At 45.6% G+C, this 72089-nt stretch overlaps 1 non-coding gene across 1 annotated transcript; it reads right to left on the reverse strand.

Moving 5' to 3' along the window:
- Positions 1-41523: 41523 nt before the first annotated feature.
- On the reverse strand, positions 41524-41595 carry trnap-agg. Its single transcript has one exon. It is a non-coding gene; the product is annotated as a tRNA-Pro (tRNA).
- Positions 41596-72089: the final 30494 nt, after the last annotated feature.

A 72089-nucleotide genomic window follows, 5' to 3' on the forward strand; every position in this document is an offset into this window, starting at 1 on the left:
TCACCGATGTTGATCAGCTGACATCTAGAGCAGTGGTGCAGTAAATGAGGTTGGAGGAGATACAGGTGAACCTCTGTCGCACCTGGAATGACTGCTTGGGTCCTTGAATGGAGTCGAGGGGGGAGGTAAAGGGACGGGTGTTGCATTTCTTGCAGTTGCACCGGAAAGTGCCCGGAGAGGGGGTGGCACGGGAGGGAAGGGAAGAATTGACAAGGGAGTTGCGGAGGGAGCGGTCTTTGCGGAAGGCAGACATGTGGGGAGATGGGAAGATGTGGCAAGTGGTGGGGTCACGTTGGAGGTGGCGAAACTGACGGAGGATTATTTGTTGTATGTAACGGCTGGTGGGGTGAAGGTGAGGACTAGGGGGACTCTGCCCTTGTTGCGAGTGCGGGGATGGGGAGAGAGAGCAGTGTTGCGGGGTTTGGGGAGGTTTCACGGCAGTCGGGTCACGACCCATGACCCGTACTGTTGCTACGCTACTCCAAATGGATTACACGCGATGAACTGCAGGTAGGCACTTACCATTGTTTCCAGCGTAGCGGGCCCGTTAAAACCCGCTGAAATTGTCAATTTTTGCGCTGTAAATAATTATGGAAATCGAGATAAGCGTGTGAGACATTTAGCCCGCTTCAGAATTCCAAAAGTGAGGAGAAATTATGGTAATTAGAAGCGAAAGCTGAAGGGACAACAACAGCCAAAGTGCTTAGCGAACATTGGCCGTTTGCTCACTGCATTTCATCAACAGCAAGGCATTATTTGTGTTTTTACTTGATTCCTTTGGCATCTAAAAAGTTTCAGAAGTGATAAATCTGGCTGTAATTTTTTTTAAATCGCCCATGGTTCTCGTGGGTTTTTACATACAAAATGAAAACGCATCTGAAGAAAAACTTACAGCCAGATTTATCACTTCTGAGAATTTTTAGATACCAAAGGAATCAAGGAAAAACACAAATAATGTCTTACTTGATGAAATGCAGTGAGCAAACGCGATAATTCCCAATATTTACCAAGCACTTTAGCTGCTGTAGTCCCTTCAGTTCTCGCTTCTCTATACCTTCATTTCACTTCACGTTTGGAATTCTAAAGTTGGATACATGTCTCTCACACTTACCCCGACTCCCACAATTTTTTTCAGCGCACAAATTCAACATTTTGCCGGTTTTTAACAGGTAGGAAAGTACGCGTTTCTAGCATTAATAACATATACCGGAAGTGACGGATGTCTTCCAGTTGGATTTAGCGGCTCCGTACGTCGAGTCCTATGACCCAGTGACCTTACGTGCAACCCCTCTATGGAAGAGACCCTGGAGCGAGCCTCATCTATGGTAGGGGAGGGGAACCCCCGTTCCCTGAAGAATGAGGACATTTCAGATGCCCTGGTGTGGAACGCCTCATCCTGGGAGCAGATGCGGCTTAGACGGAGGAATTGGGAGTAGGGGATGGAGTCCTTACAGGAAGCAGGGTGGGAAGAAGTGTAGTCCAGATAGCCATGGGAGTCTGTGGGTTTATAGTGGATAGCACATAATCTTGATGCATTCACACATGATCTGCTTTATTATCTGAGTAGCGAATGGAATTCTGCCCATTGGCGTAACATGCAAGGAAAACTTAATTATATTATTGGATAGCATCTGACCACACTTCATTGCTCTAGGAATATTGTAACCACAAAAGACCTTTAGACACAATTCCTCAGATATTGTGCTTTGGTCACCACTATTCAGTACATGGATATGTGACGTTGCAGATCGGAACCCTTCTTCTGACTGCCTGAAGAACGGTTCCGACTGGAAACATCATCCAGTAATTTTCTCCAGAGATGCTGCGCTGAGTTACTACAGCACTTTGTGTCTATCTTTGGAATAAATCAGCATCTGCATTTCAGTTATTACTATTCAGTACACCCTCGCTTCATATTTGGTTAGTTTTTCCTTAGGGGCCTCAAATATAAATGTTACACATGTAAGAGCTTAAGTTTTCTGCCTCAGTATGTTAAAAATGACATACAGTTGGACCACACTGTAATGGTCAACAAGCAGAGGAACAATGGGTAAATGAAACTTGATGCTAATAAGACAGGCAGTAGAATATTCATGTTCAAGTTTAGTACTGATATGTCTTCAGGTTGAAAACACCTCAAGATGGAAGGCTGGTAGATCAATGGAATTTACAAATTCAGTGATAACAAACGCACTAGACATTTGCACAGGTACATGGAAAGAAAAGGTTTCGAGTGTTATGGGCCAAATGCTAGCAAATGGGACTAGCATGGGCCAAGTTAGGCCAAAGGGCCGTTTAACTTTGATAAGGAAGCTTTTATCTGCCACAGATGATCTTAAAGCAAAATGCCAGCCAAGCTGTTCACCCATCTAATTTAACAACAGATACAAAACAGGAGCAGGGAGCAGGTAATCTGCTTGTTTGAACCAGCTCCACCAATCATCAAGATCTACCTCATCACCATTTCCCTGCAGTACCTTTCTATCAATCCTTATTTTGAATGAACTCAATCACTTGGCTTCCGCAGCCCCCCCCAGGGAAAAGGAAATCTAAATATTTACCACACTCAGAATACAGATTCTTCGTCATTAGTTTAGAGATACAGCATGGAAACAGACCATTCAGCCCACCAAATCAATGCCAACCATTAATTAACAGTATACAAGTTCCATGTTATCTCGCTTTTCACAATATAGAGAGACGAATCAACCTGCAACCCCAGGTAGGCACAAAATGCTGGAGTAACTCAGCAGGACAGGCAGCATCTCTGGAGAGAAGGAATGGGTAACTCCAGCATTTTGTGTCTACCTTCGATTTAAACCAGCACCTGCAGTTCTTTCCTACACAACCTACAACCTTTGGGAAGAAACCGGAGCACCTGGTAGAAACCCACATGGTCACAGGGAGAACGTGCAAACTCCACACAGACAAAACCCAAGTCAGGATCGAATCCGGGTCTCTGGTGCTGAGGCAACAGCTCTAACGCTGTGCCACCGTGCTGCCTCATCTCAGACTTAAACAGCATACCCCTTTAACTGAGACTATAATCCCGGTTATTAATTTAGCATATTTCTGATTCTATATTATCTGTAGGAGAATTCATTAAAGTTCAAGCTCCAGTTTACATTTATTGTCACATGCACCAATTGGTACAGTGAAATTTACTAGCCTGTTAAGCTGCAGCAAGAAAACTGTCATTGTTCCATTGACGGTATATATGGCAATTAAACATTCTTGGTTCTAGACTCCTCAGCCAGCAGAAACATGCTCCTAACATCCAGTCTGTCATGTCTTGCAGGAATTATATTTCAATCTCTTCTCTCATTCTTAACTGTAGAAAACTAGAAATCTGCGTTGAAAGCATAAACCTGCTTACTCAAACTCTCCTCATACAGAAAACTCATCATCCCCGAAACCAGTGTAGGAAGGAACTGTAGATGCTGGTTTAAATCTAAGATTGACACAAAATGCTGGAGTAACTCAGTGGGACAGGCAGCATCTCTGGAGAGAACGAATGGGTGATGTTTCGGGTTGAAACCCTTCTTCAGACTGATGTCAGGGGAGTGGGAGCTACATAAATAAGGAAGTGTATAGATAAGGAAGTGTAAGGTGTGAAAACAGAACAAAGCGAATGTGGATTAAGGTAAATGTTGAATAGATCCTTGTTAGTTCGGAAAAGGTAACAACAAAGCAAACAGAGATAAAATGTAGATCATTGTTAGTTTTGAAAATTTTGATTTTGACCTTTTTATGCATTGACCAAAGTTCTTAGTTTATAGATACAGTGTGGAAACAGGCCCTTCGGCCCACCAAATCCGCGTCGACCGGCGATCACCCTGTGCACCAACACTATCCCACATACACTAGGGACAATTTACAATTTTGACCAAAGTCAACTAACCTACAAACTCGCATGTCTTTGAAGTGTGTGAGGAAACAGGAGTACCCGGAGAAAACCCACACGGTCATGGGGAGAACGTACAAACTCCATACAGAAAGCACCGGTAGTCACATTCGAACACAGGTAAGCTCTACCACCACTACGCTGTGCCACCCCAGCCTTGTAATCATTATCGGCAGCCTCTCAGGGTCAATAATTAGTTGCTCTACAATGGAAGGTTGTCATGCTCGATTTCTTTCAAAATAGAACATTTCTAGGGTAAGGTCTCAGTCCAATGGCAAGGAGGGCTTTGCAGATGCAGGAAATACATACTGGCAATCTAAAGATACATACTGGCAATCTAATATCTGTGCAGTGCACCCAGAGAAGAAACCACATGAAGAAACATTGCAGTACGCACACAAAGTAAAATACCCAAACTTTCAGAAGAGCAAATAGTTTGACAAAAGTTTCCATTGGGAAATATAACATATCAGAATAAACATGCATTAACAGGTCATATATGATCAATGTGTTAAATTAAGCCTCAAGCCTCCATTGGCAATGTAATTCTTCCATTAATGCCCAGTCAGTCATTAGCCTGGAACCAAACCCCATATTATGCCTCCAGATTCTTAACTCCAAAATGCAGAAGTGAAAACAAGAACTTTATCTACAGAGTTCAGTGCAAGGCATAATAAAATCAGAAGGACTTTGGTTAGCCCGCACCTGGAGCAATGCATGCAGCACTGGTTGCTCATTACAGGAAGGATGTGAAGACTTTGGAAAGGGTGCAGAGGAGGTTTATCAGAATGGTGGCTGGCTTAGGGGGTATTAGCTACAGGGAGAGGTGGAGTAACTAACGGATAAGATTTTGTTCACAAGACGAGCATTGTGACAAACTGGAAACCTTGGAGAGATTGAGAGACTCCAAGGTAGGTTGCTACAATGCATGGATATGGTTCAGCAGCTTGGGCTTTTGCTTAAAAGGTGGTCATCTAAGATTTAAGCAAAGACATCATACTTTATTGAACGAGTTAATATCACATTTAAATCAGTGAGCCAAAAATTGAAGGCTTGTAACATAATTATGTTTTGTTGTTAAAAAGGAGTATTTGGTTAATTTATACCATTTCATTACTCCATTTCTGCCCCTGCCAAGGAAATGTTGCTGTTAATTTTCATAGCTGAATCTCATCCCATTAAAATCAAAGGTTGTCATGCACTAAGCTGCTGGAAGCACAACGATAAAATATGGCACAGATGGGCCTTAAACATTTATCATTACTTCATCTCCACTATTTTCACTTGACTGCATAGATCAGTTGCTTGGAAACGAAGGCAAATGATAAACAAATAAGAAGGGTCCCAACCCAAAAAGTCACCACCCATTTCCTCTGGTGATGCTGTGTGAGTTCCTCCAGCACTTGTGTTTTAAGACCAAAATCCTACAGAAGCTCGATCTGTTCATGTATTTACTTCCCTGAATCGAAAGGAATTACTTCATGGGATTAATTTTAAAATAGGCAAGCTTGTCTATGTGCAACAGTTGAGACATGACTTCTAGGACATGGATAAAGAAAATCTTGGAAGTCTTTAGAGGGCAAGACTTCTCCAGGACAAAAATAATGCCTTGACTTTGCGGTACCACTTGCCGCGAAAATACACTGTGATTGGATGCCCCTCATAAGTTTGAGCCACAATACAAAGTCGTCAAAAGTTCTAAGAAATGCAGTAGAAAGTATTATTCCTCCCACCCAGAAAAAGATGTTGATGTTTCCATCCACGCTACATTTGCCAACAAAATAATTGGCTTAAATTGCTGGGCATACACTGTGTCCTGCAACGTTGCAGCAGCAGCAGTTGAATAATCAGCTAAAACCCCTTTCAACACCCGATTTGAAAGTGGCACTTCACTCTGCAGTAAATGGAGGAAGCATTAACTTTCAGCTTTCAGGAACTGGATGGCAGGTTTAGTTAAAACGTTATTTCCACTTTCTTTAGCTGTCCAGACTTAAATTAGGGTCAAGGGGAAATCAGTCAATATGTTCCTAAAAAAAAGACAGTGCTGGAGTAACTCAGCGGGTCAGGCAACATCTCTGGAGAACATGGATCCCGACCCAGAAGATCGCCTATGCATGTTCTCCAAAGATGCTGCCTGACCCGCTGAGTTACTCCAGCATTTTTTCTTTGTAAACCAATGTCCACAGTTCCTTGTGTATAATGTGTTTGTGTTATAATTAAGTCGAACTTAAGAACAATAGAGAGAATAATGGGAAAGATATAGTGCAGAATATTCTCACCATTGTCGCACAACGGTTCTAAAGACAGAATCCAATGACCACAATCAAGTAGGTTAGAGAATCTGGTCTGTACCCTGGCTTATTGAAGGACTTCAGAAGCCTGATAACAGAAATTGGAGGTTTGTAACATGATCATTACTTTTGTTGTTAAAAGTACTTGGTTAATTTATGCCATTTCATTACTCCATATCTGCCCTTGCCAAAGAAATGTTGCTGTTAATTTTCATAGCTGAATCGCATTCCATTAAAATCGAAAAGTAGGCATGCACTAATCCTGCTGGAAGAACGATTAACTCTGCTGTTAACATATGGCACTGATGGACCTTAAACATTTGTCATTACTTCATCTCCACTATTTTCACTTGACTGCACCGATCAGTTGCTTGCAAACGAAGGCAAATTATAAACAAATAAGAAGAGCCCCAAACCAAAAAGTCACCACCCATTTCATCTGGTGATGCTGGACGAGTTCCTCCCTCACTTGTGTTTTGCTACCAAGATTATCCAACACTCGTGTTGGAAGGAACCATTCCTGAATCTGAATCAGATACTTTCAAGCTTCCGTGCCTTTGCTGACGGGAGCAGGGAGAATGGGGAAATGTCGGGGTGGAATGTCCGATTATGTTGTCTGCTTTTCCGAGATAACGTATAGTGTAGATGGAGTCACCAGTGGTGGACTTGGCTACATCTACAACATTCTGCAGTTTCATGAGGTCTTGGGCAGTGCTGTTCACAAACAAAGCTGTTATGCCACCTAACAGTATGCTTTATAGGCTGCCTTTGTAGAAGTTTATAAGACTCACTGGAGACATGCCAAATGTCCTCAGTCTCACTAAACCATTTCCACTCCCTCACCATTGATGCTGATTGTGGAATGTACTCCACCATGCTTCCTGAAGTCATTAATTACCTCCTTTGTATTGCTGACATAGAGCGAGAGGTTATTGTCCTGACACCATGCCACTAAGTTCTATGCTGCAGTGACTACTTAAGAAAATGTTACCGAGTATATAGTGGAACCAACTGGGCAGGATTCCCGGGTACAAGTGATTCAACCCTTTTAAGCCAGTTCCTCTGACGAAGGGTCTCGACCCAAAACGTCACCCATTCCTCTCTCCAGAGATGCTGCCTGACCCACGGAGTTATTCCAGCATTTTGTGTCTACATCCTCTATTGACATTATCGATAGTTGCTGGTTAAAAACAGGAAATCACACAAGAATGAGTTGCATTTATGTGCAAAACATACGAAGGCACTGTCTACCTGTGTCACCATTTTCAAGAAGCTATGAAGTTGTACCCCTAGGTCCCTCTGTACATTAATACTTTTCAGATCCTTACCATTTGCTGTACAGGTCCCGCTAGTATTCGCTGATCCAAAGTACATTTGTTCCCACATGTCTGGATTAAATTCTATGTGCCACCACTCCACCCGACAATCCAGATGAACTGTATCCATTTATGTTTTAGGCAATAATCCACACTATTTATAACCCTGTCAATCTTTGCATCATCAGAAAATGTACTTATCAGACCACAGATGAGCTGTGGAACTAGCAATCAGTGGCAGTGGTCATTGCAGATTCGATTACATTTAAAAGGCTTTGGATAAGTACATGGATAGAAAAGGTATAGGGGTATAAGGGTCAAACGCAAATGGGATTACCATAAATGAGCGTCTTGGTCAGCATGGACAAGTGGGATTGGAGGGCCTGTTTCTATGCAGTGTGACTGTGACAAAGTCATTTCTGTTTTGCTGATATCAATGCTCGTGATGTTCGCTTGGAATAAAAATAGCATTCATCAATTAAATTGGGCAATCGGTCATTGCTAAAATCAATGCCATTATGGGACATATGTAGCAACAGAACTTGATATAAGGGAGAAGCAAATGGTAACTATAAATATAAATGTGTAGATTTATCCAAGGAATAACACTGTAACACAATAAAATGACTGATAAAATCCGACAAATTTTTTTTTAAGTTAGATGTCTAACCAAAAATAAAGAAGACAAAACTTAAAGCGAGAAAGTAGATTAATTTTTGCAGTACCTATAACGAATGATATTTGGGACAAAAGTCTACAATATATACATCAATGCTCGTTAAATGTCAACATGCCTTAATACAATTTAAAGTTTACGTAGATTACATTACCCTCAAACAAAATTAAATAGAATCTTCCCACATATCGCTCCTATTTGTGATAAATGTCAGCATTTAGAGGCTAATAATGCATACCTTTGTAAATTGTATTAAAAAAAAATTTCTGGAAAATTTCTGAAGTTGTCAATACCCAATTGGATCCCGACTCAAAACTAATAATATTAGGAATATCAGAACAAAGCCTAAGACTTACAACAAACCAAATAAACTTTCTTGATTATAGTATAATAACTGGGGAAAAAAATAATATTAAAATTTTGGAAAGGCACTATAACCCCACAATTAAAATGTGGATTATGGAAATGTCGGAGACCTTACATTTGGAAAGAACTAGACTTGTCTTAATTGACAAACAAGAATTATTTGATAGAATATGGTCTCCATTTATTGATTTTTTGAAAGGGTAAATTGGTTCAGCACAGGAATCTGACTGAAAACCAAGCTCAGGATTAGATGGATAGAAACATAGAAACATAGAAATTAGGTGCAGGAGTAGGCCATTCGGCCCTTCGAGCCTGCACCGCCATTCAATATGATCATGGCTGATCATCCAACTCAGTATCCCGTACCTGCCTTCTCTCCATACCCTCTGATCCCCTTAGCCACAAGGGCCACATCTAACTCCCTCTTAAATATAGCCAATGAACTGGCCTCGACTACCCTCTGTGGCAGGGAGTTCCAGAGATTCACCACTCTCTGTGTGAAAAAAGTTCTTCTCATCTCGGTTTTAAAGGATTTCCCCCTTATCCTTAAGCTGTGACCCCTTGTCCTGGACTTCCCCAACATCGGGAGCAATCTTCCTGAATCTAGCCTGTCCAACCCCTTAAGAATTTTGTACGTTTCTATAAGATCCCCTCTCAATCTCCTAAATTCTAGAGAGTATAAACCAAGTCTATCCAGTCTTTCTTCATAAGACAGTCCTGACATCCCAGGAATCAGTCTGGTGAACCTTCTCTGCACTCCCTCTATGGCAATAATGTCCTTCCTCAGATTTGGAGACCAAAACTGTACGCAATACTCCAGGTGTGGTCTCACCAAGACCCTGTACAACTGCAGTAGAACCTCCCTGCTCCTATACTCAAATCCTTTTGCTATGAAAGCTAACATACCATTCGCTTTCTTCACTGCCTGCTGCACCTGCATGCCCACTTTCAATGACTGGTGTACCATGACACCCAGGTCTCGCTGCATCTCCCCTTTTCCTAGTCGGCCACCATTTAGATAATAGTCTGCTTTCCTGTTTTTGCCACCAAAATGGATAACCTCACATTTATCCACATTATACTGCATCTGCCAAACATTTGCCCACTCACCCAGCCTATCCAAGTCACCTTGCAGTCTCCTAGCATCCTCCTCACAGCTAACACTGCCCCCCAGCTTAGTGTCATCCGCAAACTTGGAGATATTGCCTTCAATTCCCTCATCCAGATCATTAATATATATTGTAAATAGCTGGTGTCCCAGCACTGAGCCTTGCGGTACCCCACTAGTCACTGCCTGCCATTGTGAAAAGGACCCGTTTACTCCTATTCTTTGCTTCCTGTTTGCCAGACAGTTCTCTATCCACATCAATACTCAACCCCCAATGCCGTGTGCTTTAAGTTTGTAAACTAATCTCTTATGTGGGACCTTGTCGAAAGCCTTCTGGAAGTCCAGATACACCACATCCACTGGTTCTCCCCTATCCACGCTACTAGTTACATCCTCGAAAAATTCTATAAGATTCGTCAGACATGATTTACCTTTCGTAAATCCATGCTGACTTTGTCCAATGATTTCACCACTTTCCAAATGTGCTGCTATCCCATCTTTAATAACTGACTCTAGCAATTTCCCCACTACCGATGTTAGACTAACTGGTCTGTAATTCCCCGTTTTCTCTCTCCCTCCCTTCTTAAAAAGTGGGGTTACGTTTGCTACCCGCCAATCCTCAGGAACTACTCCAGAATCTAAAGAGTTTTGAAAGATTATTACTAATGCATCCACTATTTCTGGAGCTACTTCCTTAAGTACTCTGGGATGCAGCCTATCTGGCCCTGGGGATTTATCGGCCTTTAATCCATTTAATTTACCCAACACCACTACCCGGCTAACCTGGATTTCACTCAATTCCTCCAACTCCTTTGACCCACGGTCCCCTGCTATTTCCGGCAGATTATTTATGTCTTCCTTAGTGAAGACGGAACCAAAGTAGTTATTCAATTGGTCCGCCATATCCTTGTTCCCCATGATCAACTCACCCGTTTCTGACTGCAAGGGACCTACATTTGTTTTAACTAATCTCTTTCTTTTCACATATCTATAAAAACTTTTGCAGTCAGTTTTTATGTTCCCTGCCAGTTTTCTTTCATAATCTATTTTTCCTTTCCTAATTAAGCCCTTTGTCCTCCTCTGCTGGTCTCTGAATTTCTCCCAGTCCTCCGGTATGCTGCTTTTTCTGGCTAATTTGTACGCATCATCCTTCGCTTTGATACTATCCCTGATTTCCCTTGTTATCCACGGATGCACTACCTTCCCTGATTTATTCTTTTGCCAAACTGGGATGAACAATTTTTGTAGTTCATCCATGCAGTCTTTAAATGTCTTCCATTGCATATCCACCGTCATCCCTTTTAGAATTAATTGCCAGTCAATCTTGGCCAATTCACGTCTCATACCCTCAAAGTTACCTTTCTTTAAGTTCAGAACCATTGTTTCTGAATTAACAATGTCACTCTCCATCCTAATGAAGAACTCAACCATATTATGGTCACTCTTGCCCAAGGGGGCACGTACAACAAGACTGCTAACTAACCCTTCCTCATTACTCAATACCCAGTCTAAAATAGCCTGCTCTCTCGTTGGTTCCTCTACATGTTGATTTAGATAACTATCCCGCATACATTCCAAGAAATCCTCTTCTTCAGCACCCCTGCCAATTTGATTCACCCAATCTATATGTAGATTGAAGTCACCCATTATAACGGTTTTGCCTTTGTCGCACGCATTTCTAATTTCCTGTTTGATACCATCTCCAACTTCACTACTACTGTTAGGTGGCCTGTACACAAAACCCACCAGCGTTTTCTGCCCCTTAGTGTTTCGCAGCTCTACCCATACCGATTCCACATCCTGCAAACTAATGTCCTTCCTTTCCATTGCGTTAATCTCCTCTCTAATCAGCAACGCTACCCCACCTCCTTTTCCTTTCTCTCTATCCCTCCTGAATATTGAATATCCCTGGATGTTCAGCTCCCAGCCTTGGTCACCCTGGAGCCATGTCTCCGTGATCCCAACTATATCAGTCATTAATAGCTATCTGCACATTCAACTCATCCACCTTATTACGAATGCTCCTTGCATTGAGACACAAAGCCTTCAGGCTTGTTTTTACAACACTCTTACCCCTTATACAATTTTGTTGAAAAGTGGCCCTTTTTGATTTTTGCCCTGGATTTTCCGGCCTGCCACTTTTACTTTTCACCTTGCTACCTATTGCTTCTACCCTCATTTTACACCCCTCTGTCTCTACGCTCACACATTTAAGAAACCCTTTCCCTTTAACTCCATCCTCCACTAGCCCATTCGACACCCCGCCCCCCTTATTCAGTTTAAAACCACCCGTGTAGCAGTGGCAAACCTGCCTGCCAGAATGCTGGTCCCACACCTGTTAAGATGCAATCCGTCCCTTTTGTACAGTTCCCCCTTACCCCAAAACAGATCCCAGTGATCTAAGAATCTAAATCCCGGCTCCGTGCACCAGTTCCTCAGCCACACGTTCAGGTCCCGTATCTCCCTGTTCCTGCTCTCGCCAGCACGAGGAACTGGAAGCAAACCGGAGATAACAACGGAGATAGGTTATGCTTTATAACTTACGGACCTATCTCCAAAGTTGTATTATTGGTAAATTACTCCATTATTCTTTATCATGCCCTTTTTTTAAATTTCTCACTTTCTATCTATAAAAAAAAACTAAATAGAAGCAGAGTTAATACACAACTGATAAAGGAGGACCACTATTATTTTGATAGCTGGATTCCCACCTATTAGCAACATAAGATTGATATATTAAAAAATGTTTGCATTATGATATGCACATGCTTCTAATTAAAAAAATTTGCAGTACCGTTCAAAACTGTTTTCTCGCTCATTTTACAAAACAGCAAGGGTATTTAACACGATTCTGGTTCTCTATTTTAAGTCATCTTTCAAAATAACTGACCAAGAAGCCCCAAAGGCAAGATTCACCATTAACAGTTTATAACCAATTAGAAACAAAACCATATTCAATTTTTTGGGGAAAAAGCAGTTAATAAGTAATAGAAATAAATTAAGCAAGATACAAAATGTGGCAATACTTATTTTCTAGAATGAACAAGGTTATGTTGATGAAAAGCTATTTGAAGCAGAAATTACTTTGCATTTACAAGTCATGGAGTAATGAAAGCCAAGACTGAAAGAAATTTGTATCACTACAAAAGATTGAAAAGTCTAAGTCAAAGAAAGTAGTCAGAAAATTTGGGGGATAGAGCAACGGCAGGAGGAGTGAGTGTCTGCAATTCTTTAAACAAAACTAAACATAAATGTTGACTTTGTGAAATCAGCACAGTGGCTTCTTTGGCCTTCCATGTATAGTCTTTGGTTACACCGAGTACAGATCTTTTTTGCACTGGTATTGTGGTTATTAATTTATTCATTGCTTTTTGTTTATTATATGTTGTCTATGAGTATTCTGTTTACTGGCCTGTTATGTTGCTCCAAGTATGAATCTCATTGTTCCATTGTTGGTGCACATGACAATTAAACACTGTCGACATTTTTGACTTTCAATGTTGAAGCTTGCACAAAACAAATACTAATGGGCCTGTCCCACTTAGGCGATTTTTCGGGCGACTGTCAAGTTGCCGGGAGTCGCCTGAAAAACCGGCAACTGGAATGTCGACTGTCAGAGTGGAACACACACACAGCTTCCTTCACCAGCCCATTATGCAGGTGGGGGACAGGGCAAGTGGGGGGCGGGGGGGAGGAGCGCTGTCTGTGTAAAATTCACACGGTGCAAAGCCAAGGTGATACAGACACACACACCGCGATGAACAGGAAGGTTGGCGCTATAATTAAGACGGCTAGTGCTTTAAAAGAGTGGAGACAACTTTTAAGAAGCCAAACTTTTAAGAAGTCAGAGATACACGGCTGTGAAGCTCGGCGGACATTTAACATTACCAGCCGGTTGTCCGTGGTTCTGAAAACTACTGTTTACGTTTTTCCCCCCCCCATTTCATTCTAGTCGCCGCTAATTTTTCAACATGTTGAAAAATTCGTGACGACCATAATGAGGCCGCGACCAGTTCCCAGATGCGTGAACTCCTTACGACCATGAAGACGACTCCCCAGCAACCACCCGCGAACATGTGGTGACTGCATAGACTCCTGCAGTCGCCTAAAAAGTCACCTTAGTGGGACAGGCCATTTAGTAAGTATTTATTATTTGGCTGCTGAATGTATCCACTGTCCTAACCATACTGATTTTGATTATAACTGCACGGAACCAACAGTATAAACTTTTTTTATAAATGTAGCTTTTTATTGCACTAGGAAAAATTAATTGTGATCTATTCACTTTGAACAAAATTTGGCATGGATGAGAATTATAACAAAACTAAAACAAAGTTATTGGATCTATTTTTTTATTAACTACAAGCAGCATTCTCTGCCTATACTACAGATCATTAGATGTACTCAAGGTGGATAGAGATACATTTTGAAATGACAGAATTGAGTAATGGGGAAGAGGCACAGAAGAGGCCATGAACATATTGAATGACATGGCAGGCTTGAGAACAGGTGGCCTACTTTTGCTCCTATTAGACACAAAATGCTGGAGCAGCATCTCTAGAAGACGGAATGGGCAACGTTTCGGGTCAAGGCCCTTCATTAGACTGCGGGCGGCACGGTGGCGCAGCGGTAGAATTTCTGCCTCACAGCGCTTGCAACGCCAGAGGCGCGAGTTCGATCCTGTCTTTCCGGAGTTTGTACGTTCTCCCCTCCGAGATCATTGCGTTCCTCCCACACTCCAAAGACTAAGGTTTGTAGATTAATTGGCTTGATACGTGTAAATTGTCCCTCGTATGTGCAGGATTATGTTAATGTGCAGCTATTGTGGGTCGGCGCGGACTCGGTGGCCGAAGGGCCAGTTTCCGCGCTGTATCTCTAAACTGAATTAAACATTCCTTCTATCCAGAGATACTGCCTGTCCCTGAGTTACTTCAGCATTTTGTGTCTATCTTCGGTGTAAACCAGCATCTGCAGTTTCTCCATACACATTTTGTTTGCTCCTATTTACGTGTTCAAAGACTATTTAAATTCTAGAGTCAAACCAGATTTTGAAAATATCAACTTAACAATGAACTATGCACATGTCATTTTACAATTAGTGTAATTAGTTTAAAATTATGTAAAAGATTTAAAACTTATTACATAATGTATTTTTCTCTCCACATCAATACCACATGATGAGGCAACAAAATAGTCATTTGCCCCACGTAAATAGTACTTTTCAATGATGACTGTAAAAGTTTATTTCAGTATGTAAAAAGAAAAAGATTAGTAGGTCCCTTACAGTCAGAGACAGGTGAATTTATAATGGGAAACAAGGAAATGGTAGAACAGTTAAACAAGTACCTTGGTTCTGGCTTCACTAAGGAATCACAAGTACCTTGATTCTGTCTTCACAATCTCCCAGAAATACTAGGGGACCGAGGATCTAATGGGAGGGAGGAACTGAAGGGAATCCACATTAGTCAGAAAATGGTGTTAGGTAAACTGTTGGGACTGAAGGCAGATAAATCCACAGGGCCTGATGGTCTGCATCTCAGAGTACTCAGGGAGGTGGCCCTAGAAATCATGGATGCATTAATGATCTTTTACCAATGTTCTCACGACTCTGGATCCGTTTCTGTGGACTGGAAGGTAGCCAATGTAATTCCACATTTTAAGAAAGGAGGGAGAGAGAAAACGGGGAATTATTGACCAGTTAGCCTTACATCGGTAGTGGGGAAGTTGCTGGAGTTGATTATTAAAGATGTTATAGCAGCGCATTTGGAAAGCAGTGACGGGATCGGTCAAAGTCAGCATGGATTTATGAAGGGGAAATCATGCTTGACTAATCTTCTAGACTTTTTTGTGGATGTAACAAGTAGAATGGATAAGGGAGAGCCAGTGGATGTGGTGTATCTGGACTTTCAAAAAGCCTTTGACAAGGTCCCAGAAGAGATTAATGCTCAAAATTAGAGCACATGGTATTGGGGGTAGGGTATTGACATGGATAGAGAACTGGTTGGCAGACAGGAAGCAAAGAGTAGGAATTAACGGGTCCTTTTCAGAATAGCAGGCAGTGACTAGTGGGGTGCCACAAGGCTTGGTGCTGGGACCCTAATTGTTTACAATATATATTAATGATTTAGACAAGGGAATTAAATGTAACATCTCTAAATTTGCGGATGACACATAGCTGGGTTGCAATGTGAGCTGCGAGGAGAATGCTATGAGGCTGCAGGGTGACTTGGGTAAGTTGGGCGAGTGGGCAGAAGCATGGCCGATGCAGTATAATGTGGATAAATGTGAGGTTATCCACTTTGGTGGCAAGAACAGGAAGCAGATTATTATCTGAATGGTGCCAGATTAGGAAAAGAGCAGGTGCAACGAGACCTGGGTGTGCTTGTACATCAGTTACTGAAAGTAAGCATACAGATACAGCAGGAAGTGAAGAAAGCTTGTTGGCCTTCATTGTGAGAGGATTTAAGTTTAGGAGCAAGGAGGTCCTACTGCAGTTGCACAGGGCCCTGGAGTATTGTGTGCAGTTTTGGTTTCCTAATTTGAGAAAGGACATTCTTGCTATTGCTATTGAGGGAGTGCAGCGTAGGTTCACCAAGTTAATTCCCAGGATGGAGGGACTGTCGTATGATGAAAGAATGAGTTGACTGGACTTGTATTCACCGGAATTTAGAAGGATGAGAGGGATCTTACAGAAACATGTAAAATTCTGAAAGGATTGGACAGGCTAGATGCAGGAAAAATGTTCAATGTTGAGGGAATCCAGAACCAGGGTCACAGTTTAAGAATAAGGGGTAGGCCATTTATGACTGAGATGAGGAAAAACTTTTTCACCCAGAGTTGAATCTGTGGAATTTTCTGCCACAGAAGGCAGTGGAGGCCAATTCACTGGATGTTTTCAAGAAGCCGTGAGATTTAGCACTTCGGGCTAAGGGATACACCGGTCTCATTTGTTCCACGTGGCCATTAACTGCCCCCAGATTTGACAAGGATAGAGTGATGGTTATCCAAGATAACAAGATCTCGATGAGACAAGGCAAATGGATCATGGTATCAATAGCAGATGGGTTTCCCCTCAATTGCAGAGGCAGTCAGGAATCAACCATGGTCACAGTTCTCAAAATATGGAGGCTGGGTTGGTAATAGGTTGCCAATTATAGTCAATAATTTAACAGCAAGATTTTCAGCAACGTTTCATGCAATTTATGATACTATTCAGTTCACTGGATCTGTTTATAATGCAGAGGAGATTGATAATTGTCTGCACTCACCAAAAATACCATCACACTAAAATAAAAGGCTTTTAAGCAAGTCTAGTGACCATAAAATTACCCATTTTTTTTAAGTGACTTAAGGGACATCTTTGACAAATAATTAGCACCCTTTGCTGGGCAGGTTTGGCTGTCCAGAATAAACAAAAAGCGTAATAGTGCATGTGAAAGGCCTTCTCAGTACACGTCCCAGCTACACTAGTCCCACCTGCCCCGCTTGATCCATATCCCTCCAAACCTGTCCTATCTAACATGTCCTGTCTGTTTCTTTTATTTATTTATTTATTTATATAGCGCATTTTTAGTCAACTTGCATTGACCCCAAAGTGCTTCACATAATTACATCCACACACACAGGCAAAGGTGGGTGAAGTGTCTTGCCCAAGGACACACACAGGCAAAGGTGGGTGAAGTGTCTTGCCCAAGGACACAACGACAGTATGCACTCCAAGCGGGATTCGAACCAGCTACCTTCCGGTTGCCAGCCGAACACTTAGCCCATTGTGCCATCTGTCGTCCTCAAACGTTGTGATAGGCCCAGCCTCAATTACCTCCTCGGGCAGCTTTGTCCATACACCTACCACCCTTTGTGTGAAAAAGTTACCCCTCAGATTCCTGTTAAATCTTTTCCCCTTCACCTTCAAGCTATGTCCTCTGGTCCTCAATTCACTGACTCTGGGCAAGAGACTGTCCATCCACCTGATCGATACCTCTCATGATTGTGCACACATCTATAAGATCACCCCGCATCCTCCTGCGCTCCAGGGAATAGTCCCAGCCTGCTCAACCTCTCCCTATAGTTCACACCATCTAGTCCGGGCAACATCCTTGTAAATCTTCTCTGAACCCGTTTGACAATATCTTTCCAATAACATGGTGCCCAGAACTGAACACAATATTCTAAAAGTGAATGTTTTGCTACATCACCATTGTTTTGTTTTTGTTGCACATTTGCTATAGGTGCACAACCTTTTATCCGGAGTTCCGGAAACCGAAAAGCTCCGAAAACCGGACATTTTTTCCAGGATGTCGTCTGCACACCAAAGCTCGCGTTTGGCGCCAAACTTGACCCAAAACGACCCACGGTCAACCCAGGTCTGTACTACTGTAGCGGCTGCCTCCTCCCCGGAGACCGGGGAGACACTTAAACATCTGTAAATCATTGCTTAAATGTTAGTCAGTTAGTTTGGAGGGCTTTTATGTGAAGGGGGGGGGAGGGGGGGTGAAGGGGGAAACTTTAATTCTTAGTCCCCTACCTGGTCGGAGAGGTGGGGAGCGGGCAATGCCTTACCGGGTCGCCGTGCAGTAAGCTCCGGAACGCTGTGGCCGCCGACTCCCAACATCGCGGAGCTGGGGCTGCGGACGTCCGGCCGCGGGCGGCGCTGGATTTGGAGCGCCGCGCAGCCAGGGGTAGAGTTGCCGGTGTCGGAGCTCCAACCGGCGCCGCCCGCCCGCAGCCCCCAGCTCCGCGATGTTGGGAGTCAGCGGCCACAGCTAAATAACCAATCAAGTTCCAAGTTCACCAAAATATTCACTTTAAAAATCAACTTCTTTCATTTTTTACATCAGGGTGCTGATACGCATGTTGCAAGCTGAAAAGGACCAAAGAAAGTGCCCTACCTATCGCTGGAAACAGCCCTCAACTTATCAATGCTCCTCTATTGTCATTTTCTTATTAGATAGAAAATTAGCAACAAGACATATAATCTGACCGTGCATTTAATATCAGTAAAGCTCTTCCTTTCCATACTTTGCTTATCACTTCGAGGTAGGATCCAACTTCCTTCCTCAACAGCTTAATGGAACAAACAAGCAAACAAAGGATAACTCCTGCCAACTTAATATTGATCTGGCTACTTTTGAAAGATGCCAACTGATCACAATCCTTGAGTTTCCCTTTCCCCATATTGATAAAATACTCTGGCTAGCCGCTACATAACACTTTGTCTTCTATTCACATTCCATTAAATCATTTAGAAAAAAAGAACTGCAAATGCTGGTTTATACCAAAGATAGACACAAAATGCTGGAGTAACAGCAGGTTAGGCAGTATCTCTAGAGGAAAAGGATAGATGATGTTTCGGGTCAGAACACTACTTCTGAATAAAGAAATATCTTCAGAAGAAGGGTCCCAAACCAAAACGTCATCTATCCTTTTTCTCCACATTTGCTTCCTGAGCCAAGTTACTCCAACACTTTGTGTCTGTACATTAAAGACGGTAGCTTATTTACTTGCTCAGTGTAAACACTCAGCATCATATATCCCCTCAATTTATTTCCAGAGCAAATAAATATCCTTCAAATTGCCAAGAATGTAACTAACACAATCTGGATTATGACAACACTGACCAAGGTTCAAAGAACCACTTACCATCACACCATTTTGTGCAATGTTTTACTCATTGATCTTTCATCTCTCCTGTACGCCACAAGCCTTTACAGTTAAACACTGACCAAAGAAAAATTATTTTTACTCTGCTCCCAACCCAAGAGCATTCTACAGCAGATTTTGCCACCTTCAGGAATTTTTCACAATTAAGCAGTTTAAAATAATTGCTTGTATGTTTACCTATCTACCCCCCCCCCCCCCCCCCCCCCCCCCCAGCAGCCTACCTACTGGATTGGCGCGGCCTTTCCTGCCGGGACCGACCAGAGCTCCAGCAGCAGCGGCGCAGCGTTGGATACATTGCGGGGCGGGCGATGCCTTTTCGGGGATCGCCGTTTGGAGCCCCGGAGTGCTGGGCCTGCTGCACCAACATCGCGGAGCTGTGGTTCGCAGAGCTCCCAACGCGGGCGGCGCTGACCAACATCGTGGAGTCCTGTGACTCCGCCCGTCTCGGCCTGTGGACTTCGGGAACCGCGGGAGGTGGCTGATCTGGAGGTCCGCCGTCAGGGTTCGGCGTCGGCGTTCCATCATCCCGGCGTGAGGGCCTGAGCATCGGGCCGCCCGTGGCGGCGACTGTGGGTGCTCGGGAGGCCCCGACCACGGGTGAACATCTGGAAAGATCGGCGGGGAGGCTGGCTGGACTATGGTACCTTCCTCAACTTTGGTGCTACTGTGTGTTGTGTTGTGGTTATGTTGTGTCGTGGACTTCTGTGTTTGTGCTTTTTTTTTATTTTAATATGTTTTATTTATTTATTATTTATTTTTATGTTACTTGACTGTAAGGAAAATTAATTTCGTTGTCTCTAATATGAGATAATGACAATAAATTGAATACAACACAATACAAAGAAAAGTGCGCAATAATGTACCTAATCCAAAAAGTTATCAAGCTGAGAATTAACCTATAAATCCATGCATAAATAAAAATTATGAGATGAAATCCTCTTTAATATTCTCTTTGCAGTGAAAAGTCAGCAAGACCTTGGGGTCCAGAGGTCAATAAACACTAAAAAAGTTTGCAATGAAACACAACTATACAAGTGGTGCACCGACAGTTTTCAAGCAATATCACCTGCCCTTTCAGATAACCAACTCATTCACACCAGCAATCAGTGCTTGGCGTAACATGACATCCATGTCAAACCACTAGTAACGATGATAGCAAATGAACAGTAATCTGTAATCTATCATCATCCATCAACAGAGTTGAAGTATTTTTTGGGGGAATTCTGCATAAGCAGCTGCACATTTTGGAATACGTTAGGCATTATCCAGATAAAGGCTACATCAAGTACCTAAAAATGCCTGAAGTAGCAATTCTTAACAATATCATGCAGTTTTCACAAATACTACGGGTAATATTAACCCGTTAAAAGATAAGGCAAAAACCTGTTTTGGGGGAATACCTGAAGAAAGCAAAAAACATAATTTAATCAAAGTCTATACAAATTCTCAATACGCTTGACACCCCCCAACTTAAGGCCATCACAGCTCCCCTCATAATTCAGCCACTCACTTCCCTCTCATACTCCCATCAATAACCTCGCTTTTCCTGCCCTCAGACCCCTCACACTGGACGCACTGGATACCCTCACCCCTCAAAACCCTCACGCCTCCTCCCCTCAAAACCCTCACGCCTCCTCCCCTCAAAACCCTCACACCTCCTCCCCTCAAAACCCTCACCCCTCCTCCCCTCAAAACCCTCACACCTCCTCCCCTCAAAACCCTTACACCTCCTCTCCTCAAAACCCTCACACCTCCTCCCCTCAAAACCCTCACACCTACAAAACCCTCACCCCTCAAAACCCTCACACCTCCTCCCCTCAAAACCCTCACCCCTCAAAACCCTCACGCCTCCTCCCCTCAAAACCCTCACCCCTCAAAACCCTCACACCTCCTCCCCTCAAAACCCTCACACCTCCTCCCCTCAAAACCCTCACACCTCCTCCCCTCAAAACCCTCACCCCTCCTCCCCTCAAAACCCTCACGCCTCCTCCCCTCACCCCTCCTCCCCTCACCCCTCCTCCCCTCACCCCCTCACCCCTCCTCCCCTCACCCCTCCTCCCCAGCCCGGGGGAGCTGGGACGTTGCTGAATAACGTGCTGCACAAGCAGTGGTGCAACAAGGGCAAAGTCTGCAATGCTGGGGGGGGGGCTCCAGGTAACTCACCTGCTGCGAGGTTAACTCGACGTGCATCGCCCGGGATGAGCCGACATTCCTGGGGTTCATGGCCGTAGCCGCGCAGCCCGGACTCGGCCAGGCATGGGGCACAGGATGGGCCGTCTGCTCTCACTCTCCCCCACACACACACACACTGGGGTCTGTCTGTCTGTCTGTCTGTCTGTCTCGCTGTTCCCCGCCCGCCCTGATGCGCCGACACCGACAACAACAACAGCGCGCGGGAGCCTCCCCCCTCCTCGAGCGCTGGCCAACGGCTCCGGCCCCCGGCGCCTGCGCACTGCGCGCCCTGGCTCCCGGCGCCCCGCCCCCGCCGCCGTCCCGCGCCCGCTGATTGGCTGCGGCGCCCGGGGAGGCGGGGTGACTGCCGGGGTCACGTGGGCGGCGCCGGCAGCGGGGTCACGTGGGCGGCGCCGGCAGCGGGGTCACGTGGGCGGCGCCGGCAGCGGACGCGGAGGAGGAGCCGGTGGAGGGAGGTCAGTGGGCGGGAGGGATGGCGGCTCGAGGAAGGAAGGAAGGAAGGAGGTGTGAGGGGAGGAGGTGAGAGAGTAGTGTGGAAGCATTGAGGGGAGATTGAGTTTATTAAATGTGAGTGCATTGAGGGGAGTGTGAGTGCATTGAGGGGAGTGTGAGTCCATTAAGTGTTCGGATTGTTACAAAATGTTGAGATTTTAAAAATCAAGTCTGCAATTGATCCCATCAGATAAAGCATAAAAAGAAGTTTAATTTGACACCCAATTCACTGTCATATCTTCAGTATAAAAAAAGTTATGGTCATTTTCATACTCGGAAATTCGCATCTTGTTCCCTATTACTTTTCCATTGACTTAACACAAAAGCTGTGATCGAAGAGTCAAAAGCCCATAACTTTCTTAAAAATTAGGAGAACTGAATGAAAGTTTCAGTTATTATAGATTGAAGCATTCTGAAACAAATCTGAATCATCTTACTTGGATGACCTGAAATTAAAGCAAATAATTGGTTAGTTACCTAAATTTAGCTAATTACAAAATTGACCGTTGTTACGGAAATAATAATGTGATATTCTCAAGATCAGAACTTTAATATTATTGTATTATATGCTGTAAGTGCGTAACACACAGGTAAAGATATTACAATTTCTAGCAAAAGACCAACTCTTTATGGAGAAGATCAGTTTCTAGCTGGTACATTGACATATCAAGTTCAAGTGAGTTTTTTTATCACGTGTCCCTGTAAAGGACAATGAAATTCTTGCTTTGCTTCAGCACACAGAACATAGTAGGCATTTACTGCAAAACAGATAAGTGTGTCCATATACCATAATATAAATATATACACACATGAATAAATAAACTGATAAAGTGCAAATAACAGAAAATGGGTTATTAATAATCAGAGTTTTGACCGAGCCAGGTTTAGTAGCCTGATGGCTGTGGGGAAGTAGCTATTCCTGAACCTGGTTGTTGCAGTCTTCAGGCTCCTGTACCTTCTACCTGAAGGTAGCAGGGAGATGAGTGTGCGGCCAGGATGGCGTGGGTCTTTGATGACACTGCCAGCCTTTTTGAGGCAGCGACTGCGATAAATCCCCTCGATGGAAGGAAGGTCAGAGCCGATGATGGACTGGGCAGTGTTTACTACTTTTTGTAATCTTTTCCTCTCCAGGGGGGATGCAGAGGGGATGGAGGGGAGGAGGGGGAGACAAAGAGGGGAGAGAGAGAGAGGGGGTGCTGAGAGGGGGGGTGAGGTGAGGGGAGAGGGGAGAGGTGGGGAGCAGGGAGGGGGAGGGAGGGTGGAGGGAAGGGGGTAGGGGTGTGTGGAGGGGAGGGGGGTTTAGGGGAGGGATGGTGGGGGAGGGGAGAGAGAGGGAGGGGAGGGGGGAGGTGAGGGGGAGAGAGCGGGGGGGGAGGTGAGGGGAGAGAGCGGGGGGGGAGAGAGGAGGGGAGGAGAGGGAGGGGGTGAGGGGAGAGGTGGGGAGCAGGGAGGGAAGAGGGTAGGAGGTGAGGAGGGGTTTAGGGGAAGGAGAGTGGGGGAGGGGAGGAGGGGGAGAGAAGAGGGGAGAGAGAGGGGGAGGGGGAGGGGGGAGAGAGGGGGTGCTGAGAGGGGGTGAGGGGAGAGGTGGGGAGCAGGGAGGGGGAGGGAGGGTGGAGGGAAGAGGGTAGGAGGTGGAGGGGAGAGGGGTTTAGGGGAGGGAGGGGAGAGTAAGAGGGGAGAGAGGAGAGGGAGAGAGGAGAGGGGGAGGGGGGAGAGCGGGAGGGAGGGGAGAGGGGGGGGAAGAATGGGGGAGGGCGGAGAGGGGGGGAGGAGAGGGGGGGTGGGGAAAGAGAGGGGGGGGAGAGAGGAGGGGAGAGAGGAGGGGAGAGAGAGAGAGAGAGTGCCTTTTTACTTTAACCCAAACCCCCCAAACAACCATTTGCAGGCAGTGCCTTTTTACTTCAAACCAACCATATTTTCATTTTCAAACCACATTAAGGGCACTCACAGTTGAGTAGACATGTGTTCAGTGTTATTCAGAGCTCAGAGAGACGTGACCTCCATCTTGCAGAGACTGAGTGAGGCACACCACTTCCTGGTTTTATAGTCCTTCCCCCTCCAGCAGGGGCATCAGAGAGAATGGTGATTTTTTTTTTCAACATTAATATCTCTCTAATTTTTCATCAATGGGAAATATCCTCTGGTCCAGGAAGGCAGACGTGGGCTCTGAGCGAGGTGGCCAAAAATGACGGCCGTAGGTGGCGACGTTCTCTCGGAAATCGCAGCACAGTGGGCCAAAAGCGGTCAAGATCAGACTTTTAGTAATATAGATTGATGGTGCAGCTGCTTCAGAAGTGTCGGAGTGAAAGACGGGTCCCGCACAGCAGCAGCAGCGGCCGCGACACCAATCCCGCTAACGGCGAAAACCACTTTCAAAACAAACCCTCCCGCACGCCGAGGCCTCCCCCTCCCTCTCTCCTCCCGGCCTCGGTGTGCGGGAGGGTTTTTTTTTTAAAGCGCCATTAGCGGCAAAGATCCAATAGCGGAGCTCAGCTATAAGATCTTTGGTTAGCGGGTTTGCAAGCAGCGGCCCTTATCAGGGCGGGCAGGGGGCAGGAGGAGGAGGAGATGGAGCCACTGTTCGGGGCCGTCATTCGCTGCGACCCTTCGTCACCCCGCACCTAGTATCTTTCCCACGCAATACAGCCATCATCGTCGACACAAAACGTCGCGTTCCTTTTCTCCAGAGATGCTGCCTGACCCGCGGAGTTACTCCAGATTTTTGTGTCTATCTTCGGTACAAACCAGTATCTGGTTGCCAAGCCGGGCAAAATTATTCAGTGTTTAGGTTGCCAGGCGGCGCTTTGAGTGGTCAATGGCACCCGGGCAACCGTTAATTTCGAGCCCTGTATTATTATTATTATTATTATTAGTATTATTATGTTTAAAGAGCAACAGAAGATAACTAAAAAGACAATACGGAGAGAAAAGATGAGGTACGAAGGTAAGCTAGCCAGGAATATAAAGGGGGATAGTAAATGCTTAATTAGGTATGTTAAGAGGAAAAATTTAGTTCAGACCAAAGTTGGACCCTTGAAGACCGAAAAAGGTGAGTTTATTATGGGGAACAAGGAAATGGCAGATGAGTTGAACAGGTACTTTGGAGGTACACAAAAATGCTGGAGAAACTCAGCGGGTGCAGCAGCATCTATGGAGCGAAGGAGATAGGTAACGTATCGGGCCGAAACCCTTCTTCAGACTGATAGGGGGTGGCGGGGAGAAGGAAGGAAAAAGGGAGGAGGAGGAGCCCAAGGGCTGGGGGATGGGAGGAGACAGCTCGAGGGCTAAGGAAGGGGAAGAGACAGCAAGGGCTAACAAAATTGGGAGAATTCAATGTTCATGCCCACCGTATGCAGGCTCCCCAAGCGGAATATGAGGTGCTGTTCTTCCAATTTCCGGTGTTGCTCACTCTGGCAATGGATCCTTCTTCACTAAGGAGGACACAAACAATCTTCCTGATATAGTAGTTGTCAGAAGATCTGGGGTGACGGAGGAACTGAAGGAAATTCACATTAGGCAGGAAATGGTATTGGGTAGACTGATGGGACTGAAGGCTTGTTTTTTACAGAGGCCCAGGAGCCGTTGGAGCGGTCGCAGAGGGAGGAGCAACGTCCGAGCGGTAGGGTTAAAACACGAGCGCGGGGCTTGTTTTTTACAGAGGCCCAGGAGCCGTTTGAGCGGCCGCAGAGGGAGGTGCAACGTCCGAGCGGTAAGGTTAAAACCCGAGCGCGGGGCTTGTTTTTTATAGAGGCCCAGGAGCCGTTGGAGCGGTCGCAGAGGGAGGAGCAACATCCGAGCGGTAGGGTTAAAACCCGAGAGCAGGGCTTGTTTTTTACAGAGGCCCAGGAGCCGTTGGAGCGGTCGCAGAGGGAGGAGGAACCCAGAATGTCGTCAACTATTATAGTTCAGGGGAATTCTGCAAACGGTTGTTCCATTGCACGCTGGAAGGCTTCGCTGGCAGAGTTGATGCCAAAAGGCATTCTTAGGAACCGGTAACGTCCGAATGGGTTGGCGAATGTTGTTAATGCCGATGAAGCACAGTCTAATGGGATTTGCCAGAATGGGTTTTTGGCATCCAAGACTGAGAAAAATGTTACCGATTTGTGCTGCGACGTCTTCGATGGTCCTCATGGGGTAGTGTTGGTGTTTGATTGCTGTATTCAAATCTTTAGGATTGATGTAGATGCGTAACTCCTTCTTGCCTTTCTTTGTGGTGACAACCATGGTGGAAACCCAATCGGAGGGTTCACTGACTTCGGCGAGGACTCCGATGGAGACCATACGTTTCAGTTCACGTGTACCATGGGGGACGCGGTGAGGGGCACGTACGATCGGGATGACTATGGTCGACAATGATCTTGTACATTGTAGGTAGTTAACCGAGTTGGTTGTCAAACAAATCTTTGTAGTTGGATAGCATTTGTCTGGTTGGTCCCTCTGTCAAACAGTTTGTGAACAGCACGCCCGAAATAGACCAAACCCAGGTCATGGCACGCATCGATGCCTAGCAGGATTTCAGAACTTGGCTGAACAATGTAAAATAGCAAGTCCTTGGTCTGTTCATTGATGGTACACTTGAAATCGGCTTTGCCCAGAGGGTGAAGAATTTCCCCTCCGTAAGCATGTAAAGAGGAGGAGTCTTTTCTCATGCGCCAGTGGTTCTTATCTTGTTGAACACTTTGAGTGACATGGCGTTCATGCGGGCACCAGTATCGACCTTGGTGATCAGTGGTTTGTTATTGACCATCATGGTCACAGCAGGATCAGTCACTTTGCCTGTGGAGCGCAGGTTTAGGGAAAGTACAGTAGGCTCAGTGTCTGAGCTATCAGAGTCATTCCCGTGGGAGGATTCGTCTTGTTCATGAGAATCTGAATCTGACGGGTCTTGTTGAATCAGGTGCAGCTTCGTCCTTGGAGCTATACTTCCACTAGATCGACAACAATTTGCCAAGTGGTTGGGTTTTTTGCAATTATGACATACTTTCCCATGGGCTACGCAAAATTGGCACCCCCTGGGATGGAAATAGTTACACTTTGTGCACCTCGTGTTAGGCATGTTCTAAACCTTGCTGGACGCATTGAGAAATCTTTGCAGAGAGTAACTTGCCATATTCATATTTAGTTGTAGATTCGCGCTATCATAATCAGCCAGTGGTGCCACACTCAGCCATCCGACAAGCATGAATAGCCTGATTTAGTCAGGTCTGCATTCCGTAATAGTTCAGCTCGCAGCTTTCGGTCGTTCATTCCTTCCACAATTTTATCTCGAACAAGCTCATTTGTTATCTCACCACACATAGAAAACTGATGTGTCTCAGGTCGCTGAATCGTTCCACAGGTTCATCAGGCTGTGCACTCGGGCAAAAAATCTTGTCCTCTCAAGGATTCTATTAGACGGCAGGTCACACAGTTCTCTCAACTTTCTCAGCAACACCATCGAGTTATCTATAGATTCTGCTGGGACCAATACCTGTCCATTCGCATCCAGCTGGGCATGTGCAAATTCAAACGAGTCAGCGTGGATCATAGCATCCGGACCGGCTAAATTCAACAGTAGCGAAGCCTTCAAATTGTCGGGATCGTTGCGGTGAACGAAGCGTTTATAATGAGAGTAACCCTTCTCAAACATTCACCATTGCTCGGCAATATCAGAATCAAACACAAGCGGGCTAGGCTTTCGACAAGAGCTAGCCATGTTTCCAAATCATAAAAACACACGCAAATAAAAACTGGTTAACAAAATAAATCGCGATAAACAGGGCGGGGTAGATCCGATCTGACACCATGTAAAGATGTCAAACTCACAGGGGTTGAAACACAAGCATCTTTATTGTTCAGGTCATCAACTACACAGCAGATCATCACATGTTCACACTGCTACTCAGACTGGCAAGCAGTGAGCAGGATCTTACACTATGAATGTAACAATTAGGCGGGGTTATAATTACTAAGCATTCTAATTGGCTAACATGCTATAGCCAATGCTACACATACTATTTGTTTTTTCCTGATATTGCGATCCGTGATGTTGAAGGCGTTAGACGTCACGTTTAACTTCAATCCAGCGATTAAATCGTCCAGCAAATCTGTTTTAAATAAACCGGGAACGGAAGCCCAAACGATTTTTCTTCATCAGCTAGCAGCCCGAGGAAATCCCTTTCCGACAACCAATACAAACCTGCATTTTAATCCCGCCCCCTCCACAAAGCCTCCGGAATCGCACGCACAGGCAGTGGCGGATCTGTAGTGCCGCTAATGGTGGGTTTTGCAAGAACGCTAAAGTGTGAAGCCAGTGAGGGGAGAAGGTGTGAGGGCATTGTGTGAGGCCATCGAGGAGAGTGTGTAGGTATTGTGGGGAGTGAGGGTATTGTGAAGGTATTAAGTATGAGTGCATTGAGGAGGAAGTGTGAGTGCATAGAGTGGAGTGTGTGGGCCTTAAGTGTTAGGATATTGAGGGGAAGAGGTGTGAGGGTATTATCAATAGGTGTAGGAGTAGGCCATTCGGCCCTTCGAGCCAGCACCGCCATTCATTGCGATCATGGCTGATCATCCACAATCAGTACCCCGTTCCTGCCTTCTCCCCTGACTCCACTGTCTTTAAGAGCCCTATCTAGCTCTCTTTTGAGAGCATCCAGAGAATTGGCCCCCACCGCCCTCTGAGGCAGGGAATTCCACAGACTCACAACCATCTGTGTGAACAAGCGTTTCCTCATCTCCGTTCTAAATGACTTACTCCTTATTCTTAAACTGTGACCCCTCTAGCATGTCCAAACCCTTAATAATTTTATATGTTTCAATAAGATACCCTCTCATCCTTCTAAACAACAGATTGTACAAGCCCAGCCGCTCCATTGTTTATTCAATTTCACTTGATGTCGACAGTGACAGGTTTCCGCCGGAGGTTGAATCGTCATATTCACTGGATACCGCTTCCTCTTGTTCTTCACCCAGGTCTGTAAAGCCAGTATTAGAACGAATCGTGGAGCCAGCTCATTTGCACTTGTCAACCAGCGATTTGACTGGGTGGGTGTGGGAGTGTGAAGGCATTGTGTCCGCCCTTGGAGGGAAGGAGATGTGAGAGCAGTGTGGAAGCATTGAGGGGAGTGTGAAGGTATCAAGTGTGAGGGCGTTGGGAGGTGGAGGTGGGAGAGCAGTGTGGAGGCATTCTTCTTGGTTTCTTGGTCCTCCAAAATATTCCAATTGAATTTAAACTGGAGGTGGCGGAGGGTGGACTTAAGCAAAAAAGGGTTCTTGGAGAAGAAGAGCTACTTTAAATGTAATTGCGTCTGGTTGGGTAACTATGGTAGGGTGAAGACCATTCCATGCTTTAATTGTGCAGGGGAAGAATGAATTGCTGTACACATCTGTCTTGGTAGCTGGTATCTCAAAGTGCCCTTGTCTGCTCCTAATAGGTTTGGGTTTGGTGTAGGTTTGGTAATCTATGTCGAGCTGACCATTTAACATTTTGTTAAAACAGGTCAAACGGTGAGCTTCACGTCTGTCTTGGAGAGGGTTCCACCTCAGAGAATTCAGAAGTTTGGTGACACTCGGTTCTCTCATAGGTATTTGTAACAAATCCAGCTGCCTGTCTCTGGACACGTTCGATGGAAGAAATGTTTCTATTTGTGTATGGGTCCCATGCAGCAACTGCGTAGTCCAAATGTGGTCTCACGAGGATGAAGTATAACCTCCTTGATAGAAGTTGAACAATAATGAAAGTTGCGTCTCAGAAAATGTAGGACGCACCTGCATTGAGGGGAGTCTGAGTATATTGAGTGTGAGGGTTATTGAGTGTGAGGGTATTAGGGGGAGTGAGGGGTATTGTGAATGTATTGTGTGTGATGGTATCGTGTGAGGGCGTTGAGTGGAGGAGGTGTGAGTGTTGAGGGGAGTGAGGGCATTGGTGAGGAGTTGTGTGCATTGAAGGGAGTGTGAATATTGAGGGAGGGTGTGAGGGCAGTATGGAGGCATTGAGGGCAGGAAATGTGAGGACAATGGGCTGGTATTGATGGGAGGAGGTGTTTGGCATTGTGGGGAGAGTGAGGGCATTGAAGAGAGAAGGTGGGAGGGCATCGAGGGGAGGGTGTGCCCTCTGGACTGAGTGAGGCCTCCATGAGCGGAGACACAAGAGGAGAGGATTGCCACAATCTTTTGTGTGAGGCTTTGGGATACCATGGAGATCCGAGCGCAGGTGGGATCCGTGTGGGGTGAGGGAACACTGAGGGAGCATGAGGGGTGGATGCAGAGTGTGAGAGAGAGGGGAGAAGGAAGGCGATGGAGCATGGGGGTAGGAGGGCGAGTGGGTCGAAGGAGGGTGAGAGTGCGCAGGGGAAAGGAACACAGGTGGGGAGATCTATAAATGCCCCTGTCCCACTTAGGAAACCTGAACGGAAACCTCTGGAGACTTTGCGCCCCACCCAAGGTTCCCGGAGGTTTTTGTCAGTCTCCCTACCTGCTTCCACTACCTGCAACCTCCGGGAACCGCACGGAAACCTTGGGTGGGGCGCAAAGTCTCCAGAGGTTTCCGTTCAGGTTTCCTAAGTGGGACAGGGGCATAATAAGGGAGCAGCAAAGGGGGGCATGCAATAGTGAGGGGGCAGCGATGAGGGGCATGCATAGTGAGGGGGCAGCGATGGGGGGCATGCATAGTGAGGGTGCAGCAGGGGGGGCTTGCATAGTGAGGGAGCACATGGTCAAGGGGGGTTCAGCTGGGGGAGCGGGTGTGAAGTTAATCATGAGGGACTGCACAGCAAAGATCATGATCTTTGCTGCATAGTGCCTGTCGAGGTGGCCGTGGATTTGTGGATGGCGTGTCTGTAATCCGCCAACATTCTCTGGATAGACCAGCTTCTGCAGTTCCTCCTACACAATATTTGCCTGGATTCTGGAGAAGTCCCGGAACATTGGAAACATTACAATGTTTATATCACTATTCAAGAAAAGGATATTGAAAACCAGGAAAATGCTGAATCTGTTATCAAGGTGGTAATAGGACATTTAGAAAATCCTAAACAATCAGACAGAGCCAACATTATTTTCTGAAAAAGAGGTTGTGTTCAACAAAGGTAGACAAAAATGCTGGAGAAACTCAGCGGGTGAGGCAGCATCTATGGAGCGAAGGAAATAGGCAACGTTTTGGGTCGAAACCTTTCTTCAGACCGCTGAGTTTCTCCAGCATTTTTGTCTACCTTCGATATTCCAGCATCTGCAGTTCCTTCTTAAACATTGTGTTCAACAACTTTGCTGCTGTTCCAAGCAAGGTAAGTAAAGAAGAACAAGTTCAAGCAATGGGAATTTTCTCTTATGGAGTTCACTAATCACCACCTAAAGGTTTGGCATGCTGAATAAAATTCTCTCTCACCGAATTTATGTGAAAAACAAACAAGTAAAAGATATAAATACCAGTACATTTTCCACTTGCATTTCTTGACATGTACACAGAGGATATAGGTTTGCATTAGCTGTTTTCTGAGAATGCAAGGGCCATCCATATATAGAAACAAGGAACTGGTTACACAAAAGGACACAAAGTGCTGGTGTAACTCAGCATCTGGAGAACATGGCTAGGTGACATTTTGGGTCAGAACACTTATTCAGATTGACGGTAGGGAGGAAATGAATCTAGGGAGAGGAGAGGCAGGACAAAGTGTTGCAGATAATTGTGTGAAAATGCATACCTCAAGATTCAGGGACAGTTTTTTCCCAGTTGCTATCAGGCAACTGAATCATCCTATCACCAACTTGAAAGTGGTCCTGACTACCTCATTGAAGACCCATGGACTATCTTTAATTGGACTTTATCTTGAACCTTATCTTGCACTGAACATTATCCTTTTATCCTGTATACACTCAATAACCGGATTGTAATCATCTATCATCTTTTCACCAACTGGATAGCACGCAGTAAAATAGCTTTTCACTGTGCCTCAGTGGATGTGACAATAATAAACTGAACTCAACTAAAACACAGGCCAGGGGTATTTTTGAGAGGCAAATGTTTGCAGGAAAGGGTGCAGAAAATGTTTTTAAAAGTCTCCGGTAGGCGGCGCGACTCTCGTCAGCAGCGGCCTCTGCAGTCCGTCTGCGTTTTAATTATTTTATGTCTATGTTTTTATGTAGTTTTGTTATTTTTGTTGGGGTATGTGTGTGGGGGGATGGGGGTGGTGTGGGGGGGAGGGGGTAACTTTTAAATCTCTCCCTGCACGGGAGACCCGACCTTTTCTTTGCCGGGTCTCCGTTGTCGTTGGGGCTGCAACGAGGAGCGGCCTCCAACAGGAAGACCGGGGGCTGTGGTGCCGACTACTCACCTCACCGTCGCGGAGCTGGCCGAGTCCAGAGCGGGTGGAGCTGTGGTGGACGCTGCTGCGACCCGACCCCCGGAGATTCGGTGGCTGCAACTGCGGGTTTGGCTGACAGTGACACCGGGAGCCCGCGGGTCCCTGGAGGGAGACCGCTTTTCCGGGCTCCCGCAACGGCGACTTCTCCCACCCGAGTTGCGGGGTTGAAGAGCTCCTGGAGCGGGGCCTTACAGCACCGCCCCGCGCGGCTTGGAATGGTCGCGGGACTGCGAGCGCACGCCGGGGGCTCTAACACCAAGACCCGGTGTGCGGCCTTGCATCACCCGGCGTGGCTTTAATGGCCACGGGACAATTCGCAATCGCCCGCCGGGGGCTTTGACTTTGACTCTGACACCGTGGGGGGGGGGGGGGGGGGGGAGTGCAGTGGAGAGAGAAGTTTTTTTGGCCTTCCATCACAGCAATGTGATGGATGTTTATGTAAATTATGTTGTGTCTTGGGTCTATTTGTTTGTAATGTATGGCTGCAGAAACGGCATTTCGTTTGGACCTCAAGGGGTCCAAATGACAATAAATTGAATTGTATTGTTACTGGGACTGGCGGGCTTATGCTATAAGGATACATTGATACATAGATACATAGAAAATATGTATCTATGTATCCTTATAACATAAGCCCACCAGTCCCAGTAACGTCCAGACAGACTGAATATGGTTTTTTTCCTGGAGGGTAGGAGATTATTATAGAGGGTAGGAGTGATCTTATTTATAGAGATGTATAAAATCATGAAGGGAATAGATAGCATCAATGCACAGAATATTTTACCCAAGGTAGGGGTATAAAGAACTGGGGGGGCATAGGTTTGTGAGAGGGGAGTGGTTTAATAGGAACCAAAGGGACAACTTTTCCCACAAAGAGAGTGGTTAGCATATGGAACGAGCTGCCAGAGAACGTTGTGGAGGCATGTACAATTACAATGTTGTAGACATTTTACAGATACATGAATCGGTCATGATTGACACCTTCGGTAATGACTGACCATGGGTGACGCATCCTAGTTTGCAGGTGATGTGTGGTCGGATGCAAGCCTGGGCGATGTCATATGGAGGACAGACAGGCTGTTGCCCATGCAGCACGTCCCCCCTCTCCACGTCGCTGATCGATCCAAAGGAACAGCAGGGCCGTTACAGTTTGGCACCAGTGCCGTCGCAGGAGCTGCCAGAGCGAGGTTGTAGACAACGACAAACTGCCTTAGGGGCTCCGACTCCAGATTTTCTTTAGGTTTACTCCAGGAGCCTTTTCCATGACTGGATATGGCCACAGGGCAGTGGAGGTTTTAAGTCATAGTTTTCCCTCTCCTAGATGGACTGCCTTCCCAGGCTGTCGAGCCCCATCTGCCCGAGACTCGTGAGGGCGGGGGCGTCTATCTTCCCATGCAGGTCTATCACACCTGCCCACTGCTACACTGCTAGAAAGGACTAAAAGGGATATGTCAAATGCATAGGAAGGAACTGCAGATGCTGGTTTATACTGAAGATAGACACCGAAATGCTGGAGTAACTCAGCGGGACAGGAAGCATCGCTGGTGAGAAGGAATGGGCTACATTTCAGATCGAGACATTTATTCAGATTGATGATCAGTCTGAAGAAGGGTCTCGCCCCTAAACATCACCCATTCCTTCTCTCCAGAGATGCTGCCTGTCCCGTGGAGTTACTCCAGCATTTTGTATATCACGAGTCAAATGCAGGCAGATGTGACTAGCTCATTTTGGTCAACATGGAGAAGTAGGCCCAAAGTTCATGTTCCTATGTTTTATAATTCTGATTCTAAAAAGGCTTACTTAATTACTAGGATTCTCTGAAAGGAATGGTGAACAGAACCAACGCCAAGTTACTGAGTTCATTGTCACACCAAGAACAGTTTAAAATGCTAAAAGATGTAATTTTTAAATAACACTACGATAAATCGTCTTTTCTTAAGACCAGCGAATGTTTGTAAATGATTTAGATTGTCATCCATTCATTCAGAGCAAACCCCCTGTACCCAGAAGATTGATAACTCATTGTGACTAATCTGATGAGGTTTTAAATGGTTTCTTTATGCAAGCTCAAGTGATGCATCCATTAAACTAAGTTTGCGTGTCTCAATAAAAATTATCACAAAGATTTTGAGGGAAGTGAAGGAGATTTTGGTGACAGCGCACAATTGTGACCAGGAAACCAAATTCGTTACTAACTTTCAAAGAGGAATTGGATAAATACTTGAAAAGGAAGTGGCTTCTGATCTGTGGGAGAGAGCAGTGCTGTGGGAGTGGTTAGGTTGTTTGTAAAACTGGTGTAGGTCAAACGTAGTAGTGGACATGGGCCATTCAGCCCTTCAAGCCTGCACCAGCATTCACAGATCAAGGAAGCAAAATTAGCATTTGATCACCAGCATGAAGTATTCGGTGTGAACATGCTGACATTTAAGATTGGTAGCTGATACTCACCTTCAGTGAGTAAACAAACTCAACTTGCATGATACTTTTTTGCATACCTTTCATTTATTTGTTCTATATCGCTCTACATCACCATCTACATCTCTCGTTTCCCTTTCCTCTACTCTCAGTCCAAAGAAGGGTCTCGACGCAAAACGTCACCTATCCCTTTTCTCCAGATATGCTGACCTGCTGTTTGTGTCTATCTTGCATGTGTTCTTATGTTTGTTTGTCCTATCTGTTCCTCCCCAACTCTCTGCAAATTACAGCTAACATTTTCTCTCACTTCTTTTCGAGGGTCTTCAATGTGAAACATCATTTGTTTCAAGCAACAACGCAAAGTGCTGGAGTAACTCAGCAGGTCTCGCACTACAGAATTTATTTAAAAGCAAAATGTGGATATCAGCGACATCCCAGCATTTATTGTCCCATACTCCCCATGAGAGGTTAGAGATAGGAAATGAATGCTGCCTTCTTTCAAAAATCTTATACCACTGGAAATCGATTGATGGTTATGTAACATGGGAAAAGATCATTTTGCCCAACTTGTCCATGTTGACCAAGTTCCCTATCTAACGCAATCCCATTTGCCCGTGTTGGTGATTCTCTATCACTGCCCTCAGGCCATCCACATGCTATCACTCTTCATACTTTTATATTATTGCTCAGCAAAATCCTTTGATTGCAATTAGTTATTAATTGACATGGTATCTGCCACATTTTGATAGTAATCTGCGCAAATTTTAAAAAGTAAAAAAATGACAATTTCACAAACCCGACTATCCGCAAGTTCTTTGCAGCCAATGAAGAAGCTTTAAAATGCTATCTCTGACATAAAAAATGTGGCAGTGAATGAGTTCACAGCAAGCTCCTATGTACAGCAATGTGATAATAACAAACTCACTTATTTTTGTGAGATTGTGCAATGCATAAATATTACTTGAGGCACGAGGAATAACTCTCCTGCTCTTTCTTGAAATAGCATTGTAGGAATGTTCCATCCATTTAAGAAGGCTGATAGTGGCTCTGTTTGGTTGGTTTTGATCTCATTCTTACAATTAACTGCAATAATAATATAGCAGTCCTCCACTGGCTTGCATAAGATCATCAATTCCATGTTGAATAGGGTAAGGGAATAGGGTGAGTTACTCCAGCACTTTGTGTCTAACCATGTTGAATAATTGATTTAAACCTATTAATCATAACAGTTGCATTTACGTGCTGCAGCAGGACCGGAGTATGTTCTCTAGGACACAAGCGAATCCTAAGTGAGTCAGGATTTAATACTGAGTCTGGAAGATTGCAACGTGCTTAGTTGACCCTCAAGTTTATATTGGGCCTCATTATTGCAGTCCCAGAGGTCACAGGCAGAAATGTAGGAGCAGGAGGTGAGACGCACTCCAGTACCGCTGAAGAATTAGCTTCCAGACACCATGTCCTTCTGCAGAAGTTGGAAAGACATCCAGGTTCATATGAATTGCAGCAAAAGGCCATGAAACAACTGTCATGTTAATGCTGACCAAAAAATTGTTGAATGTTGTCAAAGTTTAAATCCTCCTCTGTGATGATATCTGTGATGATAGATGAAGGGATTCAAAGTAACATTAGCAAATTTGCAGATGACACAAAGCTGGGTGGCAGTGTAAACTATGAGGAGGATGTTATGAGGATGCAGGGTGACTTGGACAGGTTGGGGGAGTGGGCAGATGTATGGCAGATGCAGTTTAATGTGGATAAATGTGAGGTTATCCACTTTGGTATCAACAACAGGAAGGCAGATTACTATCTAAATGGTGTCAAGTTGGGAAAAGGGGAAGTACAACAGGATCGGGGGGTCCTTGTTCATCAGTCAATGAAAGTAAGCATGCAGGTACAGCAGGCAGTGAAGAAAGCGAATGGCCTGTTGGCCTTCATAACAGGAGGAGTTGAGTATAGGAGCAAAGGGGTCCTTCTGCAGTTGTATAGGGCCCTAGTGAGACCACACCTGGAGTATTGTATGCAGTTTTGGTCCCCTAATTTGAGGAAGGACATTCTTGCTATTGAGGGAGTGCAGCGTAGGTTTACAAGGTTAATTCCTGGGATGGGGGGGACTGTCATATGCTGAGAGAATGGAGTGGCTGAGCTTGTATACTCTGGAGTTTAGAAGGATGAGAAGGAATCTTATTGAAACATATAAGATTATTAAGGGTTTGGACACGCTAGAGGCAGGAAACATGTTCCCGATGTTGGGGAGTCCAGAATCAGGCGCCACAGTTTAAGAATAAAGAGTAAGCCATTTAGAATGGAGACGAGGATACACTTTTTCTCACAGAGAGTTGTGAGTCTGTGGAACTGCCTCTGGAGGTCAGTTCTCTGGATACTTTCAAGAGAGAGCTAGATAGAGCTCTTAAAGATAGCTGAGTCAGGGGATATGGGGAGAAGGCAGGAATGGGGTACTGAGTGGGGATGATCAAGCATAATCACATTGAATGGCGGTGCTGGCTCGAAGGGCCGAATGGCCTACTCCTGCAATTGTCTATTGTCTTTCACGAAAGAGAAATTTGCACTATATTTGTTATTTATTGAGTATGTGTGCATGTGTATACACACACTGAACTTTTTTCTCCCGCTATGTACTTTGTTTACATATTCTGTTGTGCTGCAGCAAGCAAGAATGTCATTGTCCTGTCTGGGACATATGACAATAAAACACTCTTGACTCATTTGAACTCCTTATGGTGGACACAAAATGCTGGAGTTACTCAGCAGGTCAGGCAGCATCTCTGGAGGACATGGATAGGTAATGTTTTGTGTCATATTCCGACCACAATGGCCCGAGGTAATGCCATTAATCATAATATAGATAGATGGTGGTTTGCAAGATACAAATAGCACATAGGAGGTATGCTAAAGAATAGCTGGTGACTCAGAAAAGCAATGTGCAAATTGTGGGTCATTTGCCACTCAATCCAAAAGAAGACTGGAGACTCCTTTCAATAGGGGAAAGATATCAAGCTTTTGATATCTGAAGAAGGGTCTCGACCCAAAACGTCGCCTATTCCTTCGCTCCATAAATGCTGTCTTACCCGCTGAGTTTCTACAGCTTTTTTGTCTACCTTCGATTTTTCCAGCATCTGCAGTTCTTTCTTAAGCTTTTTAAAGAGAGCAGTTGTCTGGTGTAGAGTGAGTTTCAGGTGAGTGGGTGTAGCCGTTCAGTTGTCTCTACTGTCTTTGGTTGATAGCAGACCATGCTTATCAATGTCCAATTTGTCTCACTTAACACACCCCACCCTGAACACCAGCTTTGAGAAACTTTAAAGGAGACCCCACACAACAGGCTACCAAGGTGCCTCTCTGCTGAATGATAGAATGTTTTTCACATTTTTGAGACCACATGAATGTCCACATGAAACTATGACTGATACACATGCAGATTCTGGGAGGCATAGTTTCAGGGAGTAAAGGGCTTGTCCAACAAGCTATTTTTAGGCAACTGCCGGCGACTGTCATAGTTGTAGCAGGTCGCCGAAAAACTGGCGACTGGACCCCCCTTCTACATAAAATTTGATATAGAATCATTACTTTAACAACAACAAAAATGTCACCTACGTCACCTGGCGACAACCTACGTTAACCTGGCGACAACCTACGTTAACCTGGCGACAACTACGACAGCACCTATGTCAGGAGAAGTCAAGCTACGCTCATTGGCATCAAACCCACAGTCGCCGACTGTCTCCGAAAAATTTTCAGCATTGAAAATCCAGCGGTGACCAGAAAGGCGCTACGACTCTTTGGGCAACTGAGGAGACGACTCTCGACCATACAGGTGACACCCTGGCGACCATGTGGCAACGTCCCAGTCGCCTAAAAAATCACCTAAGTGGGACAGGCCCATAACACACTCCTAAGGTGCAGTTTTGTTGATAAACGGAACACTCGACCTTCAACGGCCATTCGTGGGTCCAGTTGACGTTGACGTTATTAATTTGACGATCATTTGTTTGTAAACTGTCAGCATAGGCAGTCTTTGATTGTGTTAATACTCTATGTTTATTTTTATTTTTTGAATAAAAGTAGTTTCATAATTTAAAAAAAATAAATTTTTTAAAAAAGGTGCAGTTTTGGAGTCAGAAGTAGTTGCAAGTGTGAACAAAATAAACAAACTGGCAGCAGTGAATATGGTATGGTCAAATTTAAATCAAACACAGTTTTAACATGAATATTAAACTATTTGAAGATTGACTTTGGAATCAATTGATGGACTTTACAATCTTTCGACGAAGAAACACTTTTGATGTGATGTCGGAGATGTAACAAGTTTTGAGGATGTAAAATGGACAAGGGAGAGCCAGTGGATGTAGCGTGTCTGGACTTTCAGAAAGCCTTTGATAAGGTCCCACACAGGAGATTAGTGGGCAAAATTAGAGCACATGTCATTGGGGGTAGGGTATTGACATGGATAGAAAATTGGTTGGCAGACAGGAAACAAAGAGTAGGGATTAACGGGTCCCTTTCAGAATGGCAGGCCGTGACTGGTGGGGTGCCACAAGGCTCGGTGCTGGGACCACAGCTATTTACAATATATATTAATGATTTAGATGAAGGAATTAAAAGTAACATTAGCAAAATTGCAGATGACACAAAGCTGGGTGGCAGTGTGAACTGTAAAGAGGATGCTATGAGGATGTAGGGTGATTTGGATAGGTTGGGTGAGTGGGCAGATGCATGGCAGATGCAGTATAATGTGGATAAATGTGAGGTTATTATCTGTGTGGTGTCAGATTAGGAAAAGGGGAAGTAACAACGAGACCTGGGTGTCCTTGTATATCAGTCTCTGCAAGTAAGCATGCAGGTACAGCAGGCAGTGAAGAAAGCGAATGGCATGTTGGCCTTCATAATTAGAGGATTTGACTATAGGAGCAAAGAGGTCCTTCTGCAGTTGTACCAGGCCCTGGTGAGACCACACCTGGAGTATTGTGTGCAGTTTTGGTCTCCTAATTTGAGGAAGGACATTCTTGCTATTGAGGGAGTGCAGCGTCGGTTCACAAGGATGTGGGGGGAAGGGGGGTTGGGGGGTGAGAGAGGGGGGGGGAAGAGGGGAGAGAGGATGGGGGTGGAGAGGAGGGGGGCAGCGGGAGGAGCGGTTAGCAGCTGGGGGAGGGGGAAGGTGGGGAGGGGGGGCTCACACTCTGCTCACCCCGCATCTTCAGCTTTCGGCCTCACGCAGCAGATCCCAGTCCCACTCCGGCTTCACTCAGACGCTTCCAGTTCAACTCATCAGCTTCCTGATGGTCGTGCTGGTCGCCGCAGAAGCAGGCTGCTCAACACACTCTGCCCCTTCAGCTTTTTATTCTCCTCGCCACGTTATTGACAGCGGGTTCCGGAAGAGGCGGTTATTATGATTTTTAAACCTTAATAAATTTTTAAACCTTCATACTATTTCACCGATCGGAACAAAACTTATTTGACTTGCGGCAGAGGAGAACGGTGGGTAAGGTGGCGAAAAATCGTAGCGCTGTGGGGGATCATTTTTGTGCAAATTTAATTGCAACGTAGACTGGAAGTGGTCAAGATGAGAGTTTTAGTAATAAGATAGATAGATAGATATAAAATAATTAAAGGATTGGACAAGCTAGATGCAGGAAACATGTTCCTGATTTTGGGGGAGTCCAGAACCAGGAGCCATTAAGAATAAGGGGTAGGCCATTTAGAACTGAGATGAGGAAAAATATTTTCGCCCAGAGTGTTGTGAATTTGTGGAATTCTCTGCCTCAGAAGGCAGTGAAGGCAATTCACTGGATGCATTCTAAAGAGAGTTAGATAGAGCTCTTCGGGCTAGAGGATTCAAGGGATATGGAGAGAAGGCAGGAACGGGGTACTGATTGTGGATGACCAGCCATGATCACATTGAATGGCGGTGTTGACTTGAAGGGCCGAATGGCTTACTCCTGCACCTATCTTCTATGTTTCTAGATGTGACTGCACACCATTGGACCCAGCTGGTTTGAAAGGAGAACCTGAACTAAAATGAAGACACAGAGTGAACATAGAACGTACGGCACATAAGACTATGAGATGGGCCCTTCAGCCCACAATGTTTGTGCAGAACATGATGCCTAGCAGAAGTGATCTCATCTTCATGCAAGTGATCCATACCCTTCCATTCCCTGCCAATCCATGTGCCTATCAAAAAGCTTCTTAAACGCCACTATCATATCTTCCTCCACCACTACCCCTGGCAACACGATCCATCACCCTCTGTGCAAAAAAGTTGATCCACACATCTCCATTATATTTTCCCCCTCTCCCTTATAGCTATGCTCCCTAGTGTTGGACATTTTCATTCTGGTAAAAGGCCCCGACTGACTATCATATCTACGCCTCTCATCATTTTATATACAGTGCTGGAGTAACTCAGCAGGCCAGGCCGCACCCTTGGACAACATGGACAAATTATGTTTCAGGTTGCAACCTTTCTTCACTAAAATGGTACCACATTGATTGTTGAAAAAGACCGCAGGGCAAAAGGCCATTCAGACTCCACCCTAACACTAGTTCTATGTTATCCCACTTTCTAATCCACACGAGGGGAAATTTACAGACAATTAACCTGCAAACTCACACGTCTTCGGGATGTGGGAAATATCCGGAACACCCGGAAGAAACCAACGCCATCAATGGGATAATGAATGTGCAAGTTTCACACACACTGTATCCGAGGTAGCAGCTACTCGGCTGCGCCACTGTGCTTTCCTAAAAGGAGGGCTCGTCCGGGATTTGAACCCGGGACCTCTCGCACCCTAAGCGAGAATCATACCCCTAGACCAACGAGCCAGCTCTTATTCAGTTAAAAACTGTCAAGCCTTAAAATGTTTGGTTTGAGCTATCCACAAGTGAAAAAATGTGAAACCACGCACCATTAATGACATGCAGATGTACAGTAAAAGTGAGACACACAAGGAAATCATTACTGCTGCCTGTACGTGCTACAGAAAAGGAGAATGCACTCACGAAGGAGCAGAACCTCAGGTCCTTGGTGCACACATAAGTTCAAAATACATCAATGAAAAATATATGCAAAGGATATCCTAATTTGGCAAATAAATAACAGGTTAATTTAGTGACAACATGCAAACCTGGAAATTAATGAAAATTATAGACGACAGACTAATATTGTTATTATTCCACTTTTATAGGTTGTTTTTTGTGTGTGCGTATATATAGGTGTCTTTGTGAGTATGTGTACATATACACATTGAACATTTTTCTCGATTATTATATTGTTTACAGTGTACTATGTTTACATATTGTGTTGTGCTGCTGCAAGCAAGAATTTCATTGTTCTAACTGGGACACATGACAATAAAACTCTCTTGACTTGACTCTCTTGACTTGATTATAGAAAATAGGTACAGGAGGAGGCCATTTGGCCCTTCTAGCCTGCACCGCCATTCATGGCTGATCATCCACAATCAGTAACCCGTGCCTGCCTTCTCCCCCATGTCCCTTGATTCCACTAGCCCCTAGAGCTCTATCTAACTCTCTTCTAAATTATCCAGTGAATTGGCCTCCACTGCCCTCTGTGGCAGAGAATTCCACAAATTCACATCTCTCTGGGTGAAAAAGTTTTTTCTCATCTCAGTTTTAAATGGCCTCCCCTTTATTCTTAGACTATGGCCCCTGGTTCTGGACTCCCCCGACATTGGGAACATTTTTCCTGCATCTAGCTTGTCCAGTCCTTTTATAATTTTATACTTTTCTATAATATACCCTCTCATCCTCCTAAATTCCTGTGAATACAAGCCTAGTCTTTCCAATCTTTCCCCATATGACAGTCCCGCCATCCCGGGGATTAACCTTGTGAACCTACACTGCGCTGCCTCAACAGCAAGAATGTCGTTCCTCAAATTAGGAGACCAAAACTGCACACAATACTCCAGATGTGGTCTCACCAGGGCCCTGTACAACTGCAGAAGGGCCTCTTTGCTCCTATACTTTTTTTTAATTTTTTTTATTTTTTATTAGGGACAGTGCATATTAATAAACATTTGCATGTAATATGCAAGATTGTAGCCAGTAGCTAATTTCCATCTTTTGTCCCAACACAAGGTAAACACATCCCAAACAAGGTAAAAACAAAAGACAAAAACAAAAACAAAACAAACAATAAAGTAAAAAAATAGCAATTAAAGAGTACCATAGGTTATTTTTAATGTAGATTATGATTGCAATTTTGATTTTGCAGTAACCATGTTTTTAGATGTTTGGTAAATGAGGTAAGGGTTGGCAGATCCCGTATGACGCATGGTATCGCGTTCCAGGTCTGCGACGCTCGATATGAATATACTGACTGCCCAAAGACACTTTTCCTAAACGGGACTATACAATCACCCCTGGAGGCTGCTCTTGTCGACCTATTTGTGTTTATCTTTATGGTCCTTTAACGGAGGTGGGGCTAGTCCACGGAAGATTTTGTAAACCAAAATCGAGTCCGAATATTTGATTACGTAGCTCAGCTCAGCAGATCAGATTTCTTCAGGATGCTACAGTGATGGTACATTCTGGGCTTTTTGTCAAGAGTTTTTAGGGCTTGTTTATAAGCAATTTCAACAGGCTTTAGTGTGGACTTACATGCCAGTGACCAAGTTGTTATACAGTAGGTCATGTATGGCACAATCATTGCATTAAAGTATAGTTTGGCTGAATCAATAGTTAAATTATTTCTAATATATCTAAAGTTGGACAAATTAAATTTTATTACATTTACTGTTCTTTTCACCTATTGTTTGAAGCAGAGCTGTGAATCGATCACGATTCCTAAATATGTAAACTCATGTACAATTTTAAGTTTTGTTCCATGTACAAACACATAAATCCTCTCATTATGAAGGCCAACATGGCATTAGCTTTCTTCACTGCCTGCTGTACCTGGATGCTTACTTTCAGTGACACCCAAGTCTCGTTGCACTTCCCTTTTTCCTAATCTGACACCATTGAGATAATAATCTGCTCCTTGTTCTTGCCGCCAAAGTGGATAACCTCACATTTATCTACATTATACTGCATCTGTCATCTATCTGCCCACTCACTCAACCTGTCCAAGTCACCCTGCAACCTTCTATCATCCTCTTCGCAGTTCACACTGCCACCCAGCTTTATGTCAGCTGCAGATTTCCTCGTGTTACTTTTAATTCCATCATCTAAATCATTAATATATATTGTAAAGTGTTGCAGCCCCAGCACTGAGCCTTGTGGCACTCCACTTGCCACTTCCTGCCATTCTGACAGGGACTTGTTTATTCCAACTCTTTGTTTCCTGTCTGCCAACCAGTTCTCTATCCATGTCAATACCCTACCCCCAATACCATGTGCTCTAATTCTGCCCACTAATCTCCTGTGTGGGACCTTAGGCTTTCTGAAAGTCCTGATACACTGCATACACTGGCTTCATCCATTTTACTTGTCACGTCCTCAAAAAATTCCAGAAGATTAATCAAGCAGGATTTCCTCTTCATAAATCCATGCTGACTTGGACCAATCCTTTTACTGCTATCCAAATGCGCCATTATTATTTGACTCCAGCATTTTCCCCGCCACCGATGTCAGGCTAACCCGTTTTCTCTCTCGCTCCTTTATTGAAAAGTGGGATAACATTAGCTACCCTCCAATCCACAGGAACTGATCCTGAATTTATAGAACATAGGAAAATGATCACCAATGTGTCCACGATTTCTAGAGCCACCTCCTTGAGTACCCTGGGATGCAGACCATCAGGCCCTGGGGATTTATCATTCTTCAGTCCCATCAGTCTACCCAATACTATTTCTTGCCTAATGCAAATTTATTTCAGTTCCTCTGTCTCCCTAGATCCTCTGTCCTCCAGTACATCTGGGAGATTGTTTGTGTCTTCCTGAGTGAAGACAGAACCAAAGTACCTGTTCAACTCTTCTGCCATTTCCTTGTTGCCCATAATAATTTCACCTGTTTCTGCCTTCAAGGGACCCACATTTGTCTTTACTAATCTTTTTCTCTTAACATACCTAAAGAAGCTTTTACTATCCTTTGTTATATTCTTGGTCAGCTTACCCTTGTACTTCATTTTTTCACCCCATATTGCCCTTTCTGTTACCTACTGTTGTCCTTTGAACGTTTCCCAACCCCCTGGCTTCCCGCTACTCTTTGCTGTGCTATACACCTTTTCATAGTCCCATTTGCTCAACTGCAACAGTAACACTTCTGATTTAACCATCTCCCTCTCAAATTGCAGATTGAAACATATCATATTATGGTCACTACCTCCTAGCGCTTCCTTTACCTTGAGTTCCCTGGTTCATTAGACAACACTAAATCCAGAATTGCCTTCTCTCTGGTCGGCTCCATTACAAGCTGCTCATAGAATCCATCTCGGAGGCATTCTACAAACTCTCTTTCTTGGGGTCCAGAACCAACCTGATTTTCCCAGTCTACCTGCATATTGAAATCTCCCATAACGACAGTGGCATTACCTTTGTTACATGCCAGTTTTAACTCCTGCTGCAACTTACACCCTACATCCGGGCTACTATTTGGGGGTCTGAAAATAACACCAATTAGTGTCTTCTTACCTTTACAATTCCTCAACTCAATCCACAGTGACTCTATATCGTCAGTCCCTGTCACCCCTCGCAAGGGACTGAATTCCATCCCTCACCAGCAGAGCTACCCCCCCTCCTCTGCCCACCTGCCTGTCCTTTCTATAGGATGTATAACCCTGAATATTCAGTTCCCAGGCCCGATCCTCCTGCAGCCATGTCTCAGTAATCCCCACAATGTCATCTACCAACCTCTAACTGAGCCTCAAGCTCATCTACTTACTACTTATACTTCGCGCATTCATATGTAATACTTTTAATCCATTACTCACCTCACCTTTTACATCGATTCCTATTTCACTTGGCCATACTCTCCTATCCCTCCGTGGGCTTTCTGTCCCGTTAATTCTGGTGTCTTTCTTAACTTTTCCTATAGTCTCTTTCCCTTTAACTCCATCCTTGCATTTCCAATTTGTCTCCTCCCCCCCACACCACTATTTAGTTTAAGCCCACCTATCTAGCAGTGACAAAGCTGCCTGCCTGAATGCCTGTTAAGGCGGGGGACCAGCCTGTTAAGATTATGAAGTGAGTAAGCATTGAGCTGAGCTGAGTGCATGGATCTTTGTGGAAAAGGAGAATGGTTATTTGTAGGGAAACAAAATGAATCAGTTGTTTGCACCAAGAATACAAGCAATCACCGTAGAAGTTAGAGACAAAAGGAATTTTAGAATGGGTCTACGTATCTCTGCAATCTGATTGGCTAAAAGTCGCTGCTGTACCATGTATTTACATAGAAACATAGAAAATAGGTGCAGGAGTAGGCCATTCGGCCCTTCGAACCTGATCATGGCTGATCATCCAACTCAGTATCCTGTACCTGCCTTCTCTCCATACCCCCTGATCCCTTTAGCCACATGGGCCACATCTAACTCCCTCTTAAATATAGCAAATGAATTGGCCTCAACTACCTTCTGTGGCAGAGAATTCCACAGATTCACCACTCTCTGTGTAAATAATGATTTTCTCATCTCGGTCCTAAAAGACTTCCCTCTTATCCTTAAACTGTGACCCCTAGTTCTGGACTTCCCCAACATCTGGAATAATCTTCCTGCATCTAGCCTGTCCAATCCCTTAAGAACTTTGTAAGTTTCTATAAGATCCCCCCTCAATCTTCTAAATTCTAGCGAGTACAAGCCGAGTCTATCCAGTCTTTCTTCATATGAAAGTCCTGACATCCCAGGAATCAGTCTGGTGAACCTTCTCTATACTCCCTCTATGGCAACAATGCCTTTCCTCAGATTTAGTTTTACTGGCCAGAAAACCGATATCGATACAATACTATAACGATACCGATACACGGTATTTTTTTTTTTTTTTCAGGCTGCTTGATGCTGCGTGCGCAATACAAAATGGCGAGTGCGGGTGAGCCACAGTTTGAGTCGCTGACGGACGATGATTTAGCAACATTGCTGGAAAAATCAGATGCTGCCTGTACCAAAACATCAATAAAGTTTGGGTTCTCGAAGTTGGAAAGGTTTGCAAAGCTCAAAAACGTCGATTTGGTAGACAAGTGACGAAACATCGGAACTGGACAAACTGCTTTCGCCGTTTTACGGGTGGCTGCGAAAAGAGGACGGTACGCTCTATGCCATAAAATCTCTCCAATGCATCCGCTATGAGTACAGAGGCACTACTTGGAAAACTGTAATGTAGACATTTGCAATAAAACACTCTATCCCCAGAGTGTTCACCTATTCAGCATTATGATTTGGAAAATAGCAGATTTTTAATTTTATTTTACTTCCCCCCCCATTCTATAAAACATGTGATCCACAGGTCTCGTGTGCCTCATGTGTTTAAACCATTCCAAAGTTACCTTGTGCACACAATTCCTACCGACACACTCAGACCTGTGCACCATCTGTGTACTGCAGATGCTGGAATCTTGCACAAAACACAAAGTGGTGCAGTAACTTAACGGGACAGGCAGCATCGGAGGACATGGCTAGGCGACTTTTCGGGAACCTTCTTAAGAATGATGGAGTAGGGGGGAGAAAGCAAGGAAACAGAGGGACAGAGCCTGGCAAGTTGACCAGACTGATTCCTGGGATGTCAGGACTTTCATATGAAGAAAGACTGGATAGACTCGGCTTGTACTGGCTAGAATTTAGAAGATTGAGAGGGGATCTTATAGAAACTTACAAAATTCTTAAGGGGTTGGACAGGCTAGATGCAGGAAGATTGTTCCCGATGTTGGGGAAGTCCAGAACAAGGGGTCACAGCTTAAGGATAAGGGGGAAGTCTTTTAGGACCGAGATGAGAAAAATATTTTTCACACAGAGAGTGGTGAATCTCTGGAACTCTCTGCCACAGAAGGTAGTTGAGGCCAGTTCATTGGCTATATTTAAGAGGGAGTTAGATGTGGCCCTTGTGGCTAAAGGGATCAGGGGGTATGGAGAGAAGGCAGGTACAGGATACTGAGTTGGATGATCAGCCATGATCATATTGAATGGCAGTGCAGGCTCGAAGGGCCGAATGGCCTACTCCTGCACCTATTGTCTATGTTTCTATGTTTCTAAGTGATAGGTGGATACAGCTGAGAGGGGTGATACGCAGATGGATGGAGTAAGTGACAAAAGCTCGAGATGAAAACGAGATAAAATGGTCAGATAAGGAAAGGAAGGAGAGTAAAATGTAAAGCCAGAGGGAGGGATATCGGCAAAAGGAAGGGGTGGGGGAATTGGGGTGATGGAAGAGGGGTAGGATAATGGGAGAAATGAATGTGTGAGTGAGGTATGAATGGGGGTGGGGGTACAGGAAAGGTCGGGGGATGAGGTTAGCGTAGACGATATCCTGAATGTAAAGTTAGAGTCTATGTCACTGGAAATTGGTACATCATCCCTGAACCACTGACTCCTTTATTTAGCTTCATGAGTCAAATGAATTCCTGCCAATAAGAATATGAATTTCCAGATACAGGAGGATCAACAAACTGGTGGAACATTAACTATGGAATTTACTGCCTGGAATAGAATAATTCACACACTTTAATTATAACACAGATCGTGGTGCCAATATGCTTTTTGCTCTACACCTGCCACTCGAGGGAAATGATGTGCAAATGAATTAAATTTGATTACAGCATGAACGTTCTGGGATTGGGGAAAGATAACGTTTCATCATGATGTAGTTTGAAGATTCTGCATACAGCTGCCGTGCCCTGAAATCTATAGTCGCACTTCATGACTTCATGACGGTGGTGATCAGATAAAGGGCCTGATCATGGCCTGTACTGTTCTAAGTTATCTATTTTATTTGCTTATGCATTTAAAACAGTTTAGATTAGTTTAGAGATACAGCGCGGAAACAGGCCCTTCGGCCAATGAGTCCGCGCCGACCAGCAATCCCTGCACATTAACACTATCCTAGACAGTCACCCTGCAGTTTGTTGATTGATTAAAGTGTTGAGCCCCTGGCAGGTTTGTTTGGATTCCTGGGTAAATGTTGCATTATTCAAGTTAAGTTAGCTTCTTCTGGAAGCTTCTCCTGCAACAATGTAAGGGGGATTCTGTTATTGGTCTGTGTCACTGTCAACAATGTGTTGTTGTAATTAATAAGTTTGATTGGATTGTAAATAGACCACTTCTCTGTAGTTCGGCCCCTCAAGGTTTGGAGTCCTATAAAAGGCAGCCCCACAAGGTCCTTTGTCGCTCTTCTGGAAGAGCGCTTGGGACTGCGTGACCTTTTGGAGTGTTTCTCCTTGCACGAGGCTGAAGGGCTTGGCCAGGCAGATGCCAGGATCGAACCCGTGGTGGTTTAGGTATCGTTATAGGGGAATTTGTTGTTCTAGCCAGAAATAAAGTTCAGTTGTTCCAGTGCTTGACTCAGTGTTTTATTGACTGAACTAGACTGGGTGGAAGCACAGAAGAGCATATTTACATTGGGGGCTCGTCCGAGATCTCAACGGACCCCCAAACACAAGCTTGTGATTAAGGCATTGAGCTGTTCCCAATCGCGAATGCAGAAATCGGTGCCAAGGTGTGTTTTTTTGTTTTTTTAATATTTATTTTATTAGAAGCAATTGTACAAGGAGAAAGTAATCGACAGAACAGTTTATACAATAAGGAAAGGAAGAAAGGAAAAAGAAAAGAAAGAATTTAGAAAAAGATACGAAACAGAAAAAAGAAAAACCCCTGAACTAACGAAGAAGTGAATAAAAAAGCGGAGATATATCCCACTGCCCTTCCCTACGCCCGCTCACCCGATCCTAGCGTCGGTTTTGATACTGTGGGGTTTTTGCATCGATTTTCTTCACCTCGCTAGTCGGAGCAGATCGTTCAATCGCGGGCTTGGGAAAGGGTCCCAATGAGATTGTAGAACAGAGTCCAGCAAGCAGTGGGAGGCTTTGGGGTTAGAGGCCCTACTAGAATTGGGTTAAAAGCCCATATAATCAGGGTTGGGTTATAGGCCCTCTCCTCTGGGTTTAAGGCCCATAAAACTTGGTTGTAGTTGGTAGCTGCAGCTGCTGGCACAAACCAAAACATTTATTCCGTAAAAATTAAAACTAGAGGTTCGAGGTCCTATCCAGATCGGGTATCCAATTGAGTGGATATTTCAAGACGACCTGGGTGTAAAGGGGCTGTCCCACTTGTGCGACCCTAATCTGCGAGTTTAGAAGAGTGTCTTCGATCTTCAAACTCGCAGCATGGTCGACCCGTGGTCCTAGGAGGTCCTATCAGGTCGCTGGAACTCTCCTTCATGCTCGAGGGAAGTTCCCGAATACTCGCGGCCTCAGCTAGGTCGCGGACCATTTTTCAGCATGTTGAAAAAATTTCCGCAAGTAAAATTTGGTCGGCATGATTCTTTTTAACTCGTAGTGCAGTGGAGTGGGGTCAGTATTTACTTACAGGCAGTCGAGGGCAGCCGTAGGCCATCTCCTGCGCTGACCGGGCATTTTGATTGGCTCATTGGTAGTTTTCAGGACCAAGGAAGACCTACCGGTAGGTAAAATGCCCGCTAAACTTTATTATATTTCTTTAAAGTGTCTCCACTCCTTCTCCCCCCCCCCTTCTCCCCCCCCCCCCCTTCTCTCCCCTTCTCCCCCCCTTCTCTCCCCCCCCCCCCCCCCCGCGCTCTCTAAAGGACTTACTGTTACTGTGGAGCCATTTTACCTTCCTCTTCATCGCGGGTGTGAATTTCAGACAGCTTTGCAATGTGTGTGTGTGCGGTCGATCGATCCAGCTCGCCGTTTCAACTCGGACGGTCAATCCAGCTCGAGGTTTTGCAGCCGAGTCCCCTCGAGCATGAAGGTCGAAGACACTCTTCTTAACTCGTGGGGATTAGGTCACCCAAGTGGGACAGCCCCTTAACAGTGCGATGCGGCTAAGCACTGCGTCGTTGCTGGGGATGCAGATTGCAAGTGCGCTCCAAAAATCGGCATCGACTGCCAGCGTGAAGAGGTTACGCGCTGACACTCGGTGCCAAGCAGGTGGAAAGGAAGAAGCCTTTTTGACAGGGTGAGCCTATGTCAGTTAAAGTCCACGCCTGTGTGAGGTATCCAGAAAAGACAGGGGAGGACTCGCCTAAAGGCATCGGGCACTCGGTGGTTAGGGTATAGATTGGTTGAGAATACTCTAATCATTCAAGAATTCTATCCGAAATAAATTTGAATTAGAATTTGTGTATGTCGAGTTTACGCACCAAAAAGCTAATTGGTCCGATCAGAGCCAACTGAAATGTTTCGATTTTAAAGAATCTAAATTCAGAATCTCATATTGAGGTGATGGACAATTTAAAGTGTGCACATAGTTGTCAGAATTCTGTGTATTATAAGAACTTTAAGTTTGTATAGAGTGTTTAGGATTGATTTAGAATCGTGGCTGATCAACCAGGAGTTCGTACCCCCTCTGATCGATTGTTGATTAGTACCTGATAGCGAAGAGTAACTGAGAGAAGGGAAACTCATTTTTGTGTGAAAAGTAACCGGATGGGAATAAGTACCCCTAACTCTGAAAACTTAAGAGTGGAGGGAAGGGGTCCCCCAATAGAAGTCTGAGCACTTAGCCAGAGGAAAGGTATCTGAAGGTGAAGTGCAGCTAACTAAGAAATCGTACCTCTCAGCAAAGAGTACCCTAGGAAGGGGAAAGTCTTCTATATCGGAAGGAGAGGTTCACTGGTTGATAGCAGCGTGACAAAATATTGTGATTGTTTTTGAAACTGTGTATTAAAGATTGCTGTTAGATTGTTGTGGTTATATGGTATTGCATTGATTGTGATAGAATTTAGTGAATCTCAAGTGTATATATTCCTTTCGGATCCGAATCGTGTCTAAATACTTTGTTGCATGTAAGATACATTTGGAAAGTGTTAAGATCGTGAATTGTTATATTGTACTGATTGTGTATTGTTTAAGAATTTGTGTGTTTAGAAAACTGGGGTAATAGTGGGTTGAAGTGAACATACAAGAATTCAGTTTAGTAGGGATTGTATTAGTATTGAAGTCCGATCAGTGGTTGTTCGATTGGGGGTTTGTATCCTTCCGATCGATTGCTCCGGGAGAGGGATTGTTCCATTGACCGAGCACACTACGAGGAGGAATTAAAATAGTGTGTGCTTTAATTGTGATAAGAAGTGAATGCTTGTAGTTTATATTGGAGTGTGTTTCTGTTTGCTTATAATAGGTGGTATAGTTTCTTGCTTGGGTATAGTTTTGCTTGTGTGGTTTGGATTTATTTGTCTCTGTTAAATTGAAGTATTTTGAGTGGGAGGGACTGCTGCTATTTGAATATTAAGCACCTTAAGGGCCTGTCCCACTTACGTGTCCTTGGCACGCAAATTACGCGACCTCGTCGTTGCGTTGAGGCTCACGGGCATCGTATGGCCGCGCGGGGCCGGTCCCACTGAGAAGCGCGGAGGGGTATGTAATTGTGCACGACATCGTGCGCTCCGAAATTCTTGTAGCGAACTAAATCTTTGCGCGCCAACGGCCTGTCATGTAACTTGTGCCAGGATCCAGGATGTCACGGACAGAGTGCAGAAAATCCTCAAGAGCGAAGGTGAACAGCCGGAAGTGGTAGTGCATGTTGGCACAAACGATGTCGGAAAGAAGGGGATGATTATTCTGCAGCGTGACTTTAGAGAGCTCGGAAAAATGCTGAAAAGCAGGACCTCCAGGGTTGTTATCTCCGGTTTGCTTCCAGTTCCTCGTGCTGGCGAGAGCAGGAACAGGGAGATACGGGACATGAATGTGTGGCTGAGGAACTGGTGCACGGGGCAGGGATTTAGATTCTTAGATCACTGGGATCGGTTTTGGAGTAAGGGGGAACTGTACAAAAGGGACGGATTGCATCTTAACAGGTGGGGGACCAGCATTCTGGCAGGCAGGTTTGCCACTGCTACACAGGTGGTTTTAAACTGAATAAGGGGGGGTGTGGTGTCAAACGGGATAGTTGAGGATGGAGTTAAAGGGAAAGGGTTTCTTAAATGTGTGAGCGGAGAGACAGAGGGGTGTAAAATGAGGGTAGAAGCAATAGGTAGCAAGGTGAAAAGTAAAAGTGGCAGGCAGACAAATCCAGGGCAAAAATCAAAAAGGACCACTTTTCAACATAATTGTATAAGGGGTAAGAGCGTTGTAAAACAAGCCTGAAGGCTTTGTGTCTCAATGCAAGGAGCATTCGTAATAAGGTGGATGAGTTGAATGTGCAGATAGCTATTAATGACTATGATATAGTTGGGATCACGGAGACATGGCTCTAGGGTGACCAAGGCTAGGAGCTGAACATCCAGGGATATTCACTATTCAGGAGGGATAGACAGAAAGGGAAAGGAGGTGGTGTAGCATTGCTGGTTAGAGAGCAGATTAACGCAATAGAAAGGAAGGACATTAGCTTGGAGGATGTGGAATCGATATGGGTAGAGCTGCGAAACACCAAGGGGCAGAAAACGCTAGTGGGAGTTGTGTACAGGCCACCTAACAGTAGTAGCGGAGTTGGGGATGGCATCAAACAGGAAATTAGAAATGCGTGCGACAAAGGTAAAACAGTTATAATGGGTGACTTCAATCTACATATAGATTGGGTGAATCAAATTGGCAAGGGGTGCTGAGGAAGAGGATTTCTTGGAATGTATGTGGGATAGTTTTCTAAACCAACATGTAGAGGAACCAACGAGAGAGCAGGCTATTCTAGATTGGGTATTGAGTAATGAGGAAGGGTTAGTTAGCAGTCTTTTTGTGTGTGTCCCCTTGGGCAAGAGTGACCATAATATGGTTGAGTTCTTCATTAGGATGGAGAGTGACATTGTTAATTCAGAAACAAGGGTCCTGAACTTAAAGAAAGGTAACTTTGAGGGTATGAGACGTGAATTGGCCAAGATAGACTGGCAATTGATTCTTAATGAGTTGACGGTGGATATGCAATGGAAGGCATTTAAAGACTGCATGGATGAACTACAACAATTGTTCATCCCAGTTTGGCAAAAAAATAAATCAGGGAAGGTAGTGCATCCGTGGATAACAAGGGAAATCAGGGATAATATCAAAACAAAAGATGAAGCGTACAAATTAGCCAGAAAAAGCAGCCTACCAGAGGACTGGGAGAAATTCAGAGTCCAGCAGAGGAGGACAAAGGACTTAATTAGGAAAGGGAAAATAGATTATGAAAGAAAACTGGCAGGGAACATAAAAACTGACTGCAAAAGCTTTTATAGATATGTGAAGAGAAAAAGATTTGTTAAAACAAATGTAGGTCCCTTGCAGTCAGAAACAGGTGAATTGATCATGGGGAACAAGGACATGGCAGACCAATTGAATAACTACTTTGGTTCTGTCTTCACTAAGGAAAACATAAATAATCTGCCGGAAATAGCAGGGGACCGGGGGTCAAATGAGATGGAGGAACTGAGTGAAATCCACGTTAGCCGGGAAGTGGTGTTAGGCAAATTGAATGGATTAAAGGCCGATAAATCCCCAGGGCCAGATAGGCTGCATCCCAGAGTACTTAAGGAAGTAGCCCCAGAAATAGTGGATGCATTAGTGATCATTTTTCAAAACTCTTTAGATTCTGGAGCAGTTCCTGAGGATTGGAGGGTAGCTAATGTAACCCCACTTTTTAAAAAGAGAGGGAGAGAGAAAACGGGGAATTACAGACCAGTTAGTCTAACGTCGGTAGTGGGAAAACTGCTAGAGTCAGTTATTAAAGATGGGATAGCAGCACATTTGGAAAGTGGTGAAATCATTGGACAAAGTCAGCATGGATTTATGAAAGGTAAATCATGTCTGACGAATCTTATAGAATTTTTAGAGGATGTAACTAGTAGAGTGAATAAGGCAGAACCAGTGGATGTGTTATATCTGGACTTTCAGAAGGCTTTCGACAAGGTCCCACATAAGAGATTAGTATACAAACTTAAAGCACACGGTATTGGGGGTTCAGTATTGATGTGGATAGAGAACTGGCTGGGTGAGTAGGCAAATGCATGGCAGATGCAGTATAATGTGGATAAATGTGAGGTTATCCACTTTGGTGGCAAAAACAGGAAAGTAGACTTTTATCTGAATGGTGGCCGATTAGGAAAGGGGGAGATGCAACGAGACCTGGGTGTCATGGTACATCAGTCATTAAAAGTAGGCATGCAGGTGCAGCAGGCAGTGAAGAAGGCGAATGGTATGTTAGCATTCATAGCAAAAGGATTTGAGTATAGGAGCAGGGAGGTTCTACTGCAGTTGTACAGGGTCTTGGTGAGACCACACCTGGAGTATTGCGTACAGTTTTGGTCTCCTAATCTGAGGAAGGACATTCTTGCCATAGAGGGAGTACAGAGGAGGTTCACCAGACTGATTCCTGGGATGTCAGGACTTTCATATGAAGAAAGACTGATAGACTTGGTTTGTACTCGCTAGAATTTAGAAGATTGAGGGGGGATCTTATAGAAACTTACAAAATTCTTAAGGGGTTGGACAGGCTAGATGCAGGAAGATTGTTCCCGATGTTGGGGAAGTCCAGAACAAGGGGTCACAGTTTAAGGATAAGGGGGAAATCTTTTAGGACCGAGATGAGGAAAACATTTTTCACACAGAGAGTGGTGAATCTCTGGAATTCTCTGCCACAGAAGGTAGTTGAGGCCAGTTCATTGGCTATATTTAATAGGGAGTTAGATGTGGCCCTTGTGGCTAAAGGGATCAGGGGGTATGGAGAGAAGGCAGGTACAGGATACTGAGTTGGATGATCAGCCATGATCATATTGAATGGCGGTGCAGGCTCGAAGGGCCGAATGGCCTACTCCTGCACCTATTTTCTATGTTTCTATGTTTCTATGATGGCCTAAGTGGGACAGGCCCAAGACCCTGGGGCGGCACAACACCTCACCTCCAACAGCAGTAGAAGCAGGCAAAAGATCGCCAAACTCGGCCTGGGACTCACGGCCGTTGCGGTCCGGATCCGGCCCCACCTCTACACCCAGAGCGGGGCCAAGAAAATTGAAGATAGACACAAAATGCTGGAGTAACTCAGCGGGACCGGCAGCATCTTTGGAGAGAAGCAATGGGTGACGTTTCGGGTCAAGACCCTTCTTTCAGACTGAAGAAGAGTCTCGACACGAAACATAATCCATTCCATCTCTCCAGAGATGCTCCCGGTCCCGCTGAGTTACTCCTGCATTTTGTGTCCATCTTCAAATTACGTTACACGCTCCAGACGGCTGTGCGGTCGAATTAAGTCGTGCACGACCTTCGCGACCACGTAATTAGCGTGCCAAGGACACGTAAGTGGGACAGGGGCTTTAGTCTGGGAGACTGAGGATTCTTCCGGAAATCTTTATGGATTGGAAGTTGAATGGGTGATTGTGAATGAGACAGGATTGATAAGAGAGTTGAAGAGAGCGATTGAAGAGAGCGATTGAACAGAGCGATTGAACAGAGCGATTGAATAGTTGATTGAACAGAGCGATTGACCAGAGCGATTGAACAGAGCGATTGACCAGAGCGATTGAACAGAGCGATTGAATAGTTGATTGAACAGAGCGATTGACCAGAGCGATTGAACAGAGCGATTGAACAGAGCGATTGAATAGTTGATTGAACAGAGTGATTGACCAGAGCGATTGAACAGAGCGATTGACCAGAGCGATTGAACAGAGCGATTGAATAGTTGATTGAACAGAGTGATTGACCAGAGCGATTGAACAGAGCGATTGAACAGAGCGATTGAACAGAGCGATTGAACAGAGCGATTGAACAGAGCGATTGACCAGAGCGATTGAACAGAGCGATTGAATAGTTGATTGAACAGAGTGATTGACCAGAGCGATTGAACAGAGTGATTGACCAGAGCGATTGAACAGAGCGATTGAATAGTTGATTGAACAGAGTGATTGACCAGAGCGATTGAACAGAGTGATTGACCAGAGCGATTGAACAGAGCGATTGAACAGAGCGATTGAACAGAGCGATTGAACAGAGCGATTGAACAGAGCGATTGACCAGAGCGATTGAACAGAGCGATTGAACAGAGCGATTGACCAGAGCGATTGAACAGAGCGATTGAACAGAGCGATTGAACAGAGCGATTGAACAGAGCGATTGAACAGAGCGATTGACCAGAGCGATTGAACAGAGCGATTGAACAGAGCGATTGAACAGAGCGATTGAACAGAGCGATTGAACAGAGCGATTGAACAGAGCGATTGAATAGTTGATTGAGAAGATTAACTGTGCGATTGTTTGAGAAAGGTGTGAATCTATTAGTGCTTTGGGAGACGTTACCTATTGTTCAAGAATGATCTGAGTAGCCATGGAGACTGAAAGGGAGGAACGAATTATTGAAGAGGTGTGAAGTGTTAGTGAGTCAGAAATGTATCTGTATCTGTATTGCGTTGGTGAGTCAGAAAATTCTGAAGCTGTATTGTTTCTATTGTACAAAAACATGGGAAATAATCTGGAGAAGGATTTAAAGACCACTTCTGAAAGCCCAATCCAAATAATATGTGATGAATTTCCTCTAAAAGATGAAAGGCTATGGAAATTGTCGGGAAAATTAAACAATAGACAATAGACAATAGGTGCAGGAGTAGGCCATTCGGCCCTTCGAGCCAGCACCGCCATTCAATGTGATCATGGTTGATCATCCCCAATCAGTACCCTGTTCCTGCCTTCTCCCCATATCCCCTGATTCCGCTATCTTTAAGAGCCCTATCTAGCTCTCTCTTGAAAGTATCCAGAGAACCGGCCTCCCCTGAGGCAGAGAATTCCACAGACTCACAACTCTCTGTGAGAAAAAGTGTTTCCTCTTCTCCGTTCTAAATTGCTTACAATACAATACAATATACAATACCGTTTATTTGTCATTTGAACCTCACATGAAGTTCAAACGAAATGTGGTTTCTGCAGCCATACAAGAAAAGAACCAAGACACACACCAACACAATTTACACAAACATCCATCACAGTGAGTCTCCTCCTCACTGTGATGGAAGGCAAAGTCTTGTCTCTCCCCAGCTCTCCATTCCTCTCCCGAAGTCAAAGTCAAAGCCCCCGGCGGGCGCTAGCAAGTCCCACGGCCACTTAAAGCGACGCCGGGCGATGTAAGGCCCTGCCCCGGGTCCTGATGTCGGAGCCCCTGGCGGGCGCTAGCGAGTCCCATGGCCACTTAAAGCCGCGCCGGGCGATGTAAGGCCCCGCTCCAGGTCACTCTCAACCCCGCAATGTGGGCGGGAGAAGTCGCCGTTGCCGGTGCCCCGCAAAGCGGTCTCCCACCGTGGACCCGCGAGCTCCCGGTGTCACCATCCACCGGAGTCGGGTCGCAGCAGCTCGCCGCCGCACCTCTCCACGCTCCGAAGCCGGCCAGCTCCACGATGGTTGGTCCGCAGCTCCGCAGGCTCCGTGACTTGAGCTGTCGTTCCGGTTGGAGGCCGCTCCACGATGCTAGGCCCCAACGGCAACGGAGACCCGACAGGGAAAGGTCGGGTCCCCGTACAGGGAAGAGACCTAAAAGTTTCCCCCACCCACCCCCCTTCGACTCCACACATACACAGTCAAATACCCACCACAAACTATACACTCAACAGGACAATAAAATAAAAAAAGACAGACGGACTGCAGAGGCCGCTGCAACTTCGGTCGCGCTGCCAACCCAATGTCTAATTGCTAATTACTCCTTATTCTTAAACTATGGCCCCTGGTTCTGGACTGCCCCAACATCGGGAACATGTTCCTGCCTGTAACGTGTCCATCCCTTGACAATCTTACATATTTCAATAAGATCCCCTCTCATTCTTCTAAACTCCAGAGTATACAAGCCCAGCTGCTCCACTCTCTCAGCATATGACAGTCCCGCCATTCCGGGAATTAACCTTGTAAACCTACGCTGCACTCCCTCAATAGCAAGAATGTCCTTCCTCATATTAGGGGACCAAAGCTGCACACAATACTCCAGGTGTGGTCTCACTAGGGCCCTGTGCAACTGCAGAAGGACCTCTTTGCGCCTCTACTCAACTCTTCTTGTTATAAAGGCCAACATGCCAATCGCTAACAAAGAGTTAGTAAGTGAATTATTGCCGACGGGTGGCCTGAAGTCAGTGAGGGGGATAACGTACATAGAGAAAATTATCCGGCCGTATGGGAATAGCAAGAAAGGAAATGAGCTTTATAGAGTTATGGAAAATGTATTTTACGAAGAGAAAAGTGATTAAAGAAATTGTTAGGTTAACAAATTGGAGGATGGCAGCTTCAAGGCTGGGAATGGAGCTAAAAGAAGTGGGAGCTGATCCTTCGATATCAAAGATCGAGAGCAGGAGCAGAGAAGAGCGTGGTCTCTTAATGGGGAGTTGATTCCGGTAACTCTTAAAGAGAAAGTGGCCCCGACAAGAATGAAATGAATTAAATTTAGCAAGAGCACAGCGGTTAGTGTGGACCTTGAAGGGAAGGAAGGAAGAATCGCAGCATTCCTCTCAGCCCTCTCACGATACTAATCCTAAGGTACCTTGTGCAGCCTGTGAACAGGGCACTCGAGTGGAGTCAACGACATCTTCGACTCCACCCATTAAATTTAAACCAGTGGCAGAGACATTGGAAAGGGATTCTCTGGCCCCGATTGCATCATTGGTAAAGGATAATGTATTGAGTCAGGGAGCAAGGGGTAAGGTTCCTTATAAGCCGGTGCCAAAACAAATTAAACAAACATCAGGAGAAGTAAAGGAATCATTCCTAAAATATAGAGATTCCTTTAGGGGAGGAAGCAGTATTTCTGAGGGTGAGACAATAGAATATAGAATAGTTTCTTTATTGTCATTGTAACATGAACCATGTACAACGAAATTGTAAAATGTCAGCAAGTCAGTGCACCATTCAAACATTTCTAAAAGCTAACGATACATACAAGGTAAAATATTTAAAAAAAGATAAACAACTAAAATAAATATCATGAAAATAGCACGCATAAACACCCAGCCCTACATCCTTCTGTCGATTTCACAGTCTCTTATTATGTATCGCCCCTGCGTTCCTTGGCGGCTACATTTAGTGCCTTTATAGCAGTGGGGTAAAAACTGTTTTTAAGTCTGTTTGTCCTTGTCCTTGTAGATCTGTACCGTCTGCCTGACGGTAACAGTTCAAACAGGGAGTGTCCGGGGTGGGAAATGTCCTTTATAATACTCTGGGATTTTTTGATGCAGCGGGAACTGTGTAAGTCCTCCAAGGTAAGGAGAGGGCATCCGACAATCCTCTGGGCGTTGTCAATGGCCCTCTGGAGCGCTTTCCTCTGAGCCGCTGTGCAGCTGGTGTACCATACGCATACACAGTATGTTAGGATGCTCTCAATGGAGCACCGATAAAAGGACAGCAGCAGTCTCTGAGTGATGTTATTCTTCCTGAGCACCCTCAGGAAGTGCAGTCTCTGCTGGACCTTTTTCAGCAGCGCAGAGGTGTTCACGCTCCACGTCAGGTCCTCCTCAATATGGATTCCCAGGAAGCGGAAATCCGCCACCCTCTCCACACATTCCCCTCTGATAGTTAATGGTACCATGTCCGTTTTATTCCTTCTGAAGTCTATTATTATTTCCTTTGTCTTTAAGGTGTTGAGGAGCAGGTTATTTTCTCCACACCAGACTGTCAGCTGCTCCGCCTCATCCCGGTAGGCGTACTCGTCCCCCCCGGAGATGAGTCCCACCACCGTAGTGTCATCCGCAAATTTGACAATGGTGTTGCTGTGGTGGGCGGGGGTGCAGTCATGTGTGTAGATGGTGTAGAGCAGGGGGCTCAGCACGCAGCCCTGTGGAGAGCCGGTACTGAGGCTGAGGGCCGTGGATGTGTGATGGCCCACTCTGACTCTCTGGCTGCGACCCGACAGGAAGCTATTTATCCACATGCAGGTGGAGTGTGGAAGTCCCAAGTCCCCCAGTTTGTCCACCAGTTTGTGGGGAAGGATGGTATTAAAGGCAGAGCTGTAGTCCACAAAGAGCATCCGCACGTAGCTCCCCGGCTGCTCCAGGTGGGACAGTGCAGCATGGAGGGCTGTGGCTACAGCGTCCTCTGTGGATCTATTCGCTCTGTACGCAAACTGGTGGGGGTCAAAGCTTCGGGGCAGGAGTGATGTGATATGACCCCAGACCAGTTTTTCAAAACACTTCATCACCACTGGTGTGAGTGCGACTGGCCGGTAGTCGTTGAGGCTGGAAATGTGGGGTTTTTTGGGCAAGGGGACTATGGTTGCGGACTTCAGACAGGGTGGAACAGTGGACTGGGCCAGAGACTGGTTGAAAATCCTCGTACAGACTCCAGCCAGCTGGTCAGCGCAGTCCTTCAGCACGCGTCCAGAGACGCCGTCGGGTCCAGTAGCCTTCCTCGGATTGATGGCCCGCAGCGTGCGCCTCACCTCATGCTCCTCTATCTTGAGGGTTAGGCTGCTGTGGACCATGTGGTGTGATGTGGCTGTCTCGGGTGGCTCCACTTCAAAGCGAGCAAAGAAGAGGTTCAGCTCCTCTGCCAACGAGGCGTCACCTTCAGCAGCTCCAAGGTTGGTCTTGTAGTTGGTTAGATACTGGATCCCCTGCCACACCTGCCTGCTGTTGTTACTGTCCAGGTGGTCCTCTATCTTCCTCCTGTAGTCTGATTTGGCCTCTCTGATGCCTCTCTTCAGGTTAGCTCGGGCCGTGCTGTATAAAGCCCTATCGCCAGACCTAAAAGCGGTGTTCCTCTCTTTTAACAGCCGCAGGCTATGAGATAGCTGATCCTGATATCGCTAATATCATGGCAGCAGAACGAATTCCTGATATAATGGAAGTAGAATGAATTCCCCATAGGCAATTCCCTATAAAGAAGGTGCCTACTCCCACTTGGGATTTGGATATTGCAGTAGGTGCAGATTATCCCCGGGCCACAGATGCCCCCACTCCAGTGAAACCCAGTCCGACAATGGCTAAATCCTTCCAGGGACCAGTGAGATTAATACAGAAACTGGAAATTAGATCAAAAGAAGAGGGAGAGTTTAAGTGTTCAAGAAGGAACTGCAGATGCTGGAAAATCGAAGGTAGACAAAATTGTTGGAGAAACTCAGCGGGTGCAGCAGCATCTATGGAGCGAAGGAAATAGGCAACGTTTCGGGCTGAAACCCTTCTTCAGAGGTAAAAGAGTATGTGGACCCTCAGGAACAGGCAGAAGACACAGCTCAGGTAGGATGTGTCATCATCATTTCCATCCAGGTAGCTCCCCTGAGACAGAAACAAAAAGAAAGGAAGAAGTGATACTGTCCTGTCCTTTAACGTCTGCCATCTGGGAAAGGCCAACAGACAAAGGAGGCTGCTCCTCGGTATTCCTACTCCTACAAATTTTTTTAAAATTTCAATATATTTTTATTAGAAGCATAACCACATAATAGCAACACGGTTTGTTTATCAATTACATTCATACAAAGCTTCTGTTCTTTTTTATAGACTTTTTTGAAAGATAGAACTGAAAAGAAAGATCTATAAACTAATAGAGAGGGAGGGATTTTAAAAAAAAAAGAGAAAAAAAGAAAAACAAACAAAAAAAATTACCAATAACAATTCTGGAGATAGGTGCGTAGATTATAAGGCATAGTTATTCATCCAATCCTGAGCTCAGGTTTCAGTCCAGTTTCTGTGTTGAACCAATTGACCTCTTTAAAAAATCAATAAATGGAGACCATATTCTAGCAAATAGTTCAGATTTGTCAATTAAGACAAGTCAATTGAGACAAGTACATTTTTTCCAAATGTAAGGTCTCAGACATTTCTGTAATCCACATTTTAATTGTGGGGATTGTTGGGTTTTTACTCCTACACATTTAAAAGAAGATCTACACATACCCTAGTGCCCAACCGTATCAACATAACATCATATTTGACACCAGTGACAAGGAAGAACAAGTCTCAGGAAATTAAAGAAATACTAGACCAAGTGCAGTCCCGTTGGGTCTGTTTCCCCAACGGCGTTTGCGGGGGGGGGGGGGGGGGGGGGGGGGGAGCTGCGGCATCACACTCACATTAACCACCCCCCAAACACACAGGTGGGGGGAGGGGGGGGGGTGAGAAGAGGGGAGGGAGGGGAGAGGAGGAGGAGGAAACGGGACAGATTTGGGAGGGTAAGGAGAGCGGGGGTAGGGGTGTGAGAGAGGGGGATGGGAGAGAGATATGGGGGAGGGGGGGGATGGGGAGGGAGGGGAGGAGGGAGGGAGGGGGAGAGGGGTGGGGGGAGAGAGGGGAAAGAGTGGGGAGGGAGAGTGGAGGGGGAAGGGGGGAGAGGTGGAAGAGTGGGGAGGGAGGAGGAGAGGCGTAGGGGGAGTGATGGAAGAGGGACAGAGGGGTAGGAGGAAGGGGGCGGGTGGAGAGAGGAAAGGGGGTGGGGTAGAGAGGGAAGGGGGGTGGGGGAGAGAGGGATGGGTGGGAGAGGGAGAGGGGTGAGGAGAGGGAAACATAGAAACATAGAAATTAAGTGCAGGAGTAGGCCATTCGGCCCTTCGAGCCTGCACCACCATTCAATATGATCATGGCTGATCATCCAACTCAGTATCCTGTACCTGCCTTCTCTCCATATCCCCTGATCCCTTTAGCCACACGGGCCACATCTAACTCCATCTTAAATATAGCCAATGAACTGGCCTCAACTACATTCTGTGGCAGAGAATTCCAGAGATTCATCACTCTATGTGAAAAATGTTCTTCTCATCTCGGTCCTAAAAGATTTACCCCTTATCCTTAAACTGTGACCCCTTGTTCTGGACTTCCCCAACATCTGGAACAATCTTCCTGCATCTAGCCTGTCCAACCCTTTAAGAATTTTGTAAGCTTCTATAAGATACCCCCTCAATCTTCTAAAATCTAGCGAGTACAAGCCGAGTCTATCCAGTCTTTATTCATATGAAAGTCCTGACATCCCAGGAATCAGTCTGGTGAACCTTCTCTGTACTCCCCCTATAATAATAATAATAATGGATGGGATTTATATAGCGCCTTTCTAATACTCAAGGCGCTTTACATCGCATTATTCATTCACTCCTCAGTCACACTCGGTGGTGGTAAGCTACTTCTGTAGCCACAGCTGCCCTGGGGCAGACTGACGGAAGCGTGGCTGCCAATCTGCGCCTACGGCCCCTCCGACCACCACCAATCAATCAGGGGCCGTAGGCGCAGATTGGCAGCCACGCTTCCGTCAGTCTGCCCCAGGGCAGCTGTGGCTACAGAAGTAGCTTACCACCACCGAGTGTGACTGAGGAGTGAATGAATAATGCGATGTAAAGCGCCTTGAATATTAGAAAGGCGCTATATAAATCCCATCCATTATTATTATTATTATCTAGAGAACGTGAGAGATGACGTAGAAGAATGAAGAATATGGAATGAGGAAGTGCAAAGGACAAAGCTTCCCTTCAGGAAGTCAAGGCTAACCACCTAGAGAAGAGTTGCTAGAGAAGAAAGAGTTGATCATTGGGTTAGAGAAGTACCAGAGGAGTGGATACTTGTTGTCAGAGTCGATGTATTTGACCGGTGGATCGTAATTTATCCAACCCTTGATAATAAAGCAGCTACTATTATCAAGGTGTAAAGAAAATTGTCCCCAGATTCGGTATTCATAATTGGCTTGATTTGAAATAATGGTCCACAACATATGGAGATTAATTGATGAAATTAAACAGCTGGGAATTCCACAGCAATTGAATTGAATTGTGTTTATCGACCACAAGCTGTGGATTGGAAAAGGAAAAAGACAGACCCTGAAAAAGTAATAATTGGAAAGGGCCATGATTTTCAAGGGAAATTGGACACTTGGTTCGGAAAAAGAGAGAGATCTACAATAACTATAGGCAGCATGGAGTAAATGAGGTGCTTGAGGAGTATAAAGAATGTAAAAAGAATCTTAAGAAAGATATAAGAAAAGCTAAAAGAAGATATGAGGTTGCTTTGGCAAGTAAGATGAAAGTAAATCCAAAGGGTTTCTACAGCTATATTAATAGCAAAAGGATAACGAGGGATAAAATTGGTCCATTAGGGAGTCCAGAGTGGACAGCTATCTGCAGAGCCAAAAGAGATGGGGGAGATATTGAACAATTTCTTTTCTTCGGTATTCACCAAGGAGAAGGATATTGAATTATGTGAGGTAAGGGAAACAAGTAGAGTAGCTATGGAAACTATGAGGATCAAAGAAGTACTGACACTTTTGAAAAATATAAAAGTGGATAAGTCTCCAGGTCCGGACAGGATATTCCCTAGGACATTGAGGGAAGTTAGTGTCGAAATAGCAGGGGCTATGACAGAAATATTTCAAATGTCATTAGAAACGAGAATGGTGCCGGAGGATTGGTGTACTGCGCATGTTGTTCCATTGTTTAAAAAGGGGTCTAAGAGTAAACCTTGCAATTAAAGACCTGTTAGTTTGACGTCAGTGGTGGGCAAATTAATGGAAAGGATACTTAGAGATAATATATATAATCATCTGGATAAACAGGGTATGATTAGGAACAGTCAACATGGATTTGTGCCTGGAAGGTCATGTTTGGCTAATCTTCTTGAATTTTTTGAAGAGGTAACTAGGGAAATTGATGAGGGTAAAGCAGTGGATGTTGTCTATATGGACTTCAGTAAGGTCTTTGACAAGGTTCCTCATGGAAGGTTGGTTAAGAAGGTTCAATTGTTGGGTATTAATGGTGGAGTAGCAAGATGGATTCAACAGTGGCTGAATGGGAGATGCCAGAGAGTAATGGTGGATGGCTGTTTGTCAGGTTGGAGGCCAGTGACTAGTGGGATGCCTCGGGGATCTGTGTTGGGTCCACTGTTGTTTGTCATATACATCAATGATCTGGATGATGGTGTGGTAAATTGGATTAGTAAGTATGTAGATGATTATAAGATAGGTGGTGTTGTGGACAATGAAGTGGATTTTCAAAGTCTACAGAGAGATTTAGGCCATTTGGAAGAGTGGGCTGAAATATGGCAGATGGAGTTTAATGCTGATAAGTGTGAGGTGCTACATGTTGGCAGGACAAATCAAAATAGGACGTACATGGTAAATGGTAGTGAATTGAGGAATGCAGTTGAACAGAGGGATCTAGGGATAACTGTGCATAGTTCCCTGAAAGTGGAATCTCGTGTAGATAGGGTGGTAAAGAAAGCTTTTGGTGTGCTGGCCTTTATAAATCAGAGCATTGAGTATAGAAATTGGGATGTAATGTTAAAATTGTACAAGGCATTGGTGAGGCCAATTCTGGAGTATGGTGTACAATTTTGGTTGCCAAATTATAGGACAGTGTCAACAAAATAGAGAGAGTACAGAGGAGATTTACTAGAATGTTGCCTGGGTTTCAGCACCTAAGTTACAGAGAAAGGTTGAACAAGTTAGGTCTTTATTCTTTGGAGCTCAGAAGCTCAGACTTATGAGAGGGATAGACAGAGTTGACGTGGATAAGCATTTTCCATTGAGAGTAGGGAAGATTCAAACAAGAGGACATGATTTGAGAATTAAGGGACAAAAGTTTAGGGGTAACATTAGGGGGAACTTCTTTACTCAGAGAGTGGTAGCTGTGTGGAATAAGCTTCCAGTGGAGGTGGTGGAGGCAGGTACGATTTTATCATTTAAAAATAAATTGGATAGGTATATGGACGGGAAAGGAATGGAGGGTTATGGTCTGAGCGCAGGTAGATGGGACTAGGTGAGAGTAAGTGTTCGGCACGGATTAGAAGGGCCGAGATGGCCTGTTTCCGTGCTGTAATTGTTATATGGTTATATGGTTAAAGATTAGTTGTTCCAGTGCTTGAAGTAGTGTTTTATTGACTGAACTGGACTGGGGGGAAGCTTAGAAGAGCTTATTTACAGTTGTTAACAAGGTGGATTTCAGGATGATCACAGGGACAGAAGAGTAGAAAGAACGATATAATTAAACATAACAGCTACACTCTACACCTCCATCCCCCACCAGGATGGCCTCGGAGCCCTCCGGTTCTTCCTCGACCAGAGGAGCAACCTATACCCAGCCACTGACACTCTCCTCCGCTTAGCGGAGTTGGTCCTCACCCTCAACAACTTTACATTTGACTCCTCCCATTTCCTCCAAACACAAGGTGTAGCTATGGGCACACGCATGGGCCCCAGCTACGCCTGCCTCTTTGTCGGGTACGTTGAACAATCCTTGTTCGAGACGTACCAGGGTCCCATCCCCGACCTCTACCTCCGTTACATTGACGACTGCTTTGGGGCCACCTCCTGCACCTACACACAACTGACTGACTTCATCCACTTCACCACCAACTTCCATCCGGCACTCCAATACACCTGGACGATTTCCGACACTTCCCTACCATTCCTTGACCTCACCATCTCCATCGCAGGGGACAGACTCCTGACCGACATACATTACAAACCCACTGACTCACATGGCTATCTGGACTACACGTCTTCCCACCCTGCCCCCTGTAAAGACTCCATCCCCTACTCCCAATTCCTCCGCCTACGCCGCATCTGTTCCCAGGATGAGACATTCCACACCAGGGCATCGGAAATGTCCTCGTTCTTCAGGGAACGGGGATTCCCCTCCGCCACCATAGATGAGGCTCACACCAGGGTCTCATCCATACCCCGTAACACTGCTCTCTCTCCCCATCCCCGCACTCGCAACAAGGGCAGAGTCCCTCTGGTCCTCACCTTTCACCCCACTAGCCGCCAAATACAACACATAATCCTCCGCCATTTCCGCCACCTCCAACGTGACCCCACCACTCGCCACATCTTCCCATCTCCCCCCATGTCTGCCTTCCGCAAAGACCGCTCCCTCCGCAACTCCCTCGTCAATTCTTCCCTTCCCTCCCGCACCACCCCCTCCCCGGGCACTTTCCGTTGCAACCGCAAGAAATGCAACACCTGTCCCTTCACCTCCCCCCTCGACTCCATTCAAGGACCCAAGCAGTCGTTCCAGGTGCGACAAAGGTTCACCTGTATCTCCTCCAACCTCATCTACTGCATCCGCTGCTCTAGATGTCAGCTGATTTACATCGGGGAGACCAAGCGTAGGTTGGGCGATCGTTTCGCCGAACACCTCCGCTCAGTCCGCAATAACCTACCTGAACTCCCGGTGGCTCAGCACTTCAACTCCCCCTCCCATTCCCAATCCGACCTCTCTGTCCTGGGTCTCCTCCATTGCCAGAGTGAGCAACAGCGGAAATTGGGGGAACAGCACCTCATATTCCGTCTGGGGACCTTGCGTCCTTATGGCATTAACATTGAATTCTCCCAATTTTGCTAGCCCTTGCTGTCTCCTCCCCTTCCTTAACCCTCTAGCTGTCTCCTCCCACCCTCCCATCCGCCCGCCCTCGGGCTCCTCCCCCTCCTCCCCTTTTCCTTCTTTCTCCCACCCCCCATCAGTCTGAAGAAGGGTTTCGGCCCGAAACGTCGCCTATTTCCTTCGCTCCATAGATGCTGCTGCACCCGCTGAGTTTCCCCAGCAATTTTGTGTACCTTCGATATTCCAGCATCTGCAGTTCCCTTTTGAACAGCTAAACATTGGTACCAGGAAACTGGCAGGTGGCATCAATAGACAATAGGTGCAGGAGTAGGCAATTCTGCCCTTCGAGCCAGCACCGCCATTCATTGTGATCATGGCTGATCATCCCAAATCAGTACCCCGTTCCTGCCTTCTCCCCATATCCCCTGACTCCGCTAATTTTAAGATTGTCAGATCAAAGCAGAAACGTGAATGACGTATACTGACCCTCAGAATCGGCAGCAAGGGAAAAGAATCTGCACTCTACAAGACACAGCAAGAAGCAAACGGATCAATGCTGCATTCACTCATTGTTTATTTTTCTTAATTGTTATCGTTGAAAACATTAGCGACGCAGTGGTGCTGGTTTCCGCCGGGCACGGTGACGGACGCACCACACATCCCTGTCCTCCGTGCAGCTGGCAAGCTCCTCTTTTGTCTCTACACATGCGTCTTCCATCAACGCCTTCAACATCGCCTTGGTCGTCCGTCCTGGGTCACGTCTTCCATGGGTGGGTTCCCACAGCACCACCTTGTTTGTTGGTCATTTCTGGGTGGCGGTGATCTTTCTCCACCTGATCATCTCGGTCAGAAGTGGAATCTCCCCGTAGAGCTGGGCGTTGGTGAAGCGGTCCCTCCAACTGACATTTTGAAAATTTCTTTCAGAACGAACTGCAGATGCTGGAAAAATCGAAGGCAGACAAAAATGCTGGAGAAACTCAGCGGGTGAGGCAGCATCTATGGAGCGAAGGAATAGGTGACGTTTCGGGTCAAGACCCTTCTTCAGACTGATGTGGGGTGGGGGGAGGGGGAAGAAGAAAGGAAGAGGTGGAGACAGTGGGCTGTGGGAGATCTGGGAAGGGGAGGGGAAGGAGGGAGAAAGCAAGGACTACCTGAAATTGGAGAAGTCAATGTTCATGAAGTTTTTAACTTTTCTGAGCATTCGAGTGCAGGTACCATCCTGCTTGGACAGTGCTCGAGTGAGAGTCTATGCCTCACACCCGTACAATAATATGATCTCTACGGTTGCAAGGAAGAATCTCAGTTTGAGACCCTTAGACATCCGAGACGTCCAGATTTTCCCCGTGTTATTGAGGGCTTTCCATGTGAGAGCTTTCCGGGCCTTGATGTTATTTCCTGAGTTCTGCATCCTCACTCCCAGGTACTTGAACTCAGAGGGCTATGAAAGCTTCAAGGAACAGCCTGTGACTATTGTCTTTGTTGCTGAGGGAATGGAGCGGCTGGGCTTGTACACTCTGGAATTTAGAAGGATGAGAGGGCATCTCATTGAAACATAAAAGATTATTAAGGGTTTGGACACGCTAGAGGCAGGAAACATGTTCCTGATGTTGGGGGAGTCCAGCACCAGGGGCCACAGTTTAAGAATAAGGAGTAAGCCATTTAGAACGGAGACGAGGAAACACTTTTTCTCACAGAGAGTGGTGAGTGTGGAATTCTCTGCCTCAGAAGGCGGTGGATGCTGGTTCTCTGGATGCTTTCAAGAGAGAGTTAGATAGGGCTCTTAAAGATAGCAGTCAGGGGATATGGGGAGAAGGCAGGAACGGGGTACTGATTGTGGATGATCAGCCATGATCACATTGAATGGCGGTGCTGGCTCGAAGGGCCAAATGGCCTACTCCCGCACCTATTGTCTATTGTCTATTAAGGGTTTGGACAGGCTAGAGGCAGGAAACATGTTCCCGATGTTGGAGGAGTCCAGAACCAGGGGCCACAGTTTAAGAATGAGGGGTAAGCCATTTAGAATGGAGATGAGGAAACACTTTTTCACACAGAGAGTTGTGAGTCTGTAGAATTCTCTGCCTCAGAGGCCAGTTCTCTGGATAATCTGAAGAGAGAGCTAGATAGGGCTCTGAAAGATAGCGGAGTCAGGGGATATGGGGAGAAGGTAGGAACGGGGTACTGATTGGGGATACACAAAAATGCTGGAGAAACTCAGCGGGTGCAGCAGCATCTATGGAGTGAAGGAGATAGGCAACGTTTCGGGCCGAAACCCTTCTTCCGACTGGGGATGATCAGCCATGATCACATTGAATGGCAGTGCTGCCTCGATGGGCCGAATGGCCTACTTCTGCACCTATTGTCTATTGTAAGAAACTGATTAAATCTGTTGTGCTTGTAAGCAACATAGCTGCAGTGGTTTGTGAGTTGTGAAGCTGTCCCTGTGTCTGATGGTGCTGTGCCTTTTGCCCCAACAGGAGCCAGGAGAAGAAGGAATGACCGAGAAGGGACAAGTCTTTGATTATGCAGAAACTAGCAACTGCAGATGCTGGTTTACAAAAAAAGACGCAAAGTGTTGGAGTAACTAAGCGACTCATGCAGCATCCCCGGAGAACATGGATGAGATGACATTTCAGGTCGGGATCCCTTTTCACACAGACTTCTTTAGTCTGAAGAAGGGTCCTGACCCTAAACATCACCTATCCACATTGTCCAGGAATGCTGCCGGACCCACTGAGATACTCCAGCACATTGTGTCTTTGATTGTGTTGGCTGCTTTTCCAAGGCAGCGTGAAGTGTAGATGGAGTCAATGGTGGGGAGTCTGGTCTGTGTGATGGACTGGGCTACATACAGAACGACATTGCTATTGAGGGCTGCAGATAATATTGGCACAGCCTCTCTTGGTCATACACACTGCTAGTTTGACTAATGGGCCTGTCCCACTGAGGCGATTTTTAGGCGACTCCCGGCGACTGTCATAGGTCAGCACCTACGTCACTTGGCGACAATCTACGACATCCCGGCGACAACCTACGTTAACCTGGCGCCAACCTACGACAGCACCTATGTCAACTACGCTCATTGGCGTCAAACCCACGGTCGCCAAAAATGTTTGAACATGTCGAATATCCAGCGGCGACCAGAAAGACGCTACATCCTTTTGGGCAACTGAGGAGACTACGCACGACCATGCCAGCGACACCCCAGGAACCACATGCGACAGCCTGGTTTCCTGTGGTCGCCTAAAAAAATTACCTGTGGGACAAGGCCCATAATTCTGTCAAGGTTGTAGCATTCCTGGGCTTCTTGCTTCAGGGCTGCAGAGTCACCACCAGGTGGAGCTCCTGAGCTGCATAAGCCCAGATGCAATCATCCTGATTAGAAGGGCACCTCTAAAGAACATTGAATTCTCCCAATTTTGTTAGCCCTTGCTGTCTCCTCCCCTTCCTCAGCCCTCGGGCTGTCTCCTCCTATCCCTCAGCCCTCGGGCCCCTCCTCCTCTTTTTTCCTTTCTTCTCCCGGCCGGCCTTAAGTCGATTGGACCAACTGCTCCCAATTGGGCCCCGCGCCTAAGGGGGCCCAGCGCTAGAGTAATCTACTCTCAGCTCGGGTAGATCTACCCCGGGTGGAGGGGGGGGAGAGAGAGTAGAGAGGTGGAGGGGGAAGAATGGGGTAGATGGGGAGGGGGGTGTGAGGGGGAATGGAGAGGGGGAGGTGGGTCGTTCCCTCACGGTCCCAGGGCAGCGCTCCCGCCCCTCCAGTCGCCGTGCTTCACACACACAGCCCCGGCTCCACCCCTCTCTCTCTCTCCCCGGGGAGACGCGGTGAACAATACAGGGACGGCCGGGCCGGGGGTTGGAGCAACGTTTACAAACCTCGGCCTCAGCTCACACCCGTCCGCACGGACCCCGACATCCTCTACCGCCAACGGCCCTCTCCCTCCCTTCTCTCCTTCCCTTCCCTTCCCTCCCTTCTTCCCTACCTTATTTTTCCCCTTCCCTCCCTTCTTTCTCTCTTTTCCCTTCTCTCCTTCCCTCCCTT

This window comes from Amblyraja radiata, chromosome 6 (genome assembly GCF_010909765.2).
Source record: "Amblyraja radiata isolate CabotCenter1 chromosome 6, sAmbRad1.1.pri, whole genome shotgun sequence".
Taxonomy (NCBI): domain Eukaryota; kingdom Metazoa; phylum Chordata; class Chondrichthyes; order Rajiformes; family Rajidae; genus Amblyraja; species Amblyraja radiata.